This window comes from Lithobates pipiens, unplaced genomic scaffold (genome assembly GCF_037356315.1).
Source record: "Lithobates pipiens isolate NorthernLeopardFrog02 unplaced genomic scaffold, aLitPip1_a1.2 Scaffold_16, whole genome shotgun sequence".
In the NCBI taxonomy this organism is placed as follows: domain Eukaryota; kingdom Metazoa; phylum Chordata; class Amphibia; order Anura; family Ranidae; genus Lithobates; species Lithobates pipiens.
Window position 1 is genome coordinate 487,502,523 of NW_027507748.1, and position 72,089 is coordinate 487,574,611.

A 72,089-nucleotide genomic window follows, 5' to 3' on the forward strand; every position below is an offset into this window, starting at 1 on the left:
GCCTATTGAGTTTCCTTTCACCCCCGATTACAAGTTAGCAGCTACGTCTGCACGTGGATCGGTTTTGAGATCCCTTTTTTATGATTCTTGTACGTTATTTTTTACCTCTGTTTTGTCTTTCTTTCTTGTTTATGGCACACAGTAACCTACCTTACCGTCAAATATGTGACACTGAAATTCAGATGACTCTCGAGTCCCTAGTGTGGATTTGCCTCGGAAGGAATACATGTGGTATAGTGAGTATTGTCAACATGCTTCTTACGCACGCCTACCTACTCTGTATCCATGACTATTAAATGTTTGTCACTGAACGTTAGGGGTCTAAATCATCCTGCCAAACGATTCTCCCTATGGAAGGAAGCAAATAAACATAAAGCAGACATACTTTGTGTGCAGGAAACCCATTTCCAAAAACACAAAACCCCTAAGTGTACCCACAGGGAATATCCACATGTTTTCTTAGCATGCAATCCGACCAGCAAAAGAGGCGGTGTATTATTGGCCCTGAGGAACACCATTGCATTCCACCTAAAGGAATCTTTTATAGACGATGGGGGGAGATACATCATACTCACTGGAGACGTTAACTCCAGACCATACACCATTGTGACTCTTTACGCACCAAATTCACATCAACATCGTTTTCTCCGGAAAGTGTTTAAGAAAGTTTCCTCCATGCTCTATGGCCAAGTCATTATTGGCGGAGACTTCAATCTAATTGCAGACTCTAACATGGATACTATGTCTATTGGCCTACACAGGTCAAATGTCTTAGAGCCTCTTCTACATACCCATGAACTGTTCGACACCTGGAGGTGTTTCCACGCGACCGAAAAAGACTATACCTTCTTCTCTACCAGACACTGCTCGTACTCGCGCATAGACTTCTTTTTAACAGATAAGTGGTTGCTTCAACGTGTGACGGATGCTCAAATTCACGATATAACATGGTCTGACCATGCAGCCATAACACTGTCTATTGGCGAGGGGGGTGTCTCTCCTTCCTCACCCATCTGGCGCTGCAATGTTAAAATTATCCAGAACCCCACACTTCTCCCGGTGATCTCTCAGCATCTCACAGAATTTTTCCAGGTGAACGAATCCCCTGATACAAACCCTTTCACGCTCTGGAATGCTCATAAAGCATACATGAGGGGTATTCTAATCCAACTAGGAGCCAGGGAAAAAAAGAAATATAGACAAAATCTACAGAACACATTAGACACGCTTCGCAAACTGGAAGCCCAAAACAAAGCGTCCCCATCGCCATCCTTAGCTGCAGAGGTCTCTAAAGTTAGGGAAACCCTGAGGGATCTACTCACACAACAATACGATCAGCATCTGCGTAGGCTGAAGCTTAACTCATATGCCAATGCCAACAGAGCAGGGAAATACTTGGCTAATAGAATCAAACAAGCACGCTTAAAAACTAGAATAGCTTATATTCTACACTCCGCCACACGACACAAAATTACAAACCCACAGGATATAGCGAATCAATTTGCTGAGTACTATGAGTCCCTATATAACTTGCATAAAGACGATACAATTCCCCAACCCAAAATGACGGACATTCAGAATTTTCTTAAGCAGGTCCAGCTCCCCTCTATAACGGAAGATCAACTCTCCCTACTTAACGCCCCATTCTCGGCTCAGGAACTCTCCCAAATCATAATGTCCTCTCCCAATGGCAAATCCCCGGGACCGGATGGTTTTGGGAATGAATATTACAAAGTATTTAAAGAAATCGTGACACCTTACCTGTTGGAAACCTTCCAAAAAGCGATTGATGGTTCATGTTTTCCTCCTGAGATGCTGAGAGCTCACATTGTGACCCTTCCCAAACCTGGGAAGGATCCCAACACACCAGCCAATTTTAGACCCATATCGTTGCTCAATTCAGACGTTAAAATATATGCTAAACTATTAGCCAAACGTATGATGCACATACTCCCGCATATTGTTCAGCGTGACCAGATGGGATTGTGAAGGGGAGACAGACCTCTGACGCTACTCGTCGTATCATTGATATTGTTCATCATGCTGTTGAATCCAGAACGCCTTCTCTGCTTCTGTCTATAGATGCAGAGAAGGCGTTCGACCGGGTCCATTGGAGGTATATGGAGGCGGTACTGACCAAGTTTGGTCTCAGGGGATCTATTGTACCTGCAATAATGGCTCTATATTCGTGTCCGTCAGCACAGGTGTACTCCTCGGGCATTTTATCCAAACCATTCAATATCTCTAATGGCACACGCCAAGGTTGCCCCTTGTCTCCTACAATCTTCAATCTTATGATGGAACCTTTGGCAGAAACTATTCGGACACACTCTCGTATTGAAGGGTTTGTGTTGGGACATCATAAACATGTCATCAATCTATTTGCCGATGATGTTATACTTATGCTGACGGACCCAAGTACATCTCTCCCTCATGCTCATGCTGTGTTAACTGCCTTCGGAAATATATCCTACTACAAGGTGAACTTTAGCAAATCACTAATTCTGGATCTGGGGATTTCCCATGCAGTAAAAATTAATCTTCAAACCACTCTACCATACACCTGGAGTAAGGGTTGCATTAAATATCTAGGTATCAATATAACTAATAACACCTCCACTTTAGCTACGGCAAACTTCGGCCCTTTTATGAACAAACTAACCCAACAACTTAAAGAATTAACAAGCAAAGACCTGTCCTGGATGGGTAGAATAGCGGCCTTTAAGATGGCCATTTTACCACAAATACTTTACCTCTTTCGCTCATTACCTATACCAGCTCCATTGCGTTTCATTCGTGAAATGTCCATGCTTGCATGGAAATTTATTTGGGCGGGTAAGAGGGCCAGATGCTCACGCCTCAACCTACATCCTCACAAAAGAGTAGGGGGAATGGGCTACCCGGATCTGCTGGACTACTTCTGGGCCACTAAACTTGACCATCTACGTCACTGGTTTCACCAAGTAGATCCCCCGTTATGGGTAAACCTAGAAAAAGCACTGCTACACACGACTGACATCCGGTTATTTCTCCTAAGTGATTTGTGGGAACACTGGCCCTTGAGAAACCTGTTGCCTTCGGTACAGATATCTCTACAAGCATGGAGGCTTCTCCTCCGACTACGCTGCAACGACTCACAGTTGGTTCCTTATGACTTTCCCATAGAAATATTAGAGGTGAAACTCCCCTTGCTCTCGACGACTCAGTTGAAAGCGGGGGGAGCCACTTCCTTGTCAAATTTGTTTACAGACGGTCAGCCGAAATCCGCTGACCACATTATGGCTGAATTTAAGCTCCCGAGCACGTCATGGTTTTCCTGTCTTCGTATTTCTCACTATTTGAGGGCCCATCCAATCCCTGAGTTGATAATGCTCCCTAAAGCCTGGCACTTCTACTCTAATGCCCAACAATCTATTAAAGGCATAACCCTATTTTATAATCTTATCAATGATAAAAACTCCTTTTGCAAAACACAGAACCTTAAAAGATGGGAAAGAGATCTGTCCACCACTTTTTCCAATGAACAGTGGTCTCAAGCCTTCCGATCTATTCACACTGTGTTTCGCACTGGGAAATGACTCTCAAAATTCTCAACCGGTGGCATTATACACCCCTTAGAATAGCCCAATTCTCTCCAGGCCTGTCGCCGCTATGTTGGAGAAAATGTGGGAAAACAGGCAACCTGCTCCATATGATGTGGGATTGCCCGAGCCTAACTAGTTTGTGGAACAATGTTTTCCGCCTCATCTCATCCCTCACGGGTATATTGACCTCACCCAATCCTGCTCTGGCTATACTGCACATAGGCATAAATAACTTTCCCCCAGACGATAGACCAGTTGTTACACATGTCTTGCTGGCTACCAGAAACCTTATCCTACAAAACTGGAAAGATACCTCTGCCATCAATGTTTCTGATGTACACACATTAGTCAACAGATGTCACTCATATGAACGCCTCCTAGCCATTAATAACCTGAGATCCCACCGGTTTGACCAAATTTGGGGAACATGGTGTAGGAGCTTTAAACCTAACTTATAGAGTACTACCTTGATTATACTGTAACTGTTACTGATTCTGTTCCGCTTAAAATACTGTGTGCACAGTTTTTTCTGTTTTTTTCTGTTTTGTTTTATTCAGTTTTTTCTGTTTTTGTTCTATTTTTTTTTGGCAAAGATTCCATATGTATCTTGACTAATTGTATGAGATATATGCTGAATATCAATAAAAAACTATTGAATTAAAAAAAAAGACACAAGTCCAACATATGTGTGATTATATGTCAGTATTACATTGTATATCCCTGTATGTTGCGGTCGTTCAGGTGCTTATCTAATAGTTTCTTGAAACTATCAATGCCCCCCTGCTGAGACCCCCGCCTGTGGAAGGGAATTCCACATCCTTGCCGTTCCTACAGGTGTTTGGTGCCAATCTGCCTATTTAGGTCTGCCGCATACTCCATTTAAGTGCTGCCTGATCATCAGCTCCCCGCTCCGTTGCCTGTATCTGCATTCCTGTATCTCCGATCTCCTGATGACCCGGCTTGCTCTAGGACACCCCTGATCTCCACCTGCACCTGACCTCGGCCTGTTCTGACCTCGCTCCTGCCTGTTCCTATTGTACCGTTGCTGCGCGCCTGTTGCCAAATCCTGCCTGTACCCGGATCCACCTGCTCAGCTCCTGCTCCGCACCCCAATTGCCTGTGTACGAGCCTACTCACCTGCTGATTCGGGGGTTTCTCCTGCTCCCAGCTCCTGGGCCCTCATCATAGGCTCTCATACCACTCCGCACTTCCAGCCACCTGTCTACTCTACCAGGGGTTGTAAGTCGGACACGTACGGGAGACCACCCTCTGCCCAAGCGGACTCACTGGTCTGGTAAGTGGAAGTCTGACAGTATCAGGCAGCCATGACCGAGTCTGGGCAGGGGGCCTCCCCCATGGATGAACTATGCAGACATCTGGCTAGTCTGACTCAAGCCGTATAGAACCTCCAGGAAGGTTACTCAAGATTGGAGGAGCAAGTTCAAGCCTTATCCTCTTCATCTAATCCCCAGGGAACATCTTCAGCCGGCCTTTCACCCGCACCCTCCGTACTGATGCTTCCTCCAGAGCCACGAGTACTCACGCCCAAGAGATTTACCGGAGATCGCCACAAGTACAGTGCATTCCGCAATGCCTGCGAGCTTTATTTTGCACTGCAACCTCGCACATTCTCTCTTGAAGCAACTAAGGTGGGCTTTGTGATATCCCTGTTGTCCGACGAGCCCCAGACCTGGGCCCACCGCCTACTGGAGCAGAAGTCTGGGTCTCTGGATAGCCTTGATAACTTCTTCTTGGCGATGTCCCAGCTATATGAAGACCCCCAATTGACTGCAACTGCAGAAGTCGCACTGCACTCTCTCCAACAAGGTTGCAGAGTGGCTGAGGACTATGCGGTTGAGTTTTGCCGCCGGAGTTCTGACACGGATTGGAATGACGCCGCCCTGCGCCACCAATTCCGGATGGGGCTATCTGACCCACTCAAGGATGAGTTTGCACGAGTGGGGATACCACAAACCTTGGATGAGCTTATCAATCTCTCCATCCAGATTGATCGTCGCTTAAGGGAGCGTCGGTCCGAGAGATCCTCCAGCCATTTCTGCCCCACTTGGATGCTCCCCAAGGTTCCAAGTTCTGCCGGGCAGTTTCCACCCACCTCTACTGCTCCAGCTCAAGAAGCTCCCGAACCAATGCAGCTTGATTTGCTCCAGCCCTCGCTGACCCCTGAAGAAAAACAGCGCAGATGTACCCACAACCTGTGCCTCTACTGTGGGGAACCCGGGCACTATGTAAGGGCTTTCCCCAACAAGACACGTAAGTGTGTAACCACTTCTTCCATGTGTGCATTTGTTCTGCATAAACCCAGTTCTCACCTTGCTCTTCTCATCACATTACAGCTTCCAGGAGGGAATATTCCAGTGTCAGCTATCATTGATTCCGGAGCTTGCAGGGGGCTTGCTGTACACCTTGCGGATGGCTCCGCCCTTAGTTCCAGTCCAGTCACACAAGAGACCGTCCCTTTGTTGACTACTATGGGCACCGGTCAACAGGAGCACCTACGTCTGGATGCCATCTCTTCCCCTCTTTTTCCCATCATCCTGGGAATGCCTTGGCTGCAGGCCCACAATCCCAGCATAAACTGGGCCACAGGAGAAGTCAAATTCCTTTCGAAGTATTGCCAGCAACACTGCTTAGACCAGCCGTGTGATGAACCCTCCCAACTTCTCTGCTTGGATGTTGATCAAGAACTACGTCAGTCCATCCCCGAACCTTATAGAGACTTCCTAGATGTATACAGCAAGAAAGGAGCAGAGACACTTCCCCCTCACAGGCCTTATGACTGCCCTATAGAACTGTTACCAGGCACCGAAGTTCCTTTTGGAAGAATTTTCCCACTAATGGAGCAGGAGCTAGATACTCTGAAAGACTATATCAATGAAAACCTGAAAAAGGGGGTTTATCCACACGTCCACCTCCCCAGCCGGTGCTGGCATTTTCTTTGTCGAAAAGAAAGACCATTCTCTGTGTCCATGCATCGACTATCGGGAGTTGAACAAGATAACTATTAAAAACCGTTATCCCTTACCCCTAGTACCTGAACTATTTCAGAAGCTTGGAACCACAGTCATCTTCACAAAATTAGATCTTCGCGGAGCTTACAATTTAATCCGTATCCGAGAAGGAGATGAGTGAAAGACGGCTTTCCGTACTCGATTTGGTCACTTCAAGTACCTTGTCATGCCCTTCGGGTTGTGTAACGCCCCTGCGTAACGCCCCTGCAACTTTTCAACATTTTGTCAACGACATTTTTCGTGACTACTTGGACTTATACGTAATTGTGTACCTGGACAATATCCTAATCTTCTCCTCGTCATTAGATGATCATCGTAGACATGTCCGGAATGTTCTAACCCGACTCAGGCAACACAGGCTTTATGCAAAACTCGAAAAATGTGAGTTTGAACTCCAGTCTAATTCTTGGGCTTGGTCATATCGATCGAGGGCATCAAGATGGACCCCCAAAAGGTGTCTGCCATCCTGGACTGGCCTGCGCCTGTGGATAAGAAGGGTGTACAGTGCTTCATTGGCTTTTCTAACTTTTACGGGAAGTTCATCAGAGGCTTTTCTGCAATTATTGCCCCCATTACCGAACTGACCAGGCAGGGTACCCGATTCTCTTGGACCCCCAAGGCCCAGGCGTCCTTTGAAAAACTTAAGGAGTTGTTTACTTCAGCTACTATTCTGAAACATCCAGATCCAGCTCTGCCCTTCGTCCTTGAGGTTGATGCTTCGGAAATTGCTGTTGGGGCAGTGCTCTCTCAGCGGCAGGGTGCCAAGGCCCTCCTCTACCCGGAAGCGCTCTTTTCCCATAAACTCTTGATGTCTCAGAGGAACTATGATGTAGGAGATCGAGAACTTCTGGCAATTAAGGCGGCTCTGGAGGAGTGGCGTTACCTATTGGAGGGTGCTGCACATCCCATCTTGGTCTACACCGACCATAAGAATTTGGAATATTTGAGAGCAGCCAAAAGACTAAGACCTCGGCAAGCCAGATTGGCCCTTTTTTTTCCCGATTCCAATTTCATATCACCTACAGTCCTGGTTCTAAGAATGTTAAGCCGGATGCGCTGTCTCGCATGTTTTCTGATTCTGAAAAGACTCTGCCTCCCAATACAATCCTCCCTTCTGGGAACTTCCTGATCCTCCAAGGGGACCTTATCTCCCGGATCAGACAGGCTTCTGTGGGAATGCCCCCGGCCCCTGAAGCCAGCTTAAGAGAACGTTTATTCTGGCATAAAGGTAAGATTGTGGTTCCTGAGGCCTTAAAGGTGAATGTATTGGAGCGCTGCCACGACCATAAAATGCTCGGACACTTTGGTACCCTGAAGACTGCCAAGCTGGTCCAGTGCACCTTCTGGTGGCCCCAAATACTGAATGATTGCAAGAATTATGTGGACTCATGTAACACTTCTGCCCGAAGTAAGAACAGCCGGACGCGAGCTTGGGGTCTATTGAAACCCTTACCTGTTCCTGAGAGACCATGGAAAATGATCTCAATGGATTTCATTGTGGAACTTCCCCCATCCGAGGGGTTCTCTACCATCTTCGTTGTGGTGGACAGGCTGTCCAAGATGGCTCACTTCCTCCCAATGAGGGGCACCCCCTCGGCCATGGAGATGGCCAAGATCTTTGTTAAGGAAATCGTAAGGTTGCATGGGGTCCCAGCGAGCATCGTGTCTGATCGAGGTGTCCAATTCACCTCAAGGTTTTGAAAGGCGCTCTGTGGTTCCCTTGAAATCGAGTTGGCATTTTCATCAGCCTATCACCCCCAGACAAAAGAATGAATAAGTCCTTGGAGCAATACATCCGCTGTTTTTCCTCCTTCTCTCAGGACTCCTTGCATTCCACCATCAATCAAACATCATTCTTTGCCAATTACGGCTTCCCCCCAGCTTTCCTACCCAGTTCGATACCAGAATGTACTTTTCTCCACCAATAACAAACTCCTAAGGGAGACTATGGCCAAGTCTCAGGAGTACTATAAAAAGATGTATGATAAGAAGAGACGTGAAGAACTTATCCTGGAGCCCAGCAACCAAGTGTGGTTGTCCACAGTTAACCTGAAAATGGCCTGTCCCTCTAGGAAATTAGGCACTAAATTCATGGGTCCCTTCACAGTGAAGAGAAAAATAAATGACGTCACCTATGAACTTGATCTACCTGACTCTCTTAAAGTGCACCCGGTCTTTCACGTGACCTTACTGAAACCGGTTACCCCAAACCCCTTTTGCTGGCTGCACTACCGGCCCACCTGAACCTGTCATAATTGACAATGAAGAGGAGTTCGAAGTCGAAGCAATTCTCGATTGCAGAAAGAAGGGTAACATAATTCAATACCTCATTAAATGGAAAGGGTATGGCCTTGAGGACAACTCCTGGGAGCCTGAGAGCAACTTGCAGGCTCAGGAACTTTTACGACCTTATAAGAACCGCCATGCTTCCAGATTGGCCAATTGGGCAGCCGTAGTCTACGGGCGCTGGTGCACGCCAGTGTGCACCTGTGCGCGCTCCTGTTAGCACCGGTACGTGCCGATGCACGCTGGCGCACGCTGTTGTGTGCACTCCTGGTGGCACTGGTGTGTGTGCTGGTCCTTGGGCACGCACGCTTGTGCGCACGCGTGCCTGTGCGCGTTGACGCGCGAACGTGCACGATGTTTGGCGCCAATTGGCCTATTTAGGTCTGCCACATACTCCATTCAAGTGCTGCCTGATCATCAGCTCCCCCGGTCCCTGCTCCGTTGCCTGTATCTGCATTCCTGTATCTCCGATCTCCTGACGACACGGCTTTCTCTTGGACACCCCTGATCTCCGCCTGCACCTGACCTCGGCCTATTCTGACCTCGCTCCTGCCTGGTCCTATTGTACCGCTGCTGCCCACCTGTTGCCGAATCCTGCCTGTACCCAGACCCGCCTGCTCAGCTCCTGCTCTGCACCCCAATTGCCTGTGTACCAGCCTACTCACCTGCTGCTTCGGGGTTTCTCCTACTCCCATCTCCTGGGCCCTCATCATAGGCTCTCATACCACTCTGCACTTCCAGCCACCTGTATACTCTACTAGGGGTTGTAAGTCGGACATGTACGGGAGTACCACTGGTCTGGTAAGTGGAAGTCTGACAGTTGCCCTTCTTTGTACTCGCTCCATTTCCAGTACATCCTTCCTGAGGACTGGTGCCCAGAACTGGACAGCATACTCTAGGTGCGGCCAAACCAGAGTCTTGTAGAGCGTTAGAATTATCATTTTGTCTCTGGAGTTGATAACCTTTGTTTTCTTTGTTAGCAGCAACTTGGCATTGCATGCCATTGTTGAGCCTATCATCTAATAGGACCCCCAGGTCCTTTTCCATCCTAGATTCCCCCAGAGGTTCTCCCCACAGTGTACAGATTGCATTCATATATTTGCCACCCAAATGCATTATTTAAAATTTTTCTACATTGAACCTCATTTGCCATGTAGTTGCCCACCCCATTAATTTGTTCAGATCTTTTTGCAAGGTTTCCACATCTTGCAGGGGGATTTATTGCCCTGCTTAGCTTAGTATTGTCCACAAATACAAAGATTTAACTGTTTACCCCATCCTCCAGGTTGTTTATGAACAAATTAAATAGGATTGGCCCCAGCACAGAACCCTGGGGGACACCACTACCCACCCCTGACCATTCCGAGTACTCCCCGTTTATCACCACCCTCTGAACTTGCCTTTGTAGCCAGTTTTCAATCCATGTACCCACCCTATGGTCCATCCATGCCAACGGACCTTATTTTGTACAGTAAACATTTATGGGAAACTGTTTCAAATGCTTTTGCAAAATCCAGATACACCACATCTACGGGCCTTCCTTTATCTAGATGGCAACTCATCTCCTCGTGGAAGGTTAATAGATTGGTTTGGCAAGAATGATTCTTCATGAATCCATACTGATTACTGCTAATGATACCATTCTCATTACTAAAATCTTGTATATAGTCCCTTATCATCCCCTCCAAGAGTTTACATACTAATGATGTTAGGCTAACTGGTCTGTAATTCCCAGGGATGTATTTTGGACCCTTTTTAAATATTGGTGCTACATTGGCTTTTCTCCAATCAGCTGGTCACCTTTGCTTTTATATGCATGTTTACATTGGAGTTAAGCCATCCAGGACTTTTGTTCGCTCTTTTAAATGTATTACCCAATGGGGTACATTGGCTAATGCCCTTATTTAATATGCTCTTAAAGCAAACCCATTTTCCTGTATTTCCACATCCGTGATCAGGTCTGTATTGTTGGTAATCAGTAGATCCAGTAACGCTTTATTTCTAGTTGGTGTGTCTACCATTAAATTGTCCTGCAAGACATTTAGGAACTGGCAAGCCTTAGATTAATGTGTGGTTCCCTCCGCCCGGTCTATGTCTGGATAGTTAAAATCCCCAATTATGATAACACTTCCCTTCCTTGCTGCTAATCCAAATTGTGATAGGAGATCTGTCTCCCCTTCCTCCCTCAGGTTAGGGGGCCTAAAGCATACTCCCAGTATTATTTTCCTTTCAGCTGCATCCCTTTGGAGCTCTACCCATAAGGATTCCATCTCCTCCCTAGCTCCCTTAGTGATGTAATCTCTCATATTCACTTGTACATTATTCTTGATATATAGGCATAGGTGGATGAGAGAAAGAAGGAGATCAATCAATCTGTTTACAACAACTTTAGCATAAATCTTCATATCATAATTTAATAGGAAAATAGGATGAAAATGTTGTGGGGTGTTGGGCTCTTTACCTGATTTTGGTATCAGGATGATCATGGCTTTGAGCATTTCTCAAGGAAAAGAGGCTGACAAAGCAGCATCATTGAACCTTTGAGTAATGTACTTATTGAGGGTTGGTTTGAATTGTTTGTAATATTCCCCTACAAAGCTGTCAGGTACTGGCGATTTATGGTTTGGTAGAGCGTCTATAGCTTTGTTTATTTCTGAGATAAAGAAGCAGATATTCAGGGCCTCAAATTGTTCAGTTGCAAGGTGCGGGAGGTGCACTGAATCCAAGAAGGCTTGAATTGTAGGAGTGCTCAGTTGGGGTAGTCTTCTTTTAAGTTGTAAAGAGCACTGTAATAAGTGCTAAATGTATCTGTGATGCTCTGGGGGTTTCCTAACTTTTTAGTTTGTGATAGGGTGATAAATGAAGGGTATGTGGGATTTAATATGATGAAGTTTGATTTGCTCGGCAAGGAGTGTCCCTGCTTTGTCCCTGAACTGTAAAAATAGATCCTGCTACGTTTCTGGTATTTGTCAAAATTGTCTAGGAGAAGGGATCTCAAGTTTAGACATAACTGGATCAGTTTGGTTTTAATGTCTGGGTGTGGTTGTCGCTTATTTACAGTAGTGCGTAAGTGTCATGTATGTCTTTTAAGAATTTGTCAACATGCTGCTTCCTCTGCCTCTTATCCTTAGCTCCTAATTGGATAAACATACCTCTCATAAAAGCCCTGTGGAAGGCCCACAAAATTGAAGTGTCCTTAACTGAGTTAAATGTTCAAGTTGTTTGTGAAGAAGTGTTGAGTATTTAGGCGATTGCAGTATTTGGGTGTTCATACGCCAAAGGAAAGCCAGAGAAGAGTTTGTGGTGTCTTCTATGGTAATGCATACTGGAGAGTGGTCAGACAATGTAATGGGAAGAATAGTAGATCTTGTGATTTTTTTGTAGAGTCCATTGGTGAACGAGGAAATGGTTGATACGCGAATACGAGTTTGTGACATGCTGAGAAGTAGGTGTAGTCCCGTTCTTCTGCATGTTGGTATCGCCACACATCCTGTAATTGGAAGATGGGTAGTAGGGGTCCTAAGGAGGGTTTGCCCCTCAGACAGGTGGAAGAGGAATCCAGGTGAAGGGGTCCGGAGTCCTGTTGAAGTCACCACGCCATATAGTTGCTCCCTGTTGTACAGAGCCTACTTTTTTGTGGAGTTTGCGTAGAAAGCTTAGTTGGTGTGTGTTTGGGGTGTAAGCTGTGACTATAGTGTAAAGGGTTTTGTTGATGATGCAGAAAAGGATAATGTATGCATTGCAGTGTTTGAGTTAAAATGCAAGAGTATTTTTGATGGCTACAAGGATGCCTTTCTTTTTGGTTGAAGGTTTTGTTTGTCCAGCACGGTGGGTTAGGTGCTTGGAAATTGGTCTCTTGCACACAGAAATTGTCACTTTTGGATTATTCTGCTAGCTTCCAAAGGGATGACCTTTTAGCTGGATAGTCGAGACCTTTGGCATTGATGGTTAAGATTCAGATGGCCATAGTGGTGGAGAGACAGAGATAGGGAGAGGGTTCGTTAGAGCTGTGTGAGGTCTAAGTAGTCCTTGAGAGAGGTTTTGGCTGATGGAGGGGTTTTGGTGAGGTTGCAGAGGGGTAGATGTTAGCGTTGTAGTATTTATTGAGATCTGGAGTCACCGAGTAGTGTCGGCAAGCTATATATTCAGCTAGAATTGCTTGTCTTTAGGCTAGATTGTATCTAGATTCCAAAGTTTAATAAAAGATAGTAAACAACAAGAATAATGGAAGAAAAATAAAGAGAAGTGAAAAAAAGTCCTAGGTCTGTGCCTAAAGGAACTCCCTGAGAATATGTAGAACCGGTGCCAAGGAAGTTCAAGAAACTGGGGTGAACTGGGGTAATTTTGGGGGGTTTTGTGCTATCTGGATATTTCAAGTGTCTCCATAACTGTGATAGATAGTGAGGAGTAAAATCATATTTTTACGCCCTTAGAAAGCCTGAAGGCTGTGATTGGTTTTCGGGGTCCTGTACACAGCTAGGCTCCAAAAAAGTCTCACACATGTGGTATCCCCGTACTCAGGAGAAGCAGCAGAATGGGTTTTGGGGTGTAATTTCACATATGCCCATGGCATGTTTGAGCAATAGATCATTTTGTGACAACTTTGTTAAAATAAAAAAAAAGTGTAATTTTCCTGAAACTTGTGACAAAGTATAAAATATCCCATGGACTCAACATGCCTATCACCAAATAGCTTGGGGTGTCTACTTTCCAAAAAAGGGGTAATTTGGGGGGGGGGGGGGGTTGAACTGTCCTGGCATTTTATGCACAACATTTAGAAGCTTATGTCACACATCACCCACTCTTCTAACCAATTGAAGACAAAGCCCTTTTTGACACTTTTTGTTTACATGAAAAAAATATATATTTTTTTTTTGCAAAAAATTTACTTTTAACCCCCAAAAATTATATATTTTTGTAAAGTAAAGGCCCTACAGATTAAAATGGTGGGTTTTGCATTTGCATTTTTTTTTCACACAGTATTTGCTCTGCGATTTTCCGAATGCAATGTTCTGGGAAAAAACATTTTTTACATTTTAATGCACTAAAACACACTATATTGCCCAAATGTTTGATTAGATAAAAAAGATGATCTTAGGCCGAGTACCTGAATACCAAACACCACATGCTTTAAAGTTACGCACAAACGTGCAGCGGTGACGAACTACATACATTTTTAAAAGCCTTTAAAAGCCTTTACAGGTTAACATTTTAGATCTACAGAGGAGGTCTACTGCTAAAATTACTGCCCTTCTAGGTGATATCTCACATGCATGGCACAATTGCTGTTTACATATGACACCAGACCGATGCTTGCTTTCACCTTTGCACGTGAGCACGGGGGAACAGGGGTGCTTTTTTTTTTTTTTTTTTTGCTTTTGTATTATATTTTTCAACTTTTCCTTTCATTTTTTTTTTTTTATCATTTTTATTGTTATCTCAGGGAATGTAAATGTCCCCTATGATAGCAATAGGTAGTGACAGGTACTCTTTTTTGAAAGCAGGTACTCTTTTGCCCTCAAAGCATCTTACCACACCAAGATTGGTGAAATAAAATGCTTTGCTAATTTCCTAATGGCATTGTTTATATCCAACAAAATTTAAGCCATGAAAGCTTGTAGCTTCTGGTTTCTTAGGTCATAGAGATGATTGGAGCCATGATGGTCTCTGATCAGCTCTATGGTTAGCTGGCTGAACCACCAGCTACATTCTCAGGTTCCCTGTTGGGACTGGAGAGCCTGAGAAAACCATGTAAGACGGTGGGAGGGGGGAATGTTTCCTCCCACTGCTTATAAAAGCAGTTTAGAGGCTAATTAGCCACTAGGATTGTTTGTATTTGAAAGCTGACCGCTGGCTGAAAAGAATGATACCAAGATGGTACCTAAACCTGCAGGCATCATTCTGGTATAGCCACTCAAAGTCCAGCAACTTACCAGTACGTTGCTGATCCTTGTTGGGCATACATTGTAATGTTCTTTTTTTTTAACAATACATTTTTATTGAAAGTTTCCACAAGTGTAGCAGACAAAATTTTACCAACAAGGGTTCGGTCATGTAGTACTCAACACACTCGTATTACATCGTACAGCCATCTTAGTGTGATACTTAACATTCAAGTGACATTGTTCCCTCTATGGGTATCAAGGATCGCACCATTGCACTTATAAATGTTAGTCGACTGCATAATATGCATAACAATATTAACCTATATGCATACACTGTATCAACCGAGTTACCACCAGGGTCGTGGGTATGCTTCCTTCGGGCCGGGAGGCCAAACCCTCCCCACCCGGGCGCCCCAACTGGGAACTAACTGCTCCCCGGTGGGGGAGACCCGGCCCCCCTTGAACCTTGCCGTGATCACTCCCCACCCCCCGGGTTCCCAGCATTGCATCCTAGCTAGTTAGGCATCTATGTTATGAGTCAGCAATTAAACTTTGTTTCCTTTGTACCAGTCTAACCACAATTCCCATTCTTGGTAGGCCTCCCTGTATTTACCCAGGGTAGATGCAAACATCAGTTTGTATGATCTATGCAAGTGCGTCGTCTGGAAGACCACCGAGGTTGTTGGTGCTACTGTCTCCCTCCATCCTCTGGCTATCTCCAGTCTTAGCCCTTGTACACACGGTCGGACACTCTGCCAACCAAATCCGTTGGATTTTGTCCAACGGATTGTGTCCGAAACTGTTGCATACACACGGTCGGAGCAAGTTGTCGGATTTTGCGGTTGCCAAGAACGCGGTGACGTAAGCCGTGTACGGCGGGACTAGAAAAGGGAAGTTCAGCACCACTTCCGGCACCCTTTAGGCTCCTTCTGCTGATCTCGTGTTAGTAGAAGTTTGGTGAGAGACGATTTGCGCTTTTCAGATTTGTGATTCAGATCGCTACTGCTCTTCGGTTTGTGCTTGTCTTTGCGTATCTGATAATCAGTCAGTAAGTATTTGTTTCTCATTGTGGACTATATCTTGGTATAGTACGCTTTGAAAGGCATTTTTTATTGTCTGCTTGCTTCTGCTATTCAGGTCGTTCTTTCAGGCCTTGCTGTTTATCGGTGCTTTCTGGTGTCCGTTCTGACGAGCCGACCATTTTCAAACCATGTTTCGTCTATGTACTTGTCGTAGAGTTTGTGCTGTGAGGGGCCTCGTGTTGGGGTTCTTACTTTGACACAAGCCCGGTCCATGAACAGGGAGGGGAGGTGTTTGTGGACCAAGAATTGGTTGCGCCAGCGTGACCAGTTCTCGCACATGCCTTTGCTCCGTGAGATCCACGAGAATAATCCTGATGATTTCAGGAATTATCTCCGGATGACGGACCCCGTTTTTCACCATCTGCTGGCTTTTCTGACCCCTTATATCACCAGGCAGGATACCTGCATGCGGCAAGCCATCACTCCGGAGCAGAGGCTCATCGCCACGTTGCGCTACTTGGCGACTGGGAGAAGCCTTCAGGACCTCAAGTTCTCTACAGGCATCTCCCCCCAGGCTCTGGGGATCATTATTGCAGAGACCTGTTCTGCCATTATTCAGGTCCTGCAGAAGGACTATATGAAGGTAAGTTTTATCCTTTAACATCACATTCTATGTATTTCATGATTGCTAATGTCTTGCATTTCTTTCCTGATTCCCTAATTACCATCATTGCAATATGCTCAAATTCATATACTCTGACCCTTTGTCCTTAGGCATATTTGCCTCACTAACTTCCCCACCATGCTCTTCTTGGCCCATAAAACTATAGTCTAGTTACTTACCAATGTCTTTTGTCAGCTCCATAGTATCGCTTTCCCCTAAACACCCCCTAAAATGTCTCCAAATGTGATGTGTATGCTTCAATTCATGCAGAGTGATTTTTTTTTTTTTGGGGTTGTGCCAAACTCCTTAGGAACCCCCCTCCCCCCAACTGCTAGCTCAGCTGATAGCAATCCTCTATCTGATGACTTTACCAAACCCAATACACACTCTACCTACCTTTTTGATGCTCACATTTATGGATGAATTCACCAAAGCATGTAGTGCAAGGGCCTGCCTCAATACCTTCAAATGCTATATATTTTTTTGTTTTAACCTATTAATTATCTGGATATGTAATAGCAGAATGTCAAAAAGTGCTTCCATTTCGGTTTCTTTTTGTTATTATGACACTTCTTACCTGCCCGGTGGGCTGCCAATAGTGTAACTAAGGAGGGGCTTCCCAAAGTAGCACACATTATTTAGCCATTCAGCTCTCAATCAAGTGGAGAGGGTTACCTGTCCTAAACATCCCCCCTCATTTTTTAGCAAGGGCCCATCAGATGGGGGATATGGGGGGTGGGGGAGGGATGGGGGGGGTGATGACTCTCATAAGGGGACATTAGACTTTAGGCTTTAAATACTCAGTTCCCAAAATGTTATACTAATTTTGACCAAAAATGTTGGTGTCTAATCTGCTTGCAATGTTGATTTGTCAAATTACTAATTTTTGTTCTTGTTTCACTCCACAGTGTCCTTCAACGCCACAGGAATGGCAGACTGTGGCCTCCCACTTTGCCAGTCGTTGGGACTTTCCCAATTGTGGAGGAGCAATAGATGGGAAGCACGTCCGCATCGTCCCACCACCCAACTCGGGGTCGTACTATTATAATTATAAGGGGTTTCATAGTATCGTGATGTTGGCGGTGGTGTCTGCAACATATGACTTTTTGTATGTGGACGTGGGGCAAAATGGACGGATGTCGGATGGTGGAGTCTTCACATGGACGGAGTTCTACTGGCATCTCCAGAGTGGCAGTCTGGGCTTGCCACCCCCAGAGGAGAATCAGGAAGGACTCCCGTTCGTCTTTGTCGTGGATGAGGCGTTTGCCCTGGTGAACCATCTGATGCGGCCTTTCCCCATGAGGACCCTCACCCCAGACCAGAGGATTTTTAATTTCCGCCTGTCCAGAGCCCCGAAGAGTGGTGGAGAACACTTTTGGTATACTGGCCAGCCGGTTACGCCTTTTTCTTATGCCTATTCACATGGCGAATACAAACTGAATCACATAGTGCTGGTGTGCTGTGTTCTGCACAATTTTATGAAAAAAGTTTCTGTGAACTATGCGGTCTCAGTTGGCCAACAAGAAGCAGACTTGCTGGAAAATGAAGATAACCTCACAGGCCTTGAACATGCTCATCCTGGCTTGCCCCCCCCCAAAGCGCTTGTGAGGTTAGAACACAATACATGGACTACTTTGTGGGTAAGGGGGCCATTGATATGTCAGACAATGTCTGAGCGGCATTTTAAGAATACATTTTTATCTGAAACTCCTTCATTTACTGCTTGGCTTGGTTTTAGGTGTCTCCTAGGTATATTTAGGTTTTTTCAAGTTGTACCTTTTTCACCAACAGTGCAAACCCAAGTTCAGAGCGAGATGAAGGAACAGTCTCTTCTTCAGATAATGTGATTATGTTGTGGGTCTGCTACACACACACCTTGTTTTTGTAACTAATGTATGTAGTGCATTACTGACCAAAATCGTGCTCATTTTCTACACCATGGAAGGAAAATGCCATGATTGTCAAAATTTACACCTCACTGTGGGTGTTTTTTTACTAAAGGCACATCCACTATGCACTACAAGTGCACTGCAAAAGTACACCTGAAACTGCACTTGGAGTGCAAAGTGGAGTTGCCTTTAGTAAATCACACTCCTTCTCAGCACAGACTAAAATTGTACTACAAATACATTTTTGGTGCAATGAAAAAGGAAGCCACACATTGTTGATAATTAAACTTTTTAATCCAAGCACATTCACATGTGCGTTTTCGAAAAGGTTTTTACAACAAACCAAGAAATTGTGTGTTTCAAAAACAGAGTTTAATCAAAATTTGGTTTACTTGGTGTTTTTGGGTAAACAGGCATGTATCAAACCGTAAAATACAGAACACAGGAACTTACAAAGTTCAACTTTGAAAAGTGAAGACAATATCAGACATGAGTATGTACAAACTGGGCTGATATTGCCTTCATCACATGGGGTGTCACCCCTGAAAAAAACAAATTTGGAAGATGCACACAGTGTGTAAACATGTGCTATCTCCCATCATGGGGGATCAATGTACATGCTTTGGGGCTGCAACCCCTTCATCTCAGACACTTTACACAAAACACGCACATTGATCGCCCATGAAGGGAGATAGCACATGTTTACACACTCTGTGCATCTTCCAAATTTGTAATTTCGAGAAATACAACATTTTGTTTTTAAAATAGCAAAAATAAAACCCTATCTAGTTTTTGGTGTTTCACACTCTCCCCAAAACATCAAAGATGTTCTTCATTTTATTTTTAACATCATTGATGTTTTGCAGGATATTTTCCAAATCCCGATTGCACCCCATTATCTCCCCAATCTGGATCTGGGCCCTTTCACTGGAAAAACGGGAATCTTCTTCCACATCACCTACAAAACAAAGCAAAAAAACACACCATGTAATAAAAATATGGTGACATACATTGATGATCTTACCGGAAAGCTGTGTTCTCCGTCACTCACCTGTTGTGGTGACAATTTGCCCAACCTCCACAATCTCTCCTTCCTCCTCCTCCTCCTGCTACGCTGTTTCTGCTTTTGGAAGTTGGCCTTCTTTGGGAGGGGTGTGGTCCCTGGTGTCCTCATACTTGCCGAGGCTTCTCTCCCCTATGAGAATGGAAAAAAATAAAGAATTAGCACACAGAGGGCAGAATTAACAATATGAAACATTGTTTGGAAGTGTTGTCCAATTGTTTATTTTGGCCGAGCTTCAAGGTCATAACATTATTGGGGACACTGTGTTCAGCTAGAATACTTATCTGCAGAACAATGTTTCCTATGAACGAATGAAACCATGAACTTGAAAGTGGCCATTTTAAAATCCACAACATAAAATCAAAGCACATGGAGCAGGATGCAAGCAATAATAATCATATGAACACACGACAACTACTTACTTTTGTCAAGAACACGCTTGATCCTTAGGTACTGCTTGTGCTCCCTCAGCTTCAGGTCTGACCAGCGTTTTCTCAGTTGATCCATGGATTGGTGTACCCCAAAATTCTTATGAAGACTCTTCACAACTTTATTCATGATCTTGGCCTTTCTGATATTTGAGTTTGGGTAAGGTCCATACTTCCCATCATAGTCGGTCCTGTTCAATATGTCGACCAGCTCCAAGCATCTCTCCAAAAGACATATTTGAGGCCTTAAATCTTCTCTTCCTGGATCGGGACGTTTCAGGTTCCGGGCTTTCCTCACCCTCCTCCTCGTTAGTGGAACTATTATTAGTGCGCACCTGTGTTCTCTCCGCCATGTTCTCTCCCCACTGCACCGGAAGTGAAGGGGCAGGGAATAGTCTGAAAAGAACATCAGGGGCGGGCGGAGTTTCACGCATGCGCACTGTATATAAAACGCAACACACGTGTGTCGTCTGTACGATCGGTGAACAGAGGGAGAAGCTGACGCGATGAACGTGCAAACGAAGGTAAAATTTTGAACTTGGTACATCACTAGGCTACACTGCTTCTAGATTGAGGCCTGCATTAGTGGAGTTTAGACTGACATTAGGGTTTGTCTTGTGTTGTGTCTTGCAGACATTATGGACGGCTTCAATGACCATAGCTTCCTCCCTCTGTTCATCGATAAATACAGAGACATGCCCATCCTGTGGGAAGCAACACACCCACTATATAGTAACAAACAAAATAGGCAGGTAGCACTGTTGCAGCTGGTTGAGTTTGTGAAGCCGTGGTCCCCAAGGCAGATGTCAACTATTTAAAAAAGAAAATTGGTAGCCTCAGGAGTACATATATGAGGGAGAGGAGCAAGGTGCTGAAGTCCATGCAATCTGGAGCTTCAGCAGATGACGTTTATGTCCCCACCCTGTGGTATTATGACAGGATGCATTTTCTGGCAGACCAGGCTGATGTCAGGGAATCACTCTCCCTTCCACGTGTCCAATGCTCCATTCCACACCCGATGAGTCTTCCGACGCCCAACCTGGGCCTTCCACTCAGGAAGAACTGTGGGAGCCCAGCTTGAGCCAGGTATAGTATTGTTGTACATATTTGTGGAGTCAAAATGAATGATGTTAACTTGATTTTTGCTCACTAATTGCTGAGTTTAGAACGTGTTTCACATATCAATAGACAGTAGTGGCCAAAACCTTTGGGACAAGAAAGAAAAATGCTGGGCTCAGAATGATAGTCTTTTCTATTGGTTAACAATTTGCAACAGTGTTGATGTGAAAATTGTGTGTGTTTGATGAACCAAAAACTAAAACTATGTCCCTTTTTCATACACAGGAAGAACTCAGCCAGGAACAGGAGGGTGTGGAATGCAGCAGCCAGGAGGTGGCTGTGGAAAGTGGCAGCCAGGAGGAGGCGGGGGTAAGCGGCAGCCGGAGCGGTGGGCAGCCAAAGGAGCCTTCCACGCAAAAGGGCGAGAAAGGGGGGGAATGTTGAGGAGTCAGCCCTGAGGCTGATTGGTGAGGCTTCTGCGGCACTCCAAGCAAAACCCACCTACCAAGAGTCCTTTGCCGCTATGGTTGCGTGCAAGCTTGATAAAATGGAGCAGGGGCAACAGATCTTGTGTGAGGAGGTTATTCTCCACACCCTCAACAAGGGTCTTTTGGGACAAATGACACCAGAAACACACTTGTGTGGTTTGGCCCATGCCCCTGCTCCTCCTCCTCCTCCTCCTCCTCCTTCTGCCACACCTCCAGCACCACAGCCACAGCCTGGAAGGAAGCGTGGAAGGAAGACCAGAGAGTGATGGCCTGGGTTCAGTCTGGTCTGACAGAAGATGCAGCCTGTTGTAGTACCACAGCCTGGGAACATAGATGTCATCTGCTGCTGTTCCGGGTTTCATGGACTTCAGGACCAGACTTCTCTCCCTCAGACATGTATTCCTCAGGCCACCAATTTTTGCGTTAAAATAGTTGATGTGTGCCCTGGGGGCCAAAGGCTTTGCTAATCTCCCCAGTTTCAACATTGCTGCTTCCCTCTTTATTTGTTACTGACACCGAAATAAAGGTATTTTTTTGTTTGAAGAAATACTTGCGTATGTGTTTTCCTTCCAAAAGGACAGTTTATTTGTGAGCAGGCAGGTACATTTCAAAAATACTAAGTGAAATAAATAACAAGGGGTACCAACACTAAACAACCTCCTGTAGATTAAAAAATGAAAACAAAATATCAAAAATAGAATAATGTTGTTTTGGTAAGCTTACACACCAAAAAAAAACCCCAAAAAAGGAGAAATTAGCAAACTGGTCTTTAAAGGAGATTTTTAGGGAATCCAAAAAAAAAAAAAAGCATCCAAAAAAGCATAAACAAAATATAAAATTGTGTAGATGTGACGCAAACTAAAATTGTATTGCTGAAATGGTTAAAAAAGAGTAATGAAATACGTTCGGGAGAAGTGTGTGTGACTAAGAGCATCAAAAGAAGTTCGTTCTTGCAGCATTGTAAAGAACAAGAGAATGCGCTTGATGAAAGAATTTTTAACAATGTGCTATATCGCTTACGAGCAGTAGTTTTACCTGAACGAGCGCTTCCGTGTCGGAATTTGAATTTGAGCATGCGTGACACCTTGTCATATTCCGACGGTCCGATAGGACACATTCCGACGGATTCTCCGACCGTGTGTACAAGGGCTTACACTTAATAGGATATGGGTTATAATTTTCCTCAGTCGAGGAGGCGAATTGTCTATACCCAGAGATAGAATGGCTAGTCTTCTTTTGGGTACATAGTGATACTTGATACTTGAATATCTGATATAAATTTAAATATAGAAGTCCATAGGGGACGTATTATTGGGCATTCCCAGAAGATGTGAATGAGTGTACCTCTGTTACCACAATTCCTCCAACACATTGGCAAGGTTTGTGGGGTAAAACTGGCAATCCTTGTAGGTGTTAAGTACCACCACAGCAGCAGCTTCTGGTAAGGTTCCCACAAGTTGGCGCTTTAGGTGGTTTTATAAGTGGATGATATGACTATACGCCATTGGTCACTGGTGTACGACTTCAACAAGTCCAACTCCCACGATCACATGGAAGGGGTTTTAACAAACATGGTTTTCTGTTGTAGTATACTGTACATTAGTGAGATTCCTTTAATAGATGTGGTAGGATTAGTAAGATAGAGATAAACCTTCCATGGTAAGGCAGTGGATGGGTCGAGGAGTGTTGAAAGTAGGTGGGAGATTTAAATTGTAGGTGAATATGTCATCCGACTGTAGTCCGAATTCTAATTGTAGTGCCCTGAAGGTTTTTGTTGCTGGGCCTATTTTCAAATCAGAAAAAAAAGGCTTCCCCCTGAGTGGGTGGGATTTTAAATGACCATCAACTCCGGACACAAATGGACACAATAATATACAATTTTTATTCATAAATTACACAATGTACATAATTAAAAAAAAGGGAAAGAAGAGGGGGATTCCCAACTCCCATATCCCCCCCACCTACACACACACACACACAGACACACACACACCACACCCCACTCCCTTCACAGAACAAAATTAGCTAAACAGATAAAATGTCTGCCAATCTTTACCTTGTGAGGTGTAAGTTCGAGGATCAAAATGCCTGCCATTTAGAAAAATATAAGTATGTCTGAAGAGTACTTCAAATACTATTGAGATGTCAACCAAGTACAGGATATCCTGCAAATTACTTCCAGATCAGTTAGACCTAAAATGGTGAACACAAAAGAATATGTGTACAGCCAAATAGTTGTTAAAATCCATTTCCAATGAAAACATGTATGCCTATAGAAAAAGGAATATACCATGCGAGACCAAGAATGTGCAGGCAACTATTTAATAGAAAAGAGGTGTCCGCAAAGATTTTTTATTTTTTTTGCAATATATGGAAAATTGACAGTGACGGGCATTAGCCCCATGTTTACACATGTTTAACAGGAACACATACCAATTTTGATTGGGTACACATTTTTCTTTGGTGGTTTTTACATTTACACTTGTTTTCTCTTTTTGGTTTTTGTTTGGGAAATTACTCTGTGTCTTTCCCTCTGTGCCATCTTAGTATAGCTTCCGTTGGTGGCCTGCGTTCCAATACTGGCCGCTGCCGCGTTCCATCCTCAGGTAGAACAACACATCATACGACACCACTTCCGTTGGGTGCACAGGCAATTTCCACCAGCGCTCTGGGAGGGACGTCAGTTCAGGAAAGTCTACGTGCGTTTCAGCCTATGCTGGGAGCATGCGCCGTAATGATGCACTTTTCTTATACACGCCGTCACTTCCGCTGGGTGTGTGGGTAACTCCCACTGGCGCCTTGTTAGTGATGTTGTTGTTTCCGGAAATACCTCTTGCGTTCCAGCTTATGCTGAGAGTGCGCGCCACAACAACGCACTTTTCTCATACACGTTGCTCGTTGGGGAGGTTTACAGCCACGTGAGGCTCTACGCCCACACCCTGATTGGCTAAGCTAGGTAAAAGTGTGAAAACTGACAATCGCTTCACTATACACACAGGGGGATGGTTAATTAGAATTGCACACACCCTCCCTATTTAGCAAGTGAAACACCAACCAATTAGAGGATCACCACTCCATATTTAAACAGGTCAGCTGTTGGAAATTTTAGTGCCATCCATACGCTGCACATAGAGGACTGCTTTGCCGTTTGTAAGTACTCCCTTTAGCTAAGTTTATGCAAGGAGGTAAATCTATGCATTTTGGTACAATACGAATTACCGTATCTGCTTTATAGGTAATTTGTGGTTGGACTACAGCTTCCAATTTTCCTTTTGGGCTTATTTCCTGGGAATGGGACAAGGCAACCCTGGGTGCAAGTCATATACATGCTAATTCAGCTTGACACACACATGAAGGTGGACTTGAAACATCCAGATAGCCATTGTTTGTTCCAATTAATGTTCCACATAGAAACAAAAACCCCCTTTGCCATAGAATCCGTGAGTATAAGACTACATGATTCTATTTATATCTATTTACTTTTGGCTCTATAGGCTGCTTCATGTTGCACGTTATTTAAATCAGGGCTTTCTATTCAAATGGCACTTGGGGGGTTTTTCTTTGTTTCCACTTTTCTCTCTGGTTGTGAACTACATCCAAGGTGTGTATGGCAATTTTCCATATATTGCAAAAAAAAAAAAAAAAAAAAATCTTTGCGGACACCTCTTTTCTATTAAATAGTTGCCTGCACATTCTTGGTCTTGCATGGTATATTCCTTTTTCTATAGGCATACATGTTTTCATTGGAAATGGATTTTAACAACTATTTGGCTGTACACATATTCTTTTGTGTTCACCACATTAGGTATAACTGATCTGGAAGTAATTTGCAGGATATCCTGTACTTGGTTAACATCTCAATAGTATTTGAAGTACTCTTCAGACATACTTATATTTTTCTAAATGGCAGGCATTTTGATCCTCGAACTTACACCTCACTAGGTAAAGATTGGCAGACATTTTATCTGTTTAGCTAATTTTGTTCTGTGAAGGGAGTGGGGTGTGGTGTGTGTGTGTGTGTGTGTGTGTGTGTGTGTGTGTGTGTGTGTGTGTGTGTGTGTGTGTGTGTAGGTGGGGGGGGGGGGGGCGGGGATATGGGAGTTGGGAATCCCCATCTTCTTTCCCTTTTTTTTTTTTCTAGCCTGGTAAAAATAGCTTATATGCTTTTAATTGAATTGTTTTATTTTATAGATTGCTATATCATCAAGTTTGTTCACCCCTGATGAAGGTTCTGAATTATCAGCAACTGGAAACGCGTCAGTTGTAGGTGATATAGGACAAGCATTGTTTTAATCATATTTTGTTCTGTATATATGTTTGTTTATTTATTAATATACCAGGAGGACATTGTTTAGCCCATTTGCACTTCCTGGTAATATTATGTACATTGTGTAATTTATGAATAAAAATTGTATATTATTGTGTCCATTTGTGTCCGGAGTTGATGGTCATTTAAAATCCCACCCACTCAGGGGGAAGCCTTTTTTTTGATAAGTATAGAGGGATTGGACCACTTCACCGTTATTTGACCCATTTTCAGTTCTTTTCTCGTTTATTTTCAAATCAGTGACCGTGGTAATACCTCTGAGTGACCAGTGCCTAATTTTCAGGTTTGGAATTAAGAGTTGCAGACTAGATAGGGGCAATGGGATGGGCTTAGAGGGAGTATCACCTAGTGGGGTGTGCATAAGGGCTTTCCAAGCCCCTATAGCTGCTAACATTGGTGGGGAAATGCTAAGAGGGATTATAGGCATAAATCTAGCTACCAAGAGTAGGTCCAGAGGATTCTTATAAGGGCATTGATAGATTTCCAACTCCTACCATCTAGTATTGGCTTTGCGCAAAAACCACTGTCTGATTTGGGCTAGGCAAGCTGCTAAATAGTAGTCTTTTAGGGCGATATGTCCTATTCCCCCAACCATTCTGGATTTGATTAATTTTTGGAATGCGCATCTAGATTTCTTCCCTTGCCACAGGAAGTTATTTATCATGGATTGAGCTTTAGTGAAATAGGTATCTGGGACAGGAATGGGGAGAGTACGAAACAAATAAATAAATTGAGGTAGGATTGTCATTTTAAGAGCTTGGGTCCTAATTGATGGAGAAATACTGTGTAGTTTGCCTCAACCAATTGGCCAGTCTTGGAAGTTAATGTAATGCCCAGATACTGTATCCCTTTGGTGTTCCAAGAGTAAGGGTACTTTTTCTCTTGGAGAGCTTGTGTTATTTGACGGATGCCTAGACCAAGTATGTGGGACTTGCTGTTGTTAACTTTGTAATAGGATACCCGATTGAATAAAGCCAAAGTATCAGAAACTGCAGCCAGGGAAGACTCCACCTCCGTCAAGATCAGAATAATGTAATCGGCAAATAAACTGATGGTATGGCTTCCTTTGCCAGCTGGGAAACCTCTAATATTAGGGCGGTTCCTGACATGTATAGCTAGGGGTTCCATTAACAAGTTAAATATCAATGGGGATAGTGGGTATCCCTGCCTAGTGCCGTTGGAAATTAAGAAAGGCGAAGACAGCACCCCGGATGCACATACCCTAGCCGAGGGAATAGAATATAATGCCAGTATAGTGAGTATACTACCGCTAAAGCCAAAGAACTCCAGGACCTTCGTCATGTAGAGCCAGTGAATACGATCGAAGGCCTTCTCTGCATCCAAAGTCAGAAGCAGAGAAGGCCTTCTTTTCCTCTCGGCCATGTGGATGATGTTAATCATCCTACGGGTGGCATCCAACGTCTCTCTACCCATGGTGAACCCTGTTTGATCCAGGTGAACAATTGTGGGGATTACTTAAACTAGGCGCAGAGATATCAATTTGGCGTACAGCTTCACATCCGTATTGAGGAGCGAAATCGGCCTGAAGTTGGAGGGAGTATCTGGACTCTTCCCTGGCTTGGGTATAGTAACAATTATTGCTTCTAACATCTCTAGAGGGAAAAAGGCCGCATCATTAAAGACTTGCAATAAGTAAGGGGTCAGCAAGTGTGCAAATTCTTTGTAATAAATACTCCCCACCAAATCCATCCGGGCCCGGGGACTTATTAACCGATAAACCTGCAATAGCTTTCATAGTTTCACAGTTAGTTAGGTTGAATAAAGACACCAGTCCATCCAGTTCAACCTGAGTGTGTGTCTACAATGGTCCCTTTCCCTGTACATTGCTACACCCACATCGGTCCCTATCCTCAAGGAGTCCACAATCCAAGGTCCGCATTCATATACTAGGGCCAATTTTGGACAGAAGCCAATTAACCTACCTGCATGTCTTTGGATTGTGGGAGGAAACCGGAGTACCTGGAGGAAACCCACGCAGGCACAGGGAGAACATGCAAACTCCAGGCAGGTAGTGTCATGGTTGGGATTTGAACCAGTGACCTTCTTACTGCTAGGTGAGAGTGCTAACCACTACACCACTGTGCACAGCTTTGTGTATGTCAGTGTCAGTAAATGGTTTGTTTAAGGAGTGGAGTTGGGTAGGCGTTAATTTGGGAATGGAAATAGAGGACAAGAAGTTATTAATTGTGTCCAAATGTGGTTGGTGTGTCAAAGGGTCCTCTTTAAGGTTGTGTATTGAGCCGTAATATAGGCTAAATGCATCCGCTATTTGTTGGGGATGATATACTTTTTGCTTAGTTTCAGGATGAACTACATAGGGGATTCTAAGTTTGTATCTGCTGCCTCTGAAGTTGTGCGCTAGGAGCTTACCAGCTCTATTACCATGCACATAGTAATTCATTTTCATTCGCTTGGATGTTTTTTCAAATTCCTCTAGAAGTAAAAGCCTAAGATTATGTCTAAGTTGGGACAATTTCTCAGATAACGTTGGTGTGGTGCGAGTTTTGTTTTGTGTTTCTAAGTCTGAAATTTCTTTAGTTATATCGTTTAGCCGCTTTAGCCTCTGACTCTTTGCCCTCGCCCCCAACTGTACCATAATACCCCGCATATATGCCTTATGGGCATTCCACAGAACACAAATGTCCCAAACTGAACCTTCATTATGAGCAAAAAAACTCTTGAAGACGAGTGTGAATAGTTTCCTTTGTTTCTTTTTGCTGTATAAGATAAGAGTTAAGTGTCAGGTCACCTTGAGGCGAGGTGACAGATGCACACCGTAGGGATCAGGAGTGCACCGCAAGTTTGTGGACCCTACGCATAAGATTACCTGGGGCGCGGAGTCTAAGAGCCAGCAGGTGTTCACCAGAGCCTCTAGAGGTGAGGATGGACTGGGCTGCAACTGGCTCCAGGTCGCGACCCCCAGGGTCCCCCAGCTCGCACCCACAGTAGGCAACAGGAAGAGAGGGATAGTGAGGGACAAAGCCAAGGTCGGGGCCACAAGCAGACAGGAATAGTCAGGAACACGCCAAAAGGTCAGGATCACAGGCAAACAGGGATAGTCAAGGACACGCCAAAGTCGGTAACAGAACAACAGACGAGCACACGGCAGGTAACAGGAAGCTAACACACAAAGGTTGATCAGCAGGGTTGGCCTGCAGTGCACAGGTTAATATAGAGTTCTCTGATAGGAGCTAGGGTGGAGTCATGCCAGAGGATGGATTACAAAAGCAGTCAGGTGAGGGTCGGCTGGTCTCTAGAGATGAACACATGGAAACAGGTAAGCAGACAAACTCTATTGCAAAACCATGACATTAAGTTTCCATAGTGGACTCTGTTTCACCACTGTTGGATTGGCAATGGACAGCACCACTGGGGCATGGACTGCCCAAGATATTGTGCTAATGGAGACCTTCTTAGACATTAGTAGCACCCTCTGATCTACCAGGAAAAGGTCAATTCTTGTGTAGACTTGATGTGGCGAAGAGAAGAAAGTGAAATCCCTTTCAGTCGCATGAAGACAGCGCCATGCATCATATAAATTATTGTTGTGGATTGATGGTTGTAGCCCAATAGTATTCCGTTTGGAGGTCGAAGTCGAGTCACATGTCGGATCTGGAGTGGCGTTAAAGTCTCCACATATTATCAACATACCTCTTTGGATCTTTTGGATCTTTTTCATAATTTTGTTAAAGTAGCGGACTTGGTGTACATTGGGGGAGTATACAGTGGCGATTGTGTAGGTGGTAGAGTTCATATCGCAGACAAGAATTAGAAACCTGCCCTTTGGAGCATTTACTTTCCTGGTGTAATTTAAATGCCACCGTATCTCTAATAGCAATAAGAACCCAACGTGTCTTGGATTCTGCGTTGGCTGTAAAGACAAAGGGGTAGCTTCTATGTGAACATTTAGGGGGGTCAGAAGAGCTAAAGTGCGTCTCCTGTGCACAAACAATGTCGATGTTATGAAGTAAGGCTTCCCTCCACAGGGATTTCACGGGGTGGTTAAGCCCTCTGGAGTTAATAGTGAGGATATTCAATGTCATATGGTTAAGGATCTACATGATGAAGAGATGCGATGATATAGACCTGAGATGATGGTGTTGTCCACCGGGGGAAAGTGAGGGCGCAGCAGAGAAATGTGTCCCATGTCCAGTAAGACAAGAGGTGTACTCACATTGCCGATCAGAAAGACGGAGGATTCTTCTGGGAGCACGAAGTGGGGAGGATGCCAGTAGACCTGGGTCCTTGTCGTTTTGGTCCTATGAAGGAGTCTGAAAGTTTCTTATTCAGGCGTTGTTGACCAGCTCGTGGAAAAAAGACAGAGCATAATAGTAAAAGAGAAAAAAAAACAACAAAGGCAAAAAAACAAAAAAGTTAAAGAAAAGCAATGCAACTGAGCAACAAAACAGGGTGCTCAACTTAAGGTAGTAAGAGTGAGCAGGTTTCTGGTGAACAGCAGGAGGCTGCTAATAGATCTGGGGGTTTAGTCCGACCATACAAGTCTCGGCCCCTCACCTCAGGGATTTGTTTTACATTGTGACCATCTGGCCTTGTTTACACATGAGAGCGAGCATTTCTGCCAGTGACTTCTTTCCATTCCCTGTCCACTTGTCTGGGTGTACTGGTGGCTGGGAGAGTGTCAGTATCCTCAGGGAGTATGTCCCAATCTCGCAGGAGAGCTATACCCTCGTCCAAGGAAGAGATCACATATGTGCGATTCTCTCGTGTCACTGTTAGCTTTGTGGGGTACCCCCATTTATATGCTATATTGTGGTTCCTGAGAACTTTGATTACCGTACTTAGGTTCCTCCTTTTCTGTAAGGTATAGTGTGACAGGTCGGCAAAGAATTGCAAGTTTTGATATTGTGGAGGGATAGCATCCTGTCTTCTCATGTACAGCATGAGGTTTTCTTTAGCATGAAAGAAGTGTAGACGGAGGAGTACATCCCTTGGTATATGGTCAGACAGGTGGGATGGCTTGGGCAGCCGGTGGATTCTATCAATGGTTATGTCGAGATCAGTAAGTTCAGGGATGAGGGCTTTAAAAAGAGTTGTGGCATAAGAACTCAGGTCTGATTGTTGTACCGATTCAGGGATTCCCCTGATTTTCAAATTGTTTCTCCTTGACCTGTCTTCCAAGTCAGCTAACTTTGCCATGACCCATGCAGCTTCACTGTCTCTCTTCATACGCATCAACTAGGTTATTGATCATGTCAGCGTATTCACCCATTTTCACCTCTATATGATCCACTCTATCTCCCATCTCATGTATATCCCGAGTAAATTTGTGCATGCATGAGGCCATATCTGATTGTATGGTACTCCTGAGAGACATCAGCATGTCCTTTAACACAGTGTCCATCACAGGCTGGTTCTGTGTAGGGAAAGATTCGATCGATTCCGGCATATCTCTTGTGTCATCCCCTAATTCTGGGGCTGGGCTGTCCATCTTATTCAATTCATTGCCATCCAGCCTGGGCCTAGACTTAACTGGACTTTGGGTTGTTGGGGATAATGGACAAGAGGGCTGGGAATCGGGCGAGTATGTTATTTTAGGCTGATTCCCTTTTTTAGTATGATGTTTCGCCGCTGGGGCTGCCGAGATAGAGTGGGCCTCGGTGCCATCTTAGTAGGTGAACAAAATAAGCTGCGCTAAAAACAAAAAATTATATACCTAAAACCTAATCAAAAACTATACCAATAGATATAGAAAAGAACAATATTAAGTGACGAAAATATAATTAGTAAATAGTATACATAAATGTTATCATATCATCATATAAGTGAATAAAGTGTATACTAGATCTGAAATGAAGTTAACATAAATCATATAGAAAAAACCCCCCCACAAAAATTAATGTATATTAAAACAAAAATTGTGTGTGCTAAATCTAAACCAATAAAATTAGCAAAAATAGTATTCAAGAGCAATAAAGAGTTCATATATAATGAAGAAAAAATTGTCCAAAAAGTATTGTTGATTCCTCAAAATTGATATTTAAGGTGCAAAAATATCCACAAATGCGTGTATATAGAAAATAATCAAAACAATCCTCCACCAGTGAGAAGAGGGGCCGCTTACCAGAGTTTTAGATCCCAGTGTTAGTGAGATCAGTAAGGCAACAGCACAGAGGTTTCTGGATAAACCGTCACAGGCACCACACCATTTGCATCTCCAATACGAAGGCTCCAATCGGGAAACGAAGGTATCGTAGATTGCTGACACCACGCTGCTTCTATCTCCAATACGAAGCCTCCAGTCAGGAAACGAGGGTATCGTGGATCATGTATAAAAAATCAAAGGCACTCGCATAGCGTAAAACCACTTGGTTTAATGAAATAGAATAAAAAATTTTCACTCACATATGTATTGGAGCCTTCGTATTGGAGATGCAAATGGTGCGGTGCCTGTGACGGTTTATCCAGAAACCTCTGTGCTGTTGCCTTACTGATCTCACTAACACTGGGATCTAAAACTCTGGTAAGCGGCCCCTCTTCTCACTGGTGGAGGATTGTTTTGATTATTTTCTATATACCGTATTTTTCGGACTATAAGGCGCACGTAAAAGCCTAAATTTTCTCCCAAAAACGACCGTGCGCCTTATAGTCCGGTGCGCCTTATATATGACCTGTTGACATCGCTGGAGTTCTTTGTTAACAGTATCTGTCATCTTGACGTAAACCTTCGGACTATAAGGCGCACGTAAAAGCCTAAATTTTCTCACAAAATCGACCGTGCGCCTTATAGTCCGATGCGCTTTATATATATGGAAATATCCATTTTATCAGCCGGTCGTTGCTAGTGCGCCTTATAATCCGGTGCGCCTTATAGTCCGATGCGCCTTATATATGGAAATATCCATTTTATCAGCCGGTCGTTGCTAGTGCGCCTTATAATCCGGTGCGCCTTATAGTCCGAAAAATACGGTACACGCATTTGTGGATATTTTTGCACCTTAAATATCAATTTTGAGGAATCAACAATACTTTTTGGACAATTTTTTCTTCATTATATATGAACTCTTTATTGCTCTTGAATACTATGTTTGCTAATTTTATTGGTTTAGATTTAGCACACACAATTTTTGTTTTAATATACATTAATTTTTGTGGGGGGTTTTTTCTATATGATTTATGTTAACTTCATTTCAGATCTAGTATACACTTTATTCACTTATATGATGATATGATAACATTTATGTATACTATTTACTAATTATATTTTCGTCACTTAATATTGTTCTTTTCTATATCTATTGGTATAGTTTTTGATTAGGTTTTAGGTATATCATTTTTTGTTTTTAGCGCAGCTCATTTTGTTCACCTATTTAGTTTGATATCGGAGTATTACGATTAGGGTTGCTGCTTATAGGTTACTTTCTTTTGCTGTTTGAGTAGCGCGGTTTACCCTTTGTACCGTCTCGGTGCCATCTTGCTTACCCTCCATGGCCTTCATGTGAAAGAAGTCCGTTAATCGTTGCGGACGTCTTGCGTTACGCCGTTTGCCAGGCATGTTCCCGTCGGTTGCCTGGACTGGATCGCCATTTCTCGGAGCAAATTCGGTGCTCCGATGGTCCGCTGATAGCCGCTGATTCCCTGAAGTGACGGAGCTCTGGATCTATGCGACCATCCGGCTCCACTGCAGGCCACGCCCCGTAGTGTTCTTTCTTTCATGCAGCCTGTGGGCTGAACAAAAAAAGAGATTGATCGTGGGTATGCCCACCATTATAATACCGCCCTTCATCCACCCACTTTTAATGATGGACATACATGCACCATTTGGTTTTTAAACTGTGGTGGTGAAATCACCTACAACAGCGCTGGAGTCACGGCTTTATGTATCGTGGGAGAAAACGCTGTTGCTGTCAGGATAAATAAACCCATGCTGCAGCTGAATGGCATACCTGCTAAGCAAATGATGGTTAACAATAAAACAAAGTAACATTACAATATAACAGTAATGCCACATACACATGATCGAATTGTCCGGCGGAATTGGTCCGGCAAACAATCCAGCAAACAATCCGCGGACTTTATAACGAAAGGACTTGGCCACACACGGACACTCCGAAAGTCTGGCGATTTCTGACGCGATGACGTACAGCACGTACAACGGGACTAGAAAAGGGAAGTTCAATAGCCAGTAGCCAATAGCTTCCTTCTCGTACTTGCTTCAGAGCATGCGTCATTCTTAGTCAAAACTACTTTCTTTTTCTTTTTTCCGCCGGACTTTATGATGAAAGCCCGCTGGAGCCCACACACAATCAAATTTGTCCGGCGTACTGTGCAGTACAATTCGATCGTGTGTACGTGTGTTCGCATAAGGCTTACCATACCTACAAAGCAAATACAATAAAACATAGCAAAAATAAAACATTGCAATCTGTGTCTAAAAAAAATATATGCTGAAGCATGGGGGCAATCTGCCCCTAATGTTAGGAGCAAATCGTTCCTCCACCCCTGCCCCCATGCTTCGGCATATATGCTCTTTTTTTTTTTAACTGTGGTGGTGAAATCACCTCTGACAGCGCTGGAGTCACGGCTTTATGTATCGAGGGAGCAAACACTGTTGAAGTCAAGATAAATAAACCCATGCTGCAGCTGAATGAGGTACCTGCTAAGTAAAATGATGGTTAACAATAAAACAAACATTACAGTATAACATACCATACCTGCAAAGCATATACAATAAAAAATAGTAAGAATAAAACAGAGACAGAACGATAGATATAGAACAATAGTGAGTGAACAGTAAAGCGGACAGTGGAGAGCGAACATAAAAGAGAGAACAATAGAGAGAGAGAGAGAGAGGAGAAAAATACAACCACAACTATTTTTGGATTTTTTATTATATATTTTTTTGTGTTTTTGTGTGTGTGTTTTTTTCACTTTTATAAAAAATTTAAAAAAGCTGTAAACTGAACGTTGCAAATAAGGGTCTCTCAAAATGTGATGGGCATCACATCTTTCGAGACCCCGAGACCCTGTGTTAGTGTGCCTAGGACTGTGTGGTGCTGTACCCTACGTTAAAACTCCACTACTGCGTGATAGCATTTGAAACATTCACCAATGCAGAGACCAGCTTGGTCAGGACAGGAGGGAAAATAAAAGTGGGTGTCTCGCCTAAATCCTTGTTTGCTACAGACACAACATCTTTTTTGGGGTTTCTTTGGGTAGGGGTACCAGGGAGTACAGAAGGAAAATGCCTCTCATGCATGGAATCTCCTGGAATTTAAAGAAGGATCCAATCCATTCTGAAGCTTTGTATAGCACAAAAGCGTTCAGCAAAGGCAATTGAAATAAATAAACAGACACATTTTTGTACCAGCGTCTGGCCTTATGGACAATTGGGTACGGCTCCAACAACTGGTCGTTGAGGTCCCCCCTCCCATGTTAAGGTTGTATTCGTAGACACAGAGGGTTCCTCCACAACACCAGTCACTGTAGGAATTTGGACTGCCGTGTATGAGTGAAGCGAGGACAGAACAAAAACATTACGTGAATCCCTCCACTTCACTGCTTTCAAATTATTACACCTCAAGCAGGTGTAAGGCAGGATTCTACAAGCCGTTGGGGTATGCCCCGGCGGTTAGATCGCATGATGCCACATGTGCCAATTTCATTATCAAAACGGTGACTAAAAAGTGGCACGCTTGTGTAATAATTGCCCACGTCGTTGAGGTCTACCTTGTTAACCATGTTAAGGTTATTTTTGTGGACACGGAGGGGTTTCTCCACAACACCAGTCACTGTGGGAATTTGGACTGTCGTATCTGCATGAAGGGAGGACAGAACAAAAACATGAATCCCTCTACTTCACTGCTAACAAATTATTACACTTCAAGCAGGCTCTCTCCCCCATCTGAGTCGGGATTCTACAAGCCATTGGGGGAATCCCTGGCGATTAGCTCACATGGTGCCACATGCGCCAATTGCATAATCAAAAAGGCGACTAAAAATTGGCACACTCGTGTAATAATTGTCCACGTTCAAGTGGTACTCCTTTCCGAATAACGGTGACACCAAGACCCACACTATCTTACCAGCACTCCCTATGTAGTCTGGGCAGTTCTCCGGCTCTATGTGACTATCTCTTCCCGCTCTTCCCTCATAAACCATAAAACTATATGTATAGCTTGTGGCCCTGTCACAGAGCTTATACATCTTGACCCCGTATCTGGCATACTTGCTGGGAAGATACTGTTTTATAGACAAGCAGGCAGAAAACGTAATCACAGACTCATCAATGCAGACAACTTGATCGGGAGTAAACAAGACTGAAAAACTTTGGTTCAAGCAGTTTACAAGGGGCTGAATTTTGAAGAGCAAATCAAATCCAGGGTCACCCGAGGACAACAGAGATCATTGTCATTGAAGTGCAAGAACCGCAACATCTGCTCGTATCGTAAGAAAAAAAGGGGGGTAGGTGCGCTATGGACCCTAAATGTGAAATAAAATATTATATGTGAACAACAGAATTAGAACCCTAAGATTAAGAAAAAGGGGCTGCCACTACCATATAAATTCACCCAGAAGGTGAAAAGACGTGAATATGTGCCAGAGGTGGTAGTAACGGCACTCGCCTACTATTGATTACACCTACTGCAGGCTCACCTGCTATTAATTACATTTTGTTTTTATGTGAAAAAAATATTTATAAAAGGTGTAACTGAAAAGTGCCTACATGACAATATCTCTCAAAAAATGTCTCACATAAAATGATGTACAGAAATTAAAAGAAACCAATATTGTATGAGAAACATCAAGTGGGTATTCTACATATATAAATCCCTAGCCATATACATAGAAAGAAATTGTGAAAAGACCTACTGCACATATAAACGTTAAATTCACTTATTGCGATTTATCAAAAGTGCAAAGATGCTAAAGTGCTAAACATGCAAAAAAGTGCCTTATTAACAATGATGACAAAAGCTACTGCAAAAAAGTGCTGCGTGCTAATTAAAGTGCCATAGTATATACATTTTCTGTCCTTGTGCGATTATAAAGTCGCTAAATTATAGCATGCGTTTATTAGTTGATATGAAAGTCCAACTGCAAAAAAGGCAAAAGGGACAATACAGCTCCAATAAAAGTTCTTCTATAACAAAGGTGACTGTGTGCTTTAATTTTCAGTGGATTCCTGGATTGCAACCGGTGCAATTTTTCGTGTAAAAAGACAATAATCCGTTTGATAATCGGGGGCGTGACCGGATGGAGAAGGAGGAAGGTGTGCATGTGTGAGTGAGCGGGCGTCTCGCCTCGCTCTCCCCTCCACGCTGGTAGTGTACCGCAACGAGCGGCGTCTCTCCTCGCTGACCCGCCGACCCTTTCTGCTGCTAACAGGTCGGATGATGGACACGGAGAGTGGCGCCCAGCTGATCGGATGAACAGGCATCCCCCTCTGCTTACCCCCACGTTATGCAGCAGTGAAGGCGCTCCGTAGGAGTTTCGATGGAGGTGGGCAGGCTCCCTCTCTGACTGCCACTGAAACTTTGGATTGGGCTCTGGAGAACGAGATCAATGAGGGGAGGTGGAGACTACACTTCAGTTACGTGCAGCAGGGGAGTGATACAACGGGAGATACCACTCAGACAAACGCAAGGAACTGGTGAGAGTAAATACTGCCATGCAGGGTGGTGAGTCTGAACTGCTATGCGATCTGTGATTAAGATATTGTATACAGGAGAAGGAAGATGGATCATTTTTATTAACCACTACCGTGTGTAAACCTTCCTGCTTGTTGTTTCCTTACTGCCTTAACCCTGAAAGAACTTTTTGCTGATGAGAATATTGAGAACTGTAAAATCCTTTCTTGGAAGAGACTCTTTACTTGCTTTAAAGTGCCTGTTTATACATTTAAATGTAACGGTTGGAACAGGAGATACCGAGGTCTCGGCATAGCTCAGAGTTTTCAGTATAGAGTGCAAAACTGTGCAGTATGTGCCTTTCCACCCTGTGGTTCTCCTTTTATCCCGTCCCCGGACGAGAGAGCCTGCCATCAATCTTTTCCGTGTAAATCTCCCCTGTATGAAGCTGTTTTTATGCCTCAACACTAAAATCTAAGAACGTCCTGCTTATAAGAGTATTGGGAAATGAAAATCCTTTCCTTAAAAGGACTTTAACCTGCTCTGAAGTGGCAGCCTATATAGGTCATTTAGATAGGCTGGAGCTGGAACTGTCTTGATCTTTTTGGGAATTTTAGAAGTTATGGTATAATTTTGTGCCGTGTGTGCTCTCCTATTCCTAGGACCCCTTTCTTTTTTCTCACCCTAGGGTGAGAGAGAAATCAAATATACATATATATTCTGGGGATACTATTTTGGAGTAAAATAAAGTTACCATGCCATCGCACCGAGCGACTAAAGCCAGTCAAGCAGCTGCAGCCACAAAATTAGAAAAGTATGCCCATAACCCAGGTCAGGGGCCTAGTCAGACTCCCCCAAAGGGTCCGCAACAAGGACAGCAACCCCAAGCTAACAGGTTATCAGGTATCAAAGGCACCAGGAAAAGCCAAGGGCCAAGCCAGTCTCAAATGGCTTTGGAGGAAAAGGAGGGAAGAGCTGACTCTGAGGGTCAAGCCAAGGATGTGAGTTTAGAGGGGGTAACTGGCTCATTGGAGGAGGGTCTGCAGGGAGGACTTGAACCGGAGCCAACATTAAGGGAGGTTCTGATGGCAGTCAACCTCTGTAGAGAATCCCTGGGAGGAATGAGCACCCAACTCATCTCTATTCAGGAGGAATTATCGCATACTAGACAGGATATTCAAAGGATCCAGGATAGGACCACAGCCCTTGAGGAGCGGTTGGGCCGGGTTGAAGATGATCTGGCCCCCTGGATAAGGGAATTCAGGTTAATGCAAGAACAGCTAACAAGACAGGATAACAAATTAGACGAAATGGAGAACAGGATGAGGAGGAAGAACATTCGGATAGTAGGCCTGCCAGAAAACTGTGAAGGTTCAGATTCTATAGCCTTCCTGGAGAAATGCCTCAGGGACATGTTTGGTCAGGACACTTTTTCTTCATTGTTCTCTATTGAAAGGGCACACAGAGTCCCCTCAAGACCCCCACAGATGGATGCCCCTCCAAGACCATTTCTGGCCAAGTTACTGTTTTTTAAGGATAAAGAGACTCACCCGTAAAGCTAGGGAGAGGGGTAAGATCGTATATAATGGTTCGCGTGTGTCGATCTTCCCGGACTACTCCCCAGACCTTCAAAGAAGGAGGGCTAAATTTGGGGAAGTTAAAAGGAAGCTCCGCCAAATGGACATGGCGTATGCATTATTATACCCAGCAAGATTACGGATAAATGCCCCTGAAGGGACCATAATTTTTGACAATCCTGGAGGCGTGGAGGAGTGGTTGGAGGCCCACCCCCGGAGACCTTAGTAGTGATGGACTTTTTGGGGTTTTTTTTCCTTTTTTCTTTTTTTCTCCCCCCCCCCCCTCTATGCTATTGGGGAGGGGGGGAGGAATGTGGGCTCAAATGTAATCCTCTTTTGGTGTAGGCTGTTTTGTTTGGGAAAAAGGAGAGTAAAGGGGAGGGAGAGCTGAGGGAGGGGAGGGTCACGCATGTTCCCCCTCTGGTTGGAGGGGGTGGCGGGGTGCTCACCTCCTGTATCAGTCGTATGGGGCAACATTCTTGTTTGGAGTTTTTTGGGGGGAGGGGAGGGGCGGGGTGGGGGGGTGGGTAGGTAATAAGGTTTAAGTAAAAAATGTGGAGTGATTCACAGGCAAGGTGTGTATGGGAAGGTCACAGAAGAAGGTCCCAGGTGATGCCTAAAAAGGCAATGGGAGAAGTGTGTGAGAAAGGAGAATGGTATGGGTGGAGAGAAAGAAGTTTATGGTGTTTAAAGTTTGATTGGCAGGTGGGAGAAGTATGGAAGAGGTTTATCTTTGTGAGTAGAGCACTATATAGAGCACAATTATTTATAATAAAACAAAGGGCAAAAATGTATTACACAAGAGAGAATAACAAAGGAGGGTCACGAGGACATGCACCTATTAGGAAACAATGGTTGAAGGCCTATCATATTAAAGGGAATAACAAAGATGAGTTATACACACTAGTTTTTAGGTATTGGCACTATAATCAGTAATGAGTGAACGCACTGTATTAGAGGGGAGAGGTCTTACTTTATACTCTTGGAATGTTAGAGGGATGGGGGACCTGAAGAAGAGGATGGCAGTTAAGCTATCAGCTAGGTCTCACGGAGTAATGCTTCTTTTTCTCCAGGAGACACATTTTACAAAAATCACTACTACACAGTTGGGGTGGGGGGAATACCATATTCAATACCATTCGTGCCATACCTCCTTTTCTAGGGGGGTTAGTATTTTTATTAAAAGAGGGGTTTCATTCAACTGCCTCCAGGTGAAGATCGATGAACAAGGAAGGTATATTTTTCTATATGGTATTTTAGAGGGAAAGACTTTGATTTTGGCCAATGTTTACATACCACCACCATCCACTATGGATATTCTATATGACCTGGTTGAATTTGGGTTGGACAAACCGGAAGTCCCACTGATATTAATGGGAGATTTCAATATGGTCATGGACAAAATATTGGATAGATTCCCTAATGGGAGGGCTCAGCAAAGGGGTATAAGTGAGAGCCGCTTGTCGCAGTTCTTGGGAGAAATGGGTTTGAAGGACCTCTGGAGACTCCAGAATCCAAAATATCAAACCTTCTCGTGTCTTTCCACCACATATTCAACCCTGTCAAGGATAGATATGATTATGGGGAACGACGAGGCGGTAGCACTAATAAAAAAAATAAGCTATATGCCAAGAAGCCTATCGGACCACTCAGCAATAAAGAGCTTCTTGGATATAGGAGAGAGAAGCCAGCGAAAAGGGTGGAGATTCAGCCCTACCTGGTTGGAGCTTATGAGGGAACCAAAGGAAGTATTAAGCTCACTTAAAGAATTCATAAATTTGAACACAGGTTCAGCTCCGACAGGGATGGTATGGGATGCATTAAAGGCCTACCTCCGAGGTCTTTTAATACAACAGATGTCTAAAATCAAAAAACAGTTTGGGGAAAGGGAAGAGAATGCCTCAAGGAGTGTGGTAAATTTAGAAATTCAGTATATTAAAAACCCAACATTAGATAACCAGGGAAAATGGATAAAAGCGCAGCAGGAATATCGTCATATAATGCTGGAGAAGGCCGAAAATAAATTTTTATTTCAGAAACAACTAGTATTTGGGGAAGGGGAAAGGGTAGGTCGGATGCTAGCATACCTGGTGAAAACAAATTCTGCTCCGTCCATGGTACCAAGGATTAGTATGGCAGAAGGTAGGATATCCACTAATAAATCAGATATTTTAGAGAGATTTAGAGCGTATTATGAGGACCTATATCAATCCAACCAGGCCGAGGTGAGGGAGGAAATGGATACATTCTTCAGCCCACTGGCTATTCCCCAGCTTTCGAAAGAAGATGGGGATATGCTAGATGGTCCTATAACGATCGAAGAGATTCGGCGTATAGTACAAGAAATGGCAGGTCAGAAAGCCCCAGGCCCAGATGGCCTTCCGGTGGAGGTCTATCGTCACTTTGGTGAGGTATTAATCCCTGAGCTCCTAAAAGTCCTTAATTGGGCGATAGAAGCAGGAGAACTACCTCCCTCAATGAGAGAATCAAATATAATAGTGTTGCCAAAGGAAAACAAGGACCCTCTTGCCCCCTCATCATATAGACCTATCTCCCTGTTGAATCTGGATGTAAAGATCCTAGCTAAGGTCTTGGCAAATAGATTGAACGGAGTGATAGGGAAAATTATTCATCCTGATCAATCAGGATTTATTCCTGGGAGATCCACAAGTACAAATATAAGACGGGTTTTTTTGAACCTCCAGATACCAGTGGATGGAGATGGCCAGAGAGCTGTTTTATCCCTAGACGCTGCTAAAGCCTTTGATTCACTAGAGTGGAGTTATCTGTGGAGAGTCTTGAGAGAATATAAAGTGGGCCCGGTATTCATAAAATGGGTTAAAATGTTATATAGATGTCCGGAAGCAAGGATTAGAGTCAACAACGAGAGCTCGGCTGGGATCCGACTGAAGAGAGGTACGAGGCAGGGGTGTCCCCTGTCCCCCCTCTTGTTCGCTATGGCGATCGAGCCTTTGGCTATATCCCTGAGATCAAATATGTGGATAAAAGGTTTTAGGAGAGGGGAGGAAGAAGAAAAAGTAGTATTATCCGCAGATGATCTCCTTTTGCTTCTTGGAGATGTTCAACATTCAATAGGGGAAGTGATGTATAGAATTACCAATTTTGGACATCTGGCGGGCCTAAAAATAAACTGGGACAAATCCTGCATACTGCCTATAGATCCATTAGATAGCCCCCTACCATGTGAAGCTGCATATATTCAGATAGTGAGTAAGATGAAATATCTGGGTATCTGCATCTCTAAAGACCCTAAGCAATATGTGATAAATAATTTGGTTCCACTGCTATTCAAATTTAAACAAAAAATTAAGATATGGAAGAAATTACCACTTTCAGTAGCGGGTCGATGCAATCTTATCAAAATGATTCTTTTGCCGCAACTTCTCTATATATTACACAATTCTCCAGTATGGATATATAAGGACTGGTTCCATAAGATAGACTCCATATTTAGAGAACTGATGTGGAAGGGGGGACGAGCACGCATTGGGTTAAAAACTCTGCAACTTCCAAGTAACGGGGGGGAGTTGCGCTCCCACACCCGTTTAATTACTTCATAGCAGCTCAGCTACAACACTTGGCAGGAGAAGAAGTGGAGAGAGGGGGGTGGAAAAAGGGATCTCCTCTCGAACAATTCCTCGGAAGGTCACTAGTAGTAGCATTAGAGGCAGGGGCATTCACACGGGATGTCCCTACCCTAGGATTAATGATAAAGGTGTGGGAGACAACCAAAAGAATGCTGGGTTATGGGGGATTTACGGAATACTCCCCCTTATGGGCAAATAATAAGTTGGAAGAGGTTTTAAAAATAGGACAAGTAAGGGAATGGGAAAGAAGGGGTATACACTTTGTACATCAGATTTATCGGAACGGCAGAATGAAACAATTCCAAGAGTTAAGGAATCAGTTTCTAATTCCGAAAAAGTCCTTTTTTATATACTTGCAGATCAGGCATGCTCTGAATAAACAGTTCCAGGGGACAGTAATAGTATGAAGTGAGATACCCGTAATAGAGGACATACTGCGAGCGAAATCAGGGAAAGGTTTAATATCTAAAGTGTATGTGGAGTTGTGTAAGAAATCCCAGGAAAAAAAACAGGGTAAAAAAAACAGGAAACAATGGGAGTCTGATGTGGGTGACATCTCGGAAGATCAATGGGAGAGGATCCTTGAGGTGGCACCATGGGTGTCCATTTCTCCATCTCAAAAGTTCTCACATTTACTTTTATTGTATAGAGCGTATTACACCCCTAAGAGGCTGGCTCAATTTGGTAGAAGGAGTGATGCAGCATGTCCTAGATGTGGAAGGACAGAAGGAGACATGATCCACATGTTTTGGAGATGTCCCAAGCTACATCGGTACTGGAGGGAGGTTGTGACGATAGTTAGTAGGGTCTTTGAGAAGGCAGTAGAAATGGAACCGATGGGATGTGTATTGGGATGGATCAAGGGGAGTAGTGACCCTAAGGATAGTAATCTAGCCAAAGTAAGGTGTCTCTTTCAGGCTAGAAAACTCATAGCCCAGAAATGGCAATCTGCCACACCCCCTACGAGCAGAGAGTGGGTGCAAAATATGAATAGGGTTATCCTTAAAGAGAGAGTAGCATACAGGAGACAAGGGGGTATTAAAAAATTCGATAAGATATGGAGGGAATGGTATGTAAAAATGATGAATGAAGGTACCTCTTAGTAAGAAGGAAGCATGATGAATGGGAGTGTATGAGTGGGGAAGGTGATGAATGTAGGAAGGGAAGGAGGGGTGAGGGATATGTAAACAGGTATTGTGTTATTATTGGTCTTTTATTGGAAGGTTGTATGAGTTGTTTTGAATTGAAAAAGAAATTAATAAAGATATAAAGTTTTAAAAAAAAAGACAATAATCCGCACTCACCAGCTCCCTCTCCCCTTAAGGGGTTAATGCGCCTCCACAGTGTAAACCCCTGTGTCGCTGTGCAGAGCTGGTCCAGTTAACCACTTCCCGACCGCCGCACGACGATGTACGTCGACAGAATGGCACGGGCAGGCATATGGGCGTACCTGTACGTCCCTGCCTTCCCGCGGGTCGGGGGCCCGATCAGGCCCCCGCCCGGTGCCTGCGGCGGTCGGTTTTCGTTCGCGAGCGATCCGGGATGAGGGGGCGGCCATTCATTCATGGCCACCCCCTCGCGATCGCTCCCGACGAATAGAAATCCTTCGTGACATCACTTCCTCTCCTGTAATGTAAACACAGGAGAGGAAGTGATGTAATCTCTCCTCCGTTCCGGTATTTTTCGTTCCGACACCGAGGAGAGAGGATCGGTGAGTTGCACCAACACAACACTTCACAGTAGAACATGCCAGGCACACTCACACCCCCCCGATCACCCCCCCAATTACCCCTGCCCCCCAGTCACAGTGACACCAATGTCATTTTTTTTTTTTTTTTTGCATTGGTGTCATTTGTGACTGTAATAACTGTTAGGGCAGTTAGGGTTAGCCCCCTTTAGTTCTAATGTACCCCCCTAACCCCCCCAATAAAGGTTTAACCCCGTGATCAGCCCCCGTCGCCAGTGTCACTAAGGCTGGGTTCACATTGCAGCGGTTTATGAGAACGAATGTGATTCGCACCGCACTGCAGTGCAAATCACATCCGATCTCTGTGCGATTCGAGTTCAGTCATACAGATAGTATGGCTGAATTCGCATCGCACCCGCCGCACCCGCCGCAAATTCGCACGGGACCCTTTTTTTGGCCTGCAGCAGATTTGGATCGCATGGGTGTTCACACCATGCGATCCGAGTTTGCAGATCGCACTGCGATATGCGAACTGATCTGGGGGTGTCATTAACATTTCACTGACACTCCCAGCAGTTCGCATAGGGCAGTGTGAACTGCCGCCGGGAGGCATGCGATGCGGGAACCCGCCGCGGATTCGTGGCGTTCCCGCATCGCTCCAGTGTGAACCCAGCCTAATAAGCGATCATTTTTCTGATCGCTGTATTAGTGTCACAGGTGACGCTAGTTAGGCAGGTAGGTATTTAGGTTCGCCGCAGCTTTTTATAGCGCCAGGGACCCCCATATACTACCGCATAAAGTCCCCTGATTGCCCCCTAGTTAACCCTTTCACCAGTGATCACCATATAACTGTTACAGGTGACGCTGGTTGGTTAGTTATTTTTTTATAGTTTCAGGGCACCCGCCATTTATTACCTAATAAAGGTTTAACCCCCTGATCACCCGGCGGGTGTCATTTGTGACTGTAATAACTGTTAGGGCAGTTAGGGTTAGCCCCCTTTAGTTCTAAGGTACCCCCCTAACCCCCCCAATAAAGGTTTAACCCTGTGATCACCCCCCGTCGCCAGTGTCACTAAGGCTGGGTTCACATTGCAGCGGTTTATGAGAACGGATGTGATTCGCACCGCAGTGCAGTGCAAATCACATACGATCTCTGTGCGATTCGAGTTCAGCCATACAGATAGTATGGCTGAATTCGTGTCGCACCCGCTGCAAACTCGCACGGGACCCTTTTTTTGGTCCGCAGCAGAATCGGATCGCATGGGTGTTCACACTATGCGATCCGAGTTTGCAGATCGCACTGCGATATGCAAACTGATCTGGGGGTGCCATTAACATTTCACTGACACTCCCAGCAGTTCGCATAGGGCAGTGTGAACTGCCGCCGGGAGGCATGTGATGCGGGAACCCGCCGCGGATTCGTGGCGTTCCCGCATCGCTCCAGTGTGAACCCAGCCTAATAAGCAATCGTTTTTCTGATCGCTGTATTAGTGTCACAGGTGACGCTAGTTAGGCAGGTAGGTATTTAGGTTCGCCGCAGCTTTTTATAGCGCCAGGGACCCCCATATACTACCGCATAAAGCCCCCTGATTACCCCCTAGTTAACCCTTTCACCAGTGATCACCATATAAATGTTACAGGTGACGCTGGTTGGTTAGTTATTTTTTTTATAGTTTCAGGGCACCCGCCATTTATTACCTAGTCTCACTAGTGTACCCCTAAATTTAGGGGTGTCTACTTTCCAAAATGGGGTCATTTGGGGGGGGTTTGTGCCATCTTGGCATTTTATGGCCTTCAAAACTGTAACGCCATTAGAAAGCCTGAAGGCGGTGCTTGGTTTTCGGGGCCCCGTACGCGGCTAGGCTCCCAAAAAGTCCCACATATGTGGTATCCCCGTACTCAGGAGAAGCAGCAGAATTTATTTTGGGGTGTCATTTCACATATGCCCATGGCATGCGTGAGCAATATATCATTTAGTGACAACTTTGTGAAAAAAAAAAAAAAAGTTTGTAATTTTCCCGCAACTTGTGGCAAAATATAAAATATTCCATGGACTCAACATTCCTCTCAGCAAATAGCTTGGGGTGTCTACTTTCTAAAATGGGGTTATTTGTGGGGGTTTTGTGCCATCTTGGCATTTTATGGCCTTCAAAACTGTAATAGGTAGTGAGGAGTGAAGTCAAATATTTACGCCCTTAGAAAACCTGAAGGCGGTTCTTGGTTTTCGGGGCCCCGTACGCGGCTAGGCTCCCAAAAAATCCCACACATGTGGTATCCCCGTACTCAGGAGAAGCAGCAGAATTTATTTTGGGGTGTCATTTCACATATGCCCATAGCATGTGTGAGCAATATATCATTTAGTGACAACTTTGTGAAAAAAAAAAAAAAAAAAATTAAAGTTTGTAATTTTCCCGCAACTTGTGGCAAAATATAAAATATTCCATGGACTCAACATGCCTCTCAGCAAATAGCTTGGGGTGTCTACTTTCTAAAATGGGGTCATTTGTGGGGGTTTTGTGCCATCTTGGCATTTTATGGCCTTCAAAACTGTAATAGGTAGTGAGAAGTGAAATCAAAAATTTACGCCCTTAGAAAGCCTGAAGGCAGTGCTTGGTTTTCGGGGCCCCGTACGTGGCTAGGCTCCCAAAAAGTCCCACATATGTGGTATCCCCGTACTCAGGAGAAGCAGCAGAATTTATTTTGGGGTGTCATTTCACATATGCCCATAGCATGTGTGAGCAATATATCATTTAGTGACAACTTTGTGTAAAAAAAAAAAAATAATTTTTTTTTGTCATTATTCAATCGCTTGAGGCAAAAAAATAAAATATTCAATGGGCTCAACATGCCACTTATCAATTTCCTTAGGGGGTCTACTTTCCAAAATGGGGTAATTTGGGGGGGTTTTGTACTGCCCTGCCATTTTAGCACCTCAAGAAATGAGATATGAGATAGGCAGTCGTAAACTAAAAGCTGCGTAAATTCCAGAAAACGTACCTTAGTTTGTAGATGTGACAACTTTTGCGCAAACCAATAAATATACAATTATTGACTTTTTTTTACCAAAGACATGTGGCTGAATACATTTTGGCCTAAATGTATGACTAAAATTGAGTTTATTGGATTTTTCTAATAACAAAAAGTAGAAAATATCATTTTTTTTCAAAATTTGCGGTCTTTTTACGTTTATATCGCAAAAAATAAAAATCGCAGAGGCAATCAAATACCATCAAAAGAAAGCTCTATTTGTGGGAAGAAAAGGACGCAAATGTTGTTTGGGTACAACATTGCATGACCGCGCAATTACCAGTTAAAGCAGCGCAGTGCCAAATTGTAAAAAGACCTCTGGTCATTTACCAGCTAAATGGTCCGGTCTGAAAGTGGTTAATATCCAGTTGTGATCCAAAGATTTCCCGGAGGACGGGCAGACTGCCCGGTGTTGAAAGATGCTGCACGCACACAAGACACACACATAAAAACAAAATGTAATTAATAGCAGGTGAGCCTGCAGTAGGTGTAATTAATAGTAGGTGAGCGCCGTTACTACCACCTCTGGCACATATCTGCTCATATCGTGTCCTTGTCATGGAGACAGAGAACATGGGCATATGGTGAATTGGGTCAGTGGACCAATATGACCGCAACTCTCTCTTTTTAGTTATGCCCATGAGGAGAGATAGACCCAGAAAGGTCTTAAATTTGGAAACTGTAATTGGTTTCCAATCTCTGGCAAGGGTCAACTGGGGATTAGCGGCGATGAATTGACCAGCATACAAATTGCTTTGGTCCACAATAGATCTATAGAGATCTTCGGTGAAAAACAGCGAATAATAATCAAGTGACTTAAAATCAACTGTTTTCACTTGAATTCTGGGTTGTCCAGTGAATGGGGGAAGTACGTGTGCTGCAGAATAGGTGGGTTCCCTTTCAGGATTGGCAAATGCAGCAGGAAGGGCACTATGGGTTCGATGGGCCTGTGTTTGTCTTCTTCTTGGTGGCAGCAGGACACTACTTGTGCTTGCCACCTCACCAGCTTGAACTACACTTATGGGACTCGCCACGTCACCAAGTGTTATTGCAGTGCTGGATGTATGACCAGGATGTACTAGGCCACTGGTGCTTGCCAGTTCACCAGAAAGAATAGCGACGTTAGTACTGATGACAGCAGAAGATCAGAGTCTGGCACGCCTGATCTTGGCAGAGACCACAACTCCGCCGTCAGAGCTATCTGTCAGGGTGACACTGTCTACAGGTTCATATTCTGAGCATAAATCTGACAGATGAGGTACTTCCTCTTCACTATCTGTCATGCTCAGAAACGTGTAGGCCTCTTCACTAGGGTACCTTCGATTTGACATTTTGGTCTCTAAATTTACTGGTACATTATGAGGCTCACAGATAAAAAAGGTCCTGACTGTTAGAGACTGATTCAAATGCGACCAAAAAAACTGCAGTTGTGTGTTTTGTGTTTTGTAAGTGACAGTGAACAATTGATACTGCACTTGGGTGGGCTGGGCTGGGTGGAGGGGCTAAACGCAGGTGCTAGTAGGTATCTGGGCTGATCCCACTAACACTGTTTTTGGGAACCCTAAACTGCTGGGGACGCTAGTATAGATCTCATCAGATCAGATATTGATCTGTTCAGACACTATACTAATAAGGGAGGTGTATGGTGCGTGCGTGGGTGTTAGTGCTACTGGCACTTATCTGACACTGCCTGGGGTGACGTAGTCCCTATCTGACACTAAAACCTAACTTTGATCACCTGCCAGGTGATCAGGGGGTTAGACCTTTATTGGGTAAAATATGGCGGGTGCCCCAACGCTATAAAAAATAAACTAGCTAAACTGTGTCACCCATGACACTTATATTGTGATCACAGGTGACAGGGGGTAATTAGGGGTTAAAACTTTATTGTGGGGGTTAGGGGGTCCCTAGACCCATCTGGGTCTAAGACTAATTATCCTAACACTGATTTTTGTCACTAATGACACCAGTACAGCGATCAAAAAAAGTCTGATTGCTGTACTGAGTGACACAGTGACAGGTGGTGAAGGGGTTAATGAGGGGGTGATCGGGGGGGTGGTGAATTGTGTGTCTATGTGACATGGTGTCAGTGTAGTGTTGGTGCAACTCACTGTTAGATGCGCTCTCCTCTCGGTCTGGAAAGAAAAGACCGACACAAGGAGAGATGACATCACTTCCCCTGCTGTGTTTACACTTACACATGCAGGGGAAGGATCTCATTTGCCAGGAGCGATCACCAGGTCCTGGCCAGATTTCATTGGCCTGGGCCTGCGGATTGATCAATTCCTGATTGAATCTGGTCATCGCGGCTGACGGGGGGGAGTTCACCCCCCTTGCCAGCCAGGCGTGGAACGTGTACTAACGTGATTTTGCGCAGCCCGACCAACCTGCCACAGTAAAACTGCGGCAGCTGATCCGGAATTGGTTATAGTGCCTGGGGGGTGTCCTTAGTGTGCATGTAAAGTAGTGATTTTTCCTGTGTCTAGAACAATACCACAGCAAAATGACATTTCTAAAGGAAAAATGTAATTTAAAACTACCCGTGGCTGCAATGTATTGTCGGGTCCCGGCAATATAGAGGAAAATCATTGAAAATAACAGCATGGGTCACCCCAACCAGTCCATTACCAGGCCCTTTGGGTCTGGTATGCATATTAAGGGGAACCCTACATCCAAATTTAAAAATAAAATGGCGTGAAGGTCCCCTAGGCATCCTTGATCAGTAGCCACTGGCATGGTGAAAAGAAGCCAAGCTCCCCTGACCCTTTCCAGGTGCCATACTCACACAGGTACTTATTGATGGCCCTCTACTGTTTGTGCAGCTGCTGCAGCATTGCCAATGTTGAGTTCCACCTGGTGGGCATGTCACAAATGAAGTGGTTGGTGGGCAGGCTCCAACAACACTGAACCCTGTCCTGCATTCTTTCCAACTGGCAGCAGAGTTACCCAGTGCATCATGAAGGAAAGGTAACATCACTGCCCATGCTTGCGGGACCATGATTCAGCGGTAATATGCACCTTACTGCTGACTGCTTTGTCCAATGAGGCTAAAACATTGCCTTCCACATGCAAGTAGAGAGACGCAATGGCCTTCCGTGAAAAGAAATTTAGTTTTTGAACCTGCCACCGAGTTACAGCACCACAAATTCACAAAAGAGGGCAAAGTCTACAAGTTGAAAAGGCAGCAGGTGCAGTGCTAGCAATTTGGCCAAGCTGGCATTTAGACCTTGAGCATGTGGATGGTTGAGATCAAATTTCTTTTTATGGTTCAGCAACTGGGGTAGGGGACTTTGCCTGCTAAAATCAGATGGTGGTGCACTGCTACCAGATTGGCTGAAAGTACTTGGGACACCTATTGCTATACCTTCATTCCTCTAAGTGCAGGTTTTTGAGAGGACTGGAGGTATAGTATGGTTGGAGATCCCAGATGAGGAGCAAGGAGAAGTCCGCCTTTTTCTTTGAGCTGGGTCTTTCAAGTGCTGTTGCCAATGGACTGCATGGCAGATCGTCATATGTCTGCTCAAGCAAGTGGTGTCCAAATGGCTGCTGTTCTGGCCACGCTTGATCCGCTTCAGACATAGACTGTAAACAGCAATGGTGTGATCTTCTGCACATGTGTTGAAAAAGGCCAACACCAAGGAACTTTTGAAAGTCAGCGGGGAGTCTGCAGTGCCCTGAACCTGCGGAGCTCTGTGGTGTGATGCAATGGTGTGGCTGCAGTTAAGTTAGAGGACATCATGCCTCATTGGGATTGTGCCTCCTCCTCCTCCTTCTCCATCTCCTCTCTTCTCGCAGGCACCCAAGTACAGTCAGTGACCTCATCATCCCCTCCCTCCTCATCACTGGAGTAAACTTGGCAGTATGATGCAGCTGGGGGAACATGACTGCCAGTTTCTTGTCATTCTTGGGCAACCCTTCTCTCTAGGCTCACATTACTCTCTTCCTCAACCTGGGAACCAACATCAGAGCCTTCAAATCGCTTTGCATCTTCCAGCAGCATGTACCCAACACTGTGGTTGAATAATTCTGGGAACTCCTCCATGCATGATGGTGAGGCTACAGAAGGAGTGACTTTGGACAAGGGGCCAATGGAATAGGCCATTTTGGCATCTGTGTTGGAAGGCAAACAATTCAGAGCCAGGGTGACAGAGGATGTTCTGGCTCAATAACATGGCCAGCAGCAGAAAAAAAGGACAAGTGTGGCCCATGGCCACCTGCAGAGGATGCACCATGTCCATGACCAGCACTGTTGACTGTAGACACAGAGGCTGCTTGCCCTCTTTTAGTGGCCTGTGAGCATCTGCTTCTCTTTGGTGGCCTTCCAGACATGATGTATATTTTGTTTTTCAACACCACACTGTATTAGATACAGACACGAATGCCGGACTCGGCCTCGCCCCCGGCGCCCGTGTCATTGCATTTTATTGAGAGCAGTGGGAGCAAATGCCTGCCCTACTATCAATCTATTCAATCAAAAGCCGGGATCCTGTGGAGAGAGGGAGAGCGCATTCCCGCCGAGAAGATGAAGGGGCTCAGGTAAGCGAGGGGCTGGGGGGCCGGTGACTGCCAGGTGTTTTTTTTTAGCTTAATGCATAGGATGCATTAAGGTGAAAAAACAAGAGGGTGTACAAACCCTTTAAGATGCCCATCTAATAGTTTTTCTTTTTAAACTATCAACACTCCCTGCTGATACCACTGCTTGTGGACGTTTTTTTCCCTATGCTAGGGTCACCGGTACGGTATTTGTACATCGTTATCATATCCCCTCTTAATCATTTCCTCTCCAGAGAGAGCATAAGTTCAATGTAATCTTTCCCCATAGCTGAGATCCTCTAGTCTCTGTATTCACTTTATTATCTTTGTTGCCCTTCTCTGGACTCTCTCCAGTTCCAGCACATCTTTCTTGGGGACTGGTGCCCAGAACTGGATTACATACTGAAGATGCGGTCTCTGAAAGTTTGCTTACCCCTGGTGAGGGGTGTTAGTTCATTTTTTTTCCAAAAAGTTGAGCTAACACTTTAGGTTTGTCTAGTCTTTTTTGTACCTAGTTTTCTGTCAAAGGTATCTTTGGTGAAACATCATTAGGATTACTATAATGGCTATCAAACCCCTTCTTTTTCATCTGAAAACCCAAAGAGAAAAACTTATTTAACTTTTCCCTGTCATTTGTGACCAACTTTCAGTGTTAAATTGTTGTTGGGCCTATCTGTACTTCCATAACCTTTTTACTAAATATATACTGTATTTGAAAACTTTTTGGGATTTGTTTTACTTGTTGTTGCAATGTATTTCTCATATACAATTTTAGCCGCCCTGATTATTCCCTTGCATTTCTTGTTGTATTCCTTGTAATTCTGGATTGTCAAAGGTGTCTACTATGTACTTTTAAAAGACCAATTTTGTCTAATTTATTTGTTTTTAACACTATATTTTAGCAATACATATCATCTTTCAAACACTTAGCCCTTGTACACACGGTCGGAGAATCCGTCGGAATGTGTCCTATCGGACATACCGGTCAGACATACTCCGATCATGTGTAATAAATTTTGATCGGACCAAGTGCCACGCATGCTCAGATCAAATTCCTACATCAAAGCTATTGGCTACTAGCCTGAATGTAGTCCCATCGTAACGAAATTATGTCATCACGTTCTGAAAGATCGGATTTTTCGACAACTTAGTCCAACCGTGTGTATGCAACAGTTTCGGACAAGATCCGACGGACAAAATCCGACGGATTTGGTTGTCGAGATCTCCGACCGTGTGTACAGGGGCTTACACTTGTTTGTGTGCCCTTTGTTGCAAATATGTTGTCCCACTGAGTGTCATGCTTGAAGGATCACAGTATCATATTTATTCAAGTTAGCATCATGATGAACAAGGAAGGATTTTCTAAAGCCTGAGCACACTGAATCTAGTGAAGCTGTGCATAGTAACCATTCAGCTTCTAGGTTTTATTCAAAAAGCTTAATTGAACAAGCTTAAATTAGAAGCTGATTGGTTACTATGCACAGCTGTACCAGATTCGGTGCACTCCAGTTTTTGAAACTCTTCCCCACAGTATCCGTGTTCCCAAGAGAATACATGCTTGCTGGACCTGTTATTACACAGAGATTGGATGATTGGAGATGATTGTCTTTACAGTCATTAAAAGCAGTATTTCAGTCATATTTTGAAAAATTAAGAATCAGCAGCTACAAAAACTGTAGCTGCTGACTTTTAATAAACAGAGATTCACCTGTCCCAGGATCCAGCATCGTACTCACCCTGTCAGTTTCTTCACCAGGCTTCTGCCACTGGCGCCAACATACTAACTGTGGGCAGCTGGCTGTGATTGAGGCTTCACAGCTGGCTGCTAACTGTGCATGCACTATCGAATTGGTCTTACAGCTTTCTGGGACCTGTGATGTGTCCCAGTAGACTGCAGGGGAAGGAGGAGGGGATGAAATTCCACTGGGATTGCTGCAGCGAACTGACCAGACGTGAACACAGAAAAAGAAAGGCGGCATCGCCACCCCAAAATGTGTCAACACATTTGCTTGACAGCAGTGGGAGCCAATTGCTCCCTCTGCTATCAATCTATTGAGGAGAGAAACAGCAGTGGGAGCTGCCGTGCTCCTGCACACCGTTGGATTAGATGGGCTCAGGTAAGAAAAAGGGGAGTCTGGGGAGCAGCTGCAGCAGAGAAGGCAATTCACCTTAATGCATAAGAATTCAATAGCAATAAGGTGAAAAAAATTAAAGTGCTTGTATAACAGCACAAAAAACAAAAAACAAAACAAAGAAACTGTAAGGCAAAGGCATAATGAGCTAGTATGCGGTTATGCGGTTATCTTTGATCGAGATGTCTGCATTGGATCCCGGTCATCCCGTTTCCCTCGGCGTGCATTCCCAGTTTGCAGCTCCTGCACTGTGAGTGGTCGGAGCCGCAATGATGATAATGGCAAGGTCCGGCAGCATCCGCTGGACCTTAAGCTGGACCTTCAAAGTGCATGTGACGCTGACATCAGAGGCTGCATGCAAGGTGAATATCCCCTAAACCGTATAGGTTTAGGAGATATTAATTTTACCTACAGGTAAGCCTATAATAACAAATATAAAAATAGGGTATACAACCACTTTAAGGCTTTAAAACCACTTTAAGCTTGATGTTTGAACTACAAACAGCACAGAGATTGTTCTTATTCACATTTATACTGATGTGTTGAGTGTATGTTAGCTACAGGTATTTGTTATGTTACGTGTATTTTATTTAGAATTCATTTACATTCAGCGCTGCACTATTTGGGTTGATATATATATATACTGTATACAGTGGGAATTCGAAAGTTTGGGCACCCTAGGTAAAAATGTTTATTAATGTGCATAACGAAGCCAAGGAAAGATCTAAAAATCTCCAAATGGCATCAAATTACAGATTAGACATTCTTATAATATGTCAAAAAAAAGTTAGATTTTATTTCCATCATTTACACTTTCAAAATTACAGAAAACAAAAAAAAAAGGCATCTGCAAAAGTTTGGGCACCCTGCAGAATTTATAGCATGCACTGCCCCCTTTGCAAAGCTGAGACCTGCCAGTGTCATGGATTGTTCTCAGTCATCGTCTGGGAAGACCAGGTGATGTCAATCTCAAAGGTTTTAAATGACCAGACTCATCTGACCTTGCCCCAACAATCAGCACCATGGGTTCTTCTAAGCAGTTGTCTAGAAAACTGAAACTGAAAATAGTTGACGCTCACAAAGCTGGAGAAGGCTATAAGAAGATAGCAAAGCATTTTCAGATGTCAATATCCTCTGTTCGGAATGTAATTAAGAAATGGCAGTCATCAGGAACAGTGGAAGTTAAAGTAAGATCTGTAAGACCAAGAAAAATATCAGACAGAACAGCTCGCAGGATTGTGAGAAAAGCAATTCAAAACCCACGCTTGACTGCACGATCCCTCCAGAAATATCTGGCAGATACTGGAGTTATGGTATTCCACTATAAAGAGATACTTGTACAAATATGGTCTTCATGGAAGTGTCATCAGAAGAAAACCTCTTCTACGTCCTCACCACAAAAATCAGCGTTTGAATTTTGCAAATAAACATATAGACAAGCCTGAGGCATTTTGGAAACAAGTTCTGTGGACCGATGAGGTTAAAATATAACTTTTTGGCTGGAATGAGCAAAGGTACGTTTGGAGAAAAAAGGGCACAGAATTTAATGAAAAGAACCTCTGTCCAACTGTTAACCATGGGGGTGGATCAATCATGCTTTGGGGTTGTATTGCAGCCAGTGGCACAGGGGACATTTCACGAGTGGAAGGAAAAATGATTTCAATAAAATTTCAGCAAATTTTGGATGGTAACTTGATGCCATCTGTGAAAAACCTGAAGTTAAAGAGAGGATGGCTTCTACAAATGGATAATGATCCTAAACACACCTCAAAATCCACGGGGGATTACATCAAGAGGCATAAACTGAAGATTTTGCCATGGCCTTCACAATCTCCTGACCTCAACATTATTGAAAATCTATGGATAGACCTTAAAAGAGCAGTGCGTGACAGACAGCCCAGAAGTCTCAAAGAACTGGAACACTTTTGTAAGGAAGAATGGGCAAAGATACCTCAAACAAGAATTGAAAGACTCTTGGCTGGCTACAAAAAGCGTTTACAAGCTGTGATACTTGCCAAAGGGGGCAGTACAAGATATTAACTCTGCATGGTGCCAAAACTTTTGCAGACGCCATTTTTTCGTTTTCTGTAATCTTGAAAGTGTAAATGATGGAAATAAAATCTAACTTTTTTTGACATATTATAAGAATGTCTAATCTGTAATTTGATGCCATTTGGAGATTTTTCCATCTTTCCTTGGCCTTGATATGCACATTAATACACATTTTTACCTGGGGTGCCCAAACTTTTCGATCCCCACTGTATATACATTGGATCATTCCTTCATCATGCCTGCAATGTTCTAATTGTCAGCAAGGTTACAGGGTTAAAGATTATGTTAATAATATGTTATATTCCAACTTTTGAAATCAATCTTGTTCCTACTACTTTATTTTGCTCTGCTAAATCCTTTATCCTTCCATAATTAAGGATGAAAGAGCCAAGACTTCCCACACAACTACTGTTAACCCCTCTTACTCATTGCTTTTTCTCTGATTTATTTAAAAAAAAGAAGTGATGATTCACAATATCTATCTTAGCATTCAGGTCTTTGTGTGTGTTTGTTGTGCTTGGTTTTGAAGTAAGGAAAACATTGTGTGCATTAACCAGAGGATAATATTTTTTTTCTACAATTCTTTACACAATAAAAATAAAGCAAATACTACAGATATAAATACTATATGGCAAATAGTACTACTACTACTTAATTTCTTATATACTGTTTTATTATTTAGCAATACTTTATTACTAATATCTGTATTATTGTATGTACAAGTTGTTTTATAGCACTGTTAAATCAGTAGTTAGAAAATACAATTTATTTTCTTTCTCTTAGTACACTGTGTTTTCACTTTGCTAACACATCAAAGTTCAAGTGATAAGACAGGGAGAGAATGAGGAAGATTATGAGCCTCATGCAGTAAAGTAGATATGTCTGTTTTCATTAGTTAATTCCCACTGCTATCACCAGGAGGAAATGCCAAATGTGCTTTACTCATTGTAGGTTCCAGTAAAACTCTGTGGTACCAGTACCGAAGAATGAAGTCTGCAATCATGCACAAACCAACAGGTAAAATTTTTATTACAGCCATTTTTCAGAAACACACAACTGAGGTTTTTATTAACCCATTCCTAGGTTTAATGGAATTGGCATTGATGTATAGAGAGATAAGGTGGGATGCCCGGCTGTCCGGCTAGAGGGGTTGAAATAGTCACTATGTAATATAGGCTGTGATATCTAGAAAGGTATGACTAAAATTAAGGATATTAATTTGATACAGTTGATTTGTTGTTAGAACATATGTATTTCCTTCCCTTCATTTTTGTGTTTCTGGAAATAAATAAAAGATTTTAAAAAAAAAATCTTTATGTAACATTCACCAAACAAATATGTTTGATTTTACATAGATTTGATAATTATACTATATGGAGAAAACAGCAAATTATATTTTCTAAATTAGCATTGACTAGCATTACATTATTTAGCATACCTCAATCATTTGAAAATATCTCTACCAATTTATGTCATACAATCATGAGTTTAAAAGTACAATCAAACGTGTTACTTTACTGAGTGTCCCTTATGCCGCATACACACGATCAAACTATCCGGAGGACTTTTGAAATCCGTGGACAATCCGCCCATTTGTGGGCTCCGGCGGACTTTTTTTTCTCAAAAGTCCGGCGGACTAAGAAAGTAATTTTGACTCAAAAATTGTCTGCTGGAACGCGGCTGTGTGTGTGCTAGTCCACCGGACTTTTGAAATGAACGGACTTTCCCACACATGGAGAAAAGTCTGTTCATTTTGAATGCGGCTCCAGGTAGCCGGGACTAGCGCAGGAGGTCAATGTCGCCGTCTTCGGTGGCGAGATTCACACGTCGCTGGTCCCGTCACCTGGTATGGACTTAAAGGGGAAGCCCTACACCGAAAAAATGGCGTGGGGGTCCCCCCTAAGCTCCATATAAGACCCTTATCCGAGCACGCAACCCGGCCGGTCAGCAAAGGGGGTGGGGACGAGCGAGCAGCCCCCCCCCTCCTGAGCAGTACCAGGTTGCGTGCCCTCAACATGGGGGGTGCTTTGGGGAAGGGGGGCCGTGCGGCCCCCCACCCCAAAGCACCTTGTCCCCATGTTAATGAGGACAAGGGCCTCTTCCCGACAACCCTGACCATTGGTTGTCGGGGTCTGCAGGCGGGGGGCTTATCGGAATCTGGGAGCCCCCTTTAATAAGGAGGCCCCCAGATACTGGCCCCCCACCCTATGTGAATGAGTATGGGGTACAATGTACCCCTACCCATTAACCTGGTGAAAAAAAAACACCACACAAGGGTTTAAAATAATTTATTGCACAGCTCCGGGGGTCTTCTTCCATCTTGGGGGGTCTTCTCACCGGACTCCTCCGCTATCTTCTGCTAGCTCTTTTACTAGCAGAGGAGCCCGGCTTTCTTCTTTGTCGCCCCCCCGGGGGTCTTCTTCTGACTTCGGTGGTCTTGTCCCGCTCTTCGGGGGTCTTGTCCCCCTCTTCGGTTCTTCTTGCCGGGCCACCGCTTTCTTCCTTTAGCTCTTTTAATAGCGGTGGCCCAGTCTTCTGTCGCCGCCGCCTCTTCTTCCGACTTCGGGGGTCTTGTTCCCCTCTTCGGTTCTTCTTGCTGGGCCTCCGCTCCTTCTTACAGCTCTTTTACTAGCGGTGGCCTGGTCTTCCGTCGCCATTGTCGCCACCTTGCCGCCTTCTCTTCTTCTTCCTTGAGATGTTGACTCAACGCTCTCTCTGGCCACAATGACAGGGACGTGGTGTGCGGCGACTTATATAGCATCCTCTGTGGAAGACCGGGACACCGCTAGTAAAAGAGCTGGAAGAAGGAGCGGAGGCCCAGCAAGACGAACCGAAGCGGTGACGAAGAAGAAAGCCGGGCTCCTCCGCTAGTAAAAGAGCTAGCAGAAGATAGCGGAGGAGTCCGGCGGGAAGACCCCCCAAGATGGAAGAAGACCCCCGGAGCTGTGCAATAAATTATTTTAAACCCTTGTGTGGTGTTTTTTTTTTACATTTTTTTCACCAAGTGAATGGGTAGGGGTACATTGTACCCCATACTCATTCACATAGGGTGGGGGGCCGGTATCTGGGGGCTCCCGGATTCCGATAAGCCCCCCACCCATAGACCCCAATAACCAACGCCCAGGTTTGTCGGGAAGAGGCCCTTGTCCTCATCAACATGGGGACAAGGTGTTTTGGGGTGGGGGGCCGCACGGCTCCCCCTTTCCCATAGCACCCCCCATGTTGAGGGCACGCAGCCTGGTACGGCTCAGGAGGGGGGCGCTCGCTCATCCCCACCCCCTTTCCTGACCGGCTGGGTTGCGTGCTCGGATAAGGGTCTTATATGGACCACAGGGGGACCCCCACACCATTTTTTCAGCGTAGGGCTTCCCCTTTAAGTCCATACCAGGTGACGAGGCTAGTGGCGTGTCAATCTCGCCGCCTAAGGCGGCGACATTGACCTCCTGTGCTAGTCCCGGCTACCTGGAGCCACATTCAAAATGAACGGACTTTCCTCCGTGTGTGGGAAAGTCCATTCATTTCAAAAGTACGGCGGACTTCCGCCATACCGCCGGAAAAGTCCGGTTGTGTGTGGGCAGGTCTGCTCGTTCGGAAAGTCTGGCAAACCTCTGCTTCAAAGTCCAGCGGTTTGTCCGCCGGGCTAAGTCCGCCGGACAATCTGATCGTGTGTACGCGGCATAAGTTATATTACCTACAAAAGCTTTTTTTTAAATAAATCTATTGCATCCAATGTTACCTGGAGACATGGGTGACATCACTGTTTCACTTTTGCCTCCCCAGAATGTTGAATGCTCAAAATCCTAAAGGAACCATTGCAGATGGGAACATTCTCATGGAGTTTGACATGCTCAGTTTTCCACACCTCTAATGCTGCGTACACACAACGACTTTCCGGCAGACTAGGTCCAACTGTCTTCCCGACGGACTTTCAGTGGAGTTCTGATTGACTTTCCGAATGAACGGATTTGGCCACATACGAACGGGCTAAGTCCATTTGAAAGTCCGTTAGTTTTGAACGTGATGACGTAAGACGGGACTAAAAAAGGTTCAATAGCCAGTAGCCAATAGCATCCCTTGCGTCGTATTTGGTCAGTCGGACAAGTATATAGATGAACAGTTTTCCCAATAGGAATTGAGTCCATCAGGCAGATTTGAAACATGTTCTATTTCTAGGCAGAGCAGAGAGCAGGCTGAAGTCCACTGCCCGCTGACGTCACAGATTCGGTCCAGGTTTGGGTGTCATTACGACCAAGGTATCGGGATCCGCCCACTGGACCGACACCTGACTCAGTCTTTTGGTGAGCGTCTGAGCCAGCCACTCCTGCCCCCTCCACAACCCAGCGCTCCAGTTAGTGAGGCAGAGATCGGAAGATCAGTCTGCTCAATGACCAGAGCACTTTTTACAATTTGGCGCTGCGTTTTTTTTTAACTGGTAATTGCGCGATCATGCAATGTTCTAACCAAACAAAATTTGTGTCATTTTTTTCCCACAAATAGAGCTTTCATTTTGATGGTAATTGATTGCCTAAACGATTTTTTTTTTTTGCCATATAAGCGGAAAAAGGTTGAAAATTTTGAAAAATAATATATTTTCTATTTTTGTTATAAGAAAAAATCCAATAAACGTAATTTTAGTCATACATTTAGACCAAAAAGCCACATGTCTTTGGTAAAAAAAAGTAAATAAGCGTATATTTATTGGTTTGCACAAAAGTTATAGCATCTACAAATGGGGGGTTTTGAACTGTCCAAACATTATGTATTTTTTTAAAGGCCCTACAGATTAAAATGGGGGGTGTTGCATTTTTCTTCACATAGTATTTGCACAGGGATATTTCAAACCCACTTTTTTGGGGAAAAACATACTTTTTTCATTTTGATGCACTAAAACACACTATATTGCCCAAATGTTTGATGAAATAAAAAAGATGATGCCAAGTACATGGATACCAAACACGACATGCTTTAAAATTGTGCACAAACGTGCAGCGGCGATAGACTACATACATTTTTAAAAACTTACCACTTTATATTTACAGAGGAGGTCTACTGCAAAAATTACTGCCCTCAATCTGACCTACGAGGTGATACCTCCCATGCATGGTGCAATTGCTGTTTACATATGACACCAGGCCGACGCTTGCGTTCGCCTTTGTGCATAAGCATGGGGGACAGGGGTGCTTTTTATTTATTCTTTTTTTGATTATTTATTTTGCCATTTTTTTTTTAAACTGTTCCTTTAATTTTTTTTTTATCATTTTTATTGTTATCTTAGGGAATGTAAATAACCCCTATGATAGCAATAGTGACAGGTACTCTTTTTTGAAAAAAATGGGGTCTATTTGGCCCTAGATCTCTCCTCTGCCCTCAAAGCATCTAACCACACCAAGATTGGTGTGATAAATGCGTTCCCAATTTCCCAATGGGACTGTTTATACCCAGTGTAACCTAAGTCATGAAATGCTCATAGCTTCCGATTTATTGGGCCATAGAGATGATTGGAGCCATTCTGGTCTCTGATTAGCTCTATGGTCAGTTGAAGGAACCACCGACTGAATTCTCAGGATCCCTGTTGGGACAGGAGAGCCAGAGAAAACCATGGAAGAAGGTGGGGGGGGGGACGTTTGTAAAAGCAGTCTAGAGGATAATTAGATGCTAGGATTGCTTTCACATGAAAGCTGACTGCTGGCTGAAAATAATGATACCAAGATGATACCTAAACCTGCAGGCATCATTCTGGTATAACCACTCGAAGTTCAGCAACATATCAGTACGTTGCTGGTGCTTGTTGGGCATACATTGTCATGTTCTTTTTTCCATGCATCCTGTGGGCTGAATGGTAAAAAGAGAGTGATCGGTCGGTGGGTATGCTCACCATTAGAATACTGCCCTTCATTCACCTACTTCTAATGATGGGCATACATGCACCATTTATTGTTTTAACTGTGGTGGTAAAATCACCTCCTACAGCACTGGAGCAGCTGATTTATGTATCGTGGGAGCAAACGCTGTTGCTGTCAAGATAAATAAATCAGTGCTTCAGCTGAATGGCATACCTGCTAACCAAATAATCTTTAACAATAAAACAAAGTAACATTACAGTACAACAGTAAGACATACCATACCATACCTGCAAAGCAAATATAATAAAACATAGTAAAAATAAAACATTTTTTTAACGCAATCTGTGCCAGAAAATTTCCAAACTAGTTTTGACATGATGACCTGTAACATGAAACAGTCTTCCACAACCTCACTTTTGTAGCAGAGCTTGGTTATTACTCAACCAGTTTTAGGCCTCCTACACAGCTGTTTCTTTTTCAGTTAATAACTGTGCATCAACATACATATTAAATTCATGATTATTAGCACCTACTTAGTATGATGGGTTAATCATGCATCTGACTAATCCTACAAAATCCCTGATCTTTTGCAAAGTTACAAAGTGTGCAAATGTAAGAATTGATACTGGTTTGAAGTCAAAGGGTAATCATAACAAATATTGATTTGATTCAAATGTAAGAATTGATGCTGGTTTGAAGTTGATTTGGTTCAAATGTTTCTTTTGTTTGCTCAATTTTGCATTTTGCAAATTGCTAAAAAATTAAACAATTAAAATACATGATTTTAAAAGCATTCTTATCATATATATAATGCAGATTCATGGTATGTTTTAACTGTAAATGTATATTTTAAACACAATGCATCAAATAACAAAAGAGAAATTAGTGGACTGTAGGAATGCTTCATCATTATATGTAGCCAAGTAGTTTTTACTAGGTTATTATTCTTATTTTTTTGTTGTTAAAAATTAATAATATTAAAATTTAGCAAACTAGTGCAGTTTTGGGGTAATTTATTATAGCGCTGCGGCACTAATCAGCACTAAAACTGTATTCACTATAGCACTGGTAAAAAAAATACTCCCAAAATCGAATTTACTGTAGTTCCCTGAAAACAAATAAAGCCCAAACCCTTAGGCCTGGTTTACACCTATGCAAATTGTATGCAGATTACACCGCATCCAATTTGCCATTTTACAATATTTTAAAATATGTTCATTTGAATGAGGCTGCTTCACATATGTGCATTGTATTTGCACTCCCCATTGCCCAAAAACATTTTCTGGGCTGCGAATTGCAAGCACATTATCTTCTATGGGAACACATCTGATTTGCAGATGCATTCTGTTGTGAACAGGATAAAATCATGACCTGATCCTGATGTAAACCTGACCTGATACTGATGCAATTCTGACCTGATCCTGATCAAATGCTGACCTGAAATGCTGAACAACTATTTTGTCAATTAGCTGTGAAAACGGAGCTTCAATTTGCACCACACGAGTGAACCCAACCTCTGCTAAAACTTGGAGAAGTACACATGGAAATAACGTTTAGAGCAGGGATATGCAATTAGTGGACCACCAGCTGTTGCAAAACTACAGGTCCCATCATGCCTCTGCCTCTGGGTGTCATGCTTGTGGCTGTCAGGGTCTTGCTGTGCCTCATGGGACTTGAAGTTCTGCAACAGCTGGAGGATGTCCACTAATTGCATATCCCTGGTTTAGAGCATGATATAATTGCCTAAATGGTACTGAAATATGCGGTATATTATTTAATGATAATCTGCTTTTAAACTGTGTAAAAGTGATTTCTACACTGAAATATCTTTAAAGTGGGAGTCCGCCGGGAGTCCGCCGTTTTTTTTTTTTTAAAAGCCAGCAGCTACAAATACTGCAGCTGCTGACTTTTAAAATAGTGACACTTACCCGCCCAGCGTGCCCGCGATGTCGGCACCCGAAGCCGATCTCTCGATCGTCTCTCGGGTGCTGCCGCCGCCATCTTGGGTATGGGAATCAGGAAGTGGAGCCTTTCGGCTTCATTTCCCGGTTCCCTACTGCGCATGTGCGAGTTGCGCTGCACAATAAGGATGGTCCCCGCTGTCTCTGGGATCCGTGTGTTTCCCAGCAGGCAGCGGGGGACTTATGGAAAGGGGCGTAGATTCTGCGGAAAGGGGCGTACCTTCTGCAGAATCTATGCCAGAAGTGGGTGCAGATACCTGTACTGTACAGGTACCTGCACCCCCCTCCCCCCTGAAAGGTGCCAATTGTGGCGCCGGGGGGGGGGGGATTCCAATGAGCGGAAGGTCCACTTTAGGGTGGACCTCCGCTTTAAAAATCTGAGAAGAGATAAATTCCCTGTCTCTGTACAATTAGGTGCTAATACAACTGAGCATGCTCAGACCTGCAAATAGCTCTCATTTTAGCTCCAATGTCTTTTTTACAGGGTGCTATAGTAAACACCAAAATGAGGACTGTGTTAAAGAACAATTTTTGGGAGTGAAAATTGGTGCTAGTATAGGCCAATGCAAGTTTTAGCCACTGATTCTAATGGTACAATTATAACTTCCCAAAATACATCCTTTTAATGTTGAGATGAAATGTATCTTTCTCTGAAATAAATTTTCTTTTGCAACATTGTTGCTTCTACTTTGTTTGTTTTTAAGAATGCTAGAATGTGGAATGTTTTGATGTTTTGGTAAAATATATTTTTCTCTGTCGCTTTCACTTGTTACACTCCATCTCACAACAATCTTTATCCAAACTGACACAGGTGTCTTTACAATCCACAAACAATACCATTGCTTATGCAAATTTAAAATGGGTCACAATTTTTTTTTTCCCACAAAATAGTTTTTTATTTATTTTCTTGAAAAGGTTACAAGACCAGTGTGCAATACAGTACAGTCAACATAACATTTTGCAGTGTGTTACATAACTAGATATAACATTGGGAGAATACTAGGCAATGTTCAAGGCAACTAGTCTTGTATTTGAGCATAGCAATAAGGAGTCCTCAGTATGTGCCGCTGTTCGAGGCTAACCCCCAAAGGCGGATGAAACAGTGTCGATGGGGACATTGCTAACAGGCCCAAGCAATGGAAGATTTGGTTCCAGAGGGGTTAGTCTCTACCTCGCAACCTGGGTGAGGAGAGAACGAATTCGTGTAGAGGGGACTAGTCACGGGCAGTGATACAGAGGAAGGGATGGGCAGGAGGGGGAGGCAAGAGAAATAGTGAAAGGTAGGGAAAGGAAGGGGCTGAGGGTTTGTGGACATGGTTTCCTACTAGTTAGTTCCGGATAACATGGTAGGGGGTGTAAAATAGGATTTATAGTGCTCTGTGGTTTTAAAATGAATCCAACATGCCCAGGTGGCCATAAAGCTTTGCAGGCTTTCTTGGGAAATATGAATCAATTCCTCCATTTCCTCGATCTTAGAGATCCTTAATAACCATTCTCTAATGGATGGTGTGTCTGTCGATCGCCAATGTACCGGAATGCAGAGCCTAGCAGCATTGACCATATGCATGGCAAGTGATTTGTGATAGAGTCTCTTAGGCAAAGTCGAGTGATGTAAAAGGTATTGCGCTGGGCTAAAATCTAGGGGGAGTGTAGTGACTTGTGTTGTTAGGGCATGCACCTCTCTCCAATACTGTTGAATTAAAGTACACTCCCACCAGACATGGAGCATCGAGCCCACTGCCCTCCTGCATCTCCAGCAAATGTTAGAGATTGTGGGTGAGAATTGGTGCAGGAGGGCAGGGGTCCTGTACCATTTGGTTGCAATCTGGTAAAATTTTTCTTGGATTGCTACGTTTAATGAGCCTTTGTGAATGTACTTCCCAATTGTCATCCGTAAGGGTCACCTGGAGGTCCCTTTCCCAGGACAATCATGAAGCGTCTCTGCTGGGTGTAGAACAATTCCCCTGCAATAGGGTGTATATGTACGATATTAGGTGCCTTTGAGGGGTAGAGCGTGTGATTAGGGCCTCGAAGGCAGTAAGCTGTCTGCTCCACTGTGAGGATGGATCTGGCGACATGAGGAAGTGCCGCAGCTGCCTATAGGTCCACAAGGGGAATGTTTTAGTGCATGACGAGGATACCAAGTCCTCATAGGGACGTAGGCGTCCCCTGTGAAAAAAAGGGTGCGCCAGTACTTCCTCATGAGGCCATTCCCTTTGAAGGAATGCTCCTGAGTCTCCAGGGGGAAAGTCAGGATTACCCCGCAGGGGGGTCAACGGACCTGGGTATGAAGACAAATGAAAGGGTGCTATGGTCTTCCTAAAGGTCGATAATGTAGGGTAGATAAAGGGGTGCGTCACCAAGTCTCGGGGCCATAGAGAGGGTTTCGTCCAAGGGAGTAGATGTAGAAATGAATCCGTGAAAGAGTTCTCCAACATGACCCATGGCTTCTCATGTTTGTGGGCTTTCCAGTCCACTAGCCTGGTCAAGTGGCAGGCTAGTTAGTACTTATGTATATCAGGTAATCTAATCCCACCTTTGCTTTTGGCGTGTGTGAGCCGAAGGTAACTAATACGCGCAGTACCGTTTTTCCATATAAATGCGGTGCATGATTTTTTATACGATGAGAAAAAGGAAGGGGAAGGTGAATGGGGATTGTCTGCATTAAATAGAGTAAGTGCGGGAGAATTATCATTTTTACTAGGGCTGAACGCCCAAACCAGGAGACGTCAAGACTGGCCCAGTCCTTCAGGTCTGACTGTATTTTGGATAGCATGGGTATGAAGTTGCAGTGATAGAGCTCAGATAGTCTCCTGGGTATGTGTATACCCAAATATGGAATGGGGTCCTGTTTCCATGTGAATGGGAAGGATTCTTGGCAGTGTAATACCTCAGAATGGGGGAGAGAGATGTTCAGGGCATAGGATTTAGAGAGATTAATCTTGAGATTTGACAAAACACCAAATTGTGCCATATCTTTCAGTAAACTAGGTAAGGAAACCCGAGGTGTTTGAAGTAGCATGTCGTCGGCGAATGCTGCTATTTTAAATTCTTTATGCGGTGTGGTGATCCCCTTATTATTGAAATTCGCCCTAAGCTTGATCAGTAGGGGCTCTAATGTCAGGACAAAAATGAGGGGCGAGAGGGGGCATCCCTGACGTGTCCCGTTGCTAATGGTAAAGGCGTTCGACAGGTGGCCATTCACTTTCACCCTCGCCGAGGGGTTAGAGTATAGTGCAGCTATGTAGGAGCACATTTGGGGCCGAAGGCCTATCCCCTTCAGCACTTCCTGCATGTAGTCCCAGGCCACTCTGTCGAACGCCTTCTCCGCATCCAAGGATAGAAGAAATCCCTGGGTTTTTGAGGAGGTGAGCCAGTGATGCAGATTTAAGATACGTGTGGTATTCTCTCTCGCCTCCCTACCTGGAATAAAACCCACCTGATCGGAGGATATGAGGCTGGGTATGAGAGGCAGTATCCTGTTGGCTAGCATTTTGGCGTATAATTTGACGTCCACGTTCAAGAGTGAAATGGGTCTGTAATTGGAAGTTGACGTTGGGTCCTTGCCTTCCTTCGGGATGACGGCTATATGGGCTTCCAGTAGCCTACCCGTAGAGGTCTAGGGGAGGGCAAGGGAGTTAAAAGTTGCCATCATTCTAGGTGATAGGACCTCTAAAAAGGACTTGTAGTATTGCAGTGGTAGGATCTGGACCCGGGCTTTTCCCTACTTTCATTTGGCCAATGGCCGTACTCAGCTCTTCTGCAGTAAGCGGGCTGTCCAGGCCTTCAGCTTGCTGGCTGGTAATAGGTTTCGGGCAGTACTGTGCCAAAAAGTCTCGTATTTTGGCAGTGCGGGCAATCGAGGGGTCAAGGTCAGGGTGGACAGTCGGCAAGTTGTAAAGGTCGGAGTAGAACGATTCAAACTATTTGGCTATATCCTCGTTCTTGGAGAGGAGAGTGCCTTGTTTGTCTCGTATGTGGTCAATTGTGGACGAAGCCTTAGTGGCCTGGATCGTGCGTGCCAAGAGTCTCCCACTTTTGTTGCCGTGTTCGTAGAACACTTTTTGCCTGAGGACGTAGCGCTTCCTCGTTTGTTTCCCCAATTCGTCTAGCAGTGTGGATCGAGTGAGTATTAACTCTTGAAGTGTGGCTTGTGAGGACGATTGTTTGTGGGATGTTTCTAGTCTACTAATGGTATCAATCAGTGCTTTAATCCATTCTTGGTGCGCTCTTTTGGCTTTCGTTGCTAGAGAGATAAGTTCCCCTCGTATAACACATATGGGCTTCCCATATTGTAACGGGGGAAACGCCAGGAGTACAGTTTTCCGCAAAGTACAGTTGGATTTGGGATCGAATCTGTTGTAGCGTGGCTGGGTCTTTCAGCAAGCAGGGGTTCAGTCTCCAGGTCTTTGTCGTTTGCGTTGAATCAGGGAAAGAGAGGGTCACTGCAATAGGGTGATGATCCGATAGGAACATCGGTTCAATTGAGGCTTGTGTGAGGAGGGGAAGGTCTGTTTGTGTCAGGAAGAAGTAGTCTATTCTGGAATATTTCAAGTGTGGTGGTGAATAAAAGGTATAGTCTCTGTCATTCGGGAACATAGTACGCCAGGTGTCATGGAGATAGAGGCCTTGTAGTTGCAATTTAATCTGTCGGAGCGCTCTGTAAGGTAGCACGGATGTGCCTGTGGAGGTATCGATAGTGGGATTCAGTGGGGTATTGAAATCCCCGCCCAGTAGGACCATACCTTCCTGGAATGTGGACAGGAGGTCACACACCTTCCTAAAAAAGGAGACTTGGTGTGCATTGGGGCAGTATATATTGGCAAGCGTGATAGGCCTGGAAGCATAGGTGCCTTTAAGAAAGAGGTATCTACCTTCCGGATCTATTAAGGAGTCAGACTGTTGGAAGTCAGCGTATTTAGAAATTAGTATGGACACCCCCTTAGTCTTGGAGTCAGGGTTTGTGGAGTGTAATGCAGAGGAATATATGCAATTAGTTAACTTAGGTATTGAATCTGAACGGAAATGGGTTTCTTGAAGAAAGAGGAAATGGGCCCCATGTTTAGTTAAGGCTGATAGCACCTGGGATCTTTTTTCAGGGAGGTTCAAACCTTTCACATTAAGCGAAACACATTTTAGAGTGAGTCGTTTTTTAAGTACTTTTTCTGGTTGCATGTTATCCTGTGTTGTGGGGGGCGGTGAAGCCGGCGAGACTACGTGATTTTGAGGTGAGCTCGGTATTCTCTGAGGCGATCAGTAGGGTTTGCTGCGGACGGGGGTTCCGGGGCGATAGCGGTCCCTGGAAAGGAGAAGAGAAAGAAGAAAAAAAAAGAGGGGGAAATTTAAAAAAGGTGGGGGGAAAAGAAAAGGGGGGAAAAGAAAGGGGGAGGAATTTAGAAAGCAAGGACTGGGAAGCGAGATGAGAGAGGTATAGGGGGAAGGAAGTGGTAAGGAATGAAAGTGACTGGGGGCTTGCACTAAGGGGGCGAGGAGATTAACTTAATGGAGGTACACAAAAATCGTGTACCACAGAGTACCGGAGGTGGATGTAGAAAATCTTGTCCACCTGTTAAGAAGCGGTCCGGAGTGTCAGCCAGTGCCCAAGGGTACTGGGAACAGAGGTATGAAAGGGAGCCAAGTGGCCCCGCACATATGAGGACTAGATGGTGTATGAATAGGGAGTGGGACAGTGGAAAGGTGCGTTCAGTAATACTGGGTAATTCCGCAACTTAGGTAAGGAACTCGAGGGGTTCAGAAGCAACGGTTAAACAATTTGAAAACAGTAATACAAAGAACGATGTGTTGCACCAGGTTGACCAGGAAGTTAACATAATGTACATAAGCTAGTACAGTAAACAACTAGTAAAGCAACTATGAAATTAGCTATAAAATCAGCTATAAAGTCCCCCCCCCAGGGTCCAGGGTCTATCCGTCATCGAGCATCTTCCCTTATGAGAAGATTATAGGAAAGGCTACGGGTGTTACTAAGAGCCCATAGGTGAAGGTTTTGATTTTCAAGGTCAGCGTTCAGGGTCAACCAAGAGGCTCCAACCCAGGGCTTAGGACAAGCTTCAGGGAGCCTATTAGGATGTGACATGCATCATTCGTGAGTCAAATGCATAGAGAGAACAGGCCAAGCCACGCCCCCCAATCTTCCAAACGTTGTAACTTTCCCCTGTGTTAGTGTGGTAATTCCCTTTGATAACCTAGGTGCTAAGATCCCCTAATGTAGTTGCAGATCCCGGGTACCCAGTAGTGGATTGGTCCATAAAGGGTATATCCCACTCCGCCGGGACCCAAGTGTCAAGCTATAGGGAAGCATGAATATGAGTATGGGGGAGGGGGAGGAGACCACCCCACTAAAGGGTTAGGAGAGTTCTTATAATTACAGAACCAACAAAAGAGGCTTAGGGGGAGGGCTGCGGAGCAATATAGAGCAAGCCGTTACGTAAGGGGACATGTCCACCGGCGCATGGGTTGTTTCTAATCCCCCTCTCATCCCCAGTCCCCCATCCCCCACTTATGAAGGGGCCTTAGCAGACCCCTTACCTTAGTAATGAGATATGCGTGTGGGAGATTCTAATACCACGGGGGGGGGGGGGGGGGTTGGGGGTGAGCTCGACCCACGCCGGAAGGCGACTGGAAATGAAGCCGGGGGATGTTGGGCCTGGGTGGCAGCCTGAATACAAAGATGGGGGTGGTGGTAATTTTGCCAGGCTTCTGGTCGGCTAGGGTCCAGCCCCCCCCAGCACCACCCCCAGCACAATACAAGTAATGCCGCGTACACACGGGCGGACTGTATGGCCTACTTAGTCCGCCGAAACACATTTCAGCAGACAGTCCGCTCGTGTGTGGGCTTTAGCGGACTTTTTCAGCGTGCAGTCCGGCGTACTAAGTATTTCGGATTTTTCTAAATACTGTCCGTCGTACTCGCATTTCGGCGGACAATCCGCCCGTGTGTATGCCAGTCCGCCGTACTTTTGAAATGAGCGGACTTTTCCCGCCCGGAGAAAAGTCCGCTCATTTCGAGCGGGTATCCAGGTAGGCGGGGCCCGCGAAGGAGATGTCGCTGGCACCGCCGCCTGGTATGGACTTAAAGGGGAACCCCAACGCCGAAAAAAATCGGCGTGGGGGTCCCCCCCAAGTCCACAACAGACCCTTGTCCGAGCACGCTACCCGGCCGGCCAGGAAAGGGGGGCGAGCGAGCGCCCCTCCCTCCTAAACCGTACCAGGCCGCGTGCCCTCAACATGGGGGGGTGCCTTGGGGAAGGGGGGGCCGCGCGGCCCCCCCACCCCAAAGCACCTTGTCCCCATGTTGATGAGGACAAGGGCCTCTTCCCGACAACCCTGGCCGTTGGTTGTCGGGGTCTGCGGGCGGGGGGCTTATCGGAATCCGGGAGCCCCCTTTAATAAGGGGGCCCCTGGATACCGGCCCCCCACCCTATGTGAATGAGTATGGGGTACAATGTACCCCTACCCATTCACCTGTAAAATAAAAGTACAAAAAAAAACACAACACACGAGATAAAATACTTTATTGCACAGCTCCGGGGGTCTTCCGTCTTCGGGGGTCTTCTCGCCGGACTCCTCCGCTATCTTCTTGTAGCTCTTTTGCTAGCGGAGGAGTCCGGCTTTCTTCCTCGCCGCCGGCCTTCTTCGGGGGTCTTGTCCCCCTCTTCGCTTCTTCTGCCGGGCCACCGCGCCTTCTTATAGCTCTTTTACAGGCGGTGGCCCGGTCTTCTGTCGCCGCCGCCACCACCTTCCGTTCTTCTTCTTCTTCTTCTTCTTCTCCAGGAGATGTTGCCTCGACGATCTCTCCGGCTGGAATGCCAGGGACGCACTGTGCGGCCACTTATATAGGGACAAGGGGCGGTGTCACATGGCTTTATGTCACATGGGTTGGTCACATGGGTTGATGTCACATGGGGACTATGACATCGTAAGGGGGCGGGGTCACCATGTGACACCAACCCATGTGACATAAAGCCATGTGACACCGCCCCTTGTCCCTATATAAGTGGCCGCGCAGTGCGTCCCTGGCATTCCGGCCGGAGAGAGAAGAAGAAGAAGAAGAAGAAGAAGAAGAAGAAGAAGAAGAAGAAGAAGAAGAAGAAGAACTCGGACAAGGGTCTGTTGTGGACTTGGGGGGACCCCCACGCCGATTTTTTTCGGCGTTGGGGTTCCCCTTTAAGTCCATACCAGGCGGCGGGGTCAGCGACGTCTCCTTCGCGGGCCCCGCCTACCTGGAGACGTGCTCGAAATGAGCAGACTTTCCTCCGCGTGTGTGGGCGAGTCCGTTCATTTCAAAAGTAGGGCGGATAGTATGGCGGACTTAG